Below are 72,089 nucleotides of genomic sequence, written 5' to 3'. Positions count from 1 at the left end.
TTGTATTTTTAATTTCATTAAAAACCAATGATATCCTAATTGCCATTCAGTTTCTTCTTTAACGTGTCAGTTACTTAGAAGTGGTTTATTTAGTCTACGACCATAACACCCTGAACGTGCCTGATCTCAGCTGATCTCAGAAACTAAGTAGGGTCGGGCCTGGTTAGTACTGGGATGGGAGAAGTGGTTCATTTAGTTTCCAAATATTTGGATATTTTGCAGTAGTCTTTCTGTCATTATCTAATTTAATTCCATTGTGTTCAAGGATCGTATTTTGTGTGATATGAATCCTGTTGAACTACTTGGGACTCCTTTTATGACTCAGATTATGTATGGTTTACTTTTTAAATATTCTACATGTGCTGGAATAATACGTATGTTCTGCTACATTAAGTAGAGGGATATATACATGTCCAGTAGGTCAGTTTGTCTGATGATATTGTAAACGTCCTTTATATTATTGGTGATTTTTTTCTGCACTTGTTCTATTTGTCATTAAGAGAGGGATGCTAAAATATAATTGTGTTTTTGTTGATTCATCTTTGCCATTTTATCAGTTTTTATTTCTTTTATTTTGAGGATTTGTTCTTTTGTGAATAGTTTTTTATGATTGTGAGAATTTCTCAATAATTTGGCTAATTAAGCATCAAAAAATTACTTTCTTATCCTTGGAAGTATTCTGTGCTCTAAAATTTTCTGATGTCAATACACCCACTCCAGCTTTCATTAGCATTTCATTTATGTTAGCATGATAAAACTTTTTCTATTCTTTTATTTTTTTAACATTTTATGTCTTTTTATTTAAAGTATATTACTTGTAGTGAGCATACAGGGACTCTTGCTTTTTATCCAATTTGACAGTCTCTGCCTTTTAATTAAGGTCTTTAGATCATCTGCACTTAATATATTTATTTATATGGTTATATATAAAGTTCATCATCCTTCTACTAATTTTTTATCAGATAAAAAGAATTTTTTTTCTTTTCTAGTCTTTACTAAATTTTATTATAGAGTTTTTAATTGAGCCTATTTTATTTCATTTGTTGCTTTATTTACTGTTCTAATATTTTAATAGTTGCTTTGGGGTTTCTAGTATACGTCTTTAACCTATCACAATTTAACCTTAAGTAACATTAAACCACTTTATGAGAAGTAATAACAATCTTAAGAGATTGTAAGCTTAATATATGATCAACATATATTTTGGTATGCCTATATGATATAAAAAATGGAAGTGAAAACAATGAATTATTGCTACATGCATTGCTCCATTTGGATATCAAAAATAAATCAAGAGAAAATGTAAATCACAAGAGAATATGCACAATCCTATTTTAACATTTTAAATGGTAAAATAAAACAAGATATACCTAAGAGATAAAGACACACATGTTAAAGTTATTTAAAAATAGCAAAAAATGATTGGTGACCATTTAGGATAACAACTAGTTGAGGACCTGAGAGACCTAAATATGCAGATATTCAAAAGGGCCTTTAAAACACTGGGAATTTTTTATTTGAAACTGAGTGGTTAGTGCAAGTATAAATGATTGATTACCATTATTTAAACTATATAAAAGTTACATATCAATGCATAATGTTATGTTATATATGCATAAATTTTATATAGTTTAAATATGTATGTGTGTGTATATATATACATGCATAAATATATATGTACACACACACGCACACACCAGCTTTGCATTACAACATTACATTCATTAATATGTCAGGACATACAGGACATATAGCAGACTTTGGACAGAGAAAAGATGTATTAAGGGGAAACTGGTGTCTGGCAATATGAAAGAAAAAAAATTCACTTTTCACTTTTGACTTGGCCCTGATCAATACATAAATTCTGCATTTCTAAGAACAAGTCATGATACAGATAAATGAAGAAGTAAATAACTTACTGAAAATAAAGATAATTAACAATTCCAGCCATTCTCTTAGCTGCCAGATACTGCATTGTGTACTAGACTTTGGTTTCTTTAATAGTCTTAAGCCCCTAAGGGGCTTACAAGGAATATGAATAGCATGAAGGTTAGGAATTTCACTGATGTGCCCAACCCGGTGAGCACTGAGTTGAGCTTCAAACTAAAAAAGCCTGGACTCTTAACATTAAACCACTGTATTTCCAATAAGCCACAAACCAAATACAAGTAATCAAGTCCCACCCAGGAAAACTTCTTGTTTTCTGCACATTGTGATCTTTTTCCCCTTTAAAAACAGCTTTTGGTTCTCATTGATGAAGTAAGTTAAATAGTAAATACTTGCTTTGATTCATTTCACAGTGGTTCAGTTAGAGTCAGATGAGCCAATGCACATAATATCACCTGGCAAAATGTTGCGTGTAAATCTCAATTTTGTTGTTTTAAAAAATGTCTTTTTTAAATTGCATTTCCAGCATGGAATTATGTGACCTATAGCCAGTACTTTACTTTGATGAATGAGTATATCCACACACCAGAAAATAAACATAAATGTTTTAGTTTTTAATAGGTAAAAATCCGGCCAAGTAGACTGACCGTATGTTATATCCATCCTTTTCACTCATCTTTCCATATTCTTGAGGAGGGCACAACGGACAATTTCCTGGGGATTTCCCAAAGTGACTGTGTATTCCACATAACAAGGCAGACGGTGCTGTAGGAGGTGGATGCAGCCCGGTTTCTAGCTCGCATGCAAGCAGCCTATTCAGACTCACTGTCGCTCTGAACAAATCCCAAATGTTTTTGCTGAAGTGAGCTTGGAAGACTTGCCACAGGTGGTGGCCACGACTGCTGTGCACCTGCACTACTACCCTAGCATCCCAATCTCTTAATTAGTTTTGTCTCTTTTATGGTTCAGTAATTAAACAAATTGTTATAAGTAACTAAAAAATAGAAGCCAAGAAGCCCATTTCCACAGCTGGCAGCCTGACACATTAGAAGTTTAATTGCTAAAATGCTCTGTCAGGGGCCAAATTCTTTATTATTGTTTGCCTAACAATTATAAATGAGTGGGTGGGTAGAAGTGGCACTTTGGGTGCTATAAGGATTTTTTTATGATGGATTTCCACCCCCCACACACACACAAATATATTCTTCATAGCAGCTGAGTTCCTTGGGAAAGATGAGGATCACTCATTTTTTTTAAGCAGAAATGAATCTTAAAACCAGTGATACTTGCTGCTACTAGGAGGTTTAAATTGTAAGAATGAGTCTGGATACTTCCACCAGAAAATTCTCAGATTAAAAAAAAAAAAAAACAATAATAATGATTGCTTTCTAGTCTCTGTCAAGTCCCTAGAGAACAGAGCATCTTCCTATGACTTTTCCTCTCCTGTGAAAGAAAATTTTCCCAGGCTATCCTCTTTTACCTTAACTAGGGAACTTAAAACTAACACACAGCCACATGCTTGGGACACACTCGTGCCCATCTGCACAAAGTATTATAGCTTCTTCCCAAATTCAGATGGTGTTTCTAATACTATTTAATTTTTACTGTTGGTTTCCCACACCTTCAACTTAACATACAGAGTCATCTCTTTTGTTTGCTTTCATTTGCTTAAAAGTAAGATATTGTTAATAGGACTTCAATTTTGTTTTATTTTAAGTTATGTATGTTTCACAGTATTAAACTAATACATCTCTATTTAAAAAACTGGGGAAAATATAATTAAAAAAATAAAGCATTATTTAAAATCCCACACTGGCATATTGGATTACTTTCCAGCATATATTCACTCTGTTCCTTCTTATTAAGTCAGAGTATAGCTCCTGCCTCACTCAGTTTGGGCTTGGCTATGTATTTCCTATGGCCTCTGGAATGTGGGAAGAAGTTACATGTTGAATTGGGTAGAAATGTCAGTTGAGAGCAAAAGTTTTCAGAAGCTTACTCTCTTGTACTCCTAAAGGTGTCCATGGCCAACCCTGGGTTCCAGAATGAGAGACATGATAAACAGATTTACAAAGAAGTCTGGATATAACCCAGGCCAGACCTAGCCAAGTTCCAGCTGGCCCTTCCTGAGCCTGAAATAAATGTTTCCTATGATAAGCCTCTGAGACATTGAGGTTATCTGTTACACAGCAAAGTTGACATATATATCTACCTTTCAATGGAGATTTTATCTATGTGTGTACATATATATGTCTGTGCAGGCACACACAGGCACATGCACTTATTGTTGACCCTTGAACAACACAGGATTGATCTGTGCAGGTCCTCTTGTATGTGTTGTGTTTTGTTTTTGATAAATACAATAAGAGTACTGTAAATGTATTTTCTTTTATGATTTCTTAATAGTATTTTCTTTTCTCTAGCTTATTTTACTTTAAGAATACAGTATATAATGCAAACACAAAATATGTGTTAATTGGCTATGTTTTCAGTAACACTGCTGGTTAACAGTGGGTTATCTGTAGTTAAATACTTGGGGATTCAAAATTGCATGCAAATTGTCAACTACATGGTGACAGCACCCCTAACCCCCATGCTGTTCAAAGGTCAGCTGTACATTCATTCTGGCATATTTTTTCTCAGACATCCATTGTTTCTTTGTCTTTCTCAGTATGTGTATGTATGTAATATATGTATGTTTAAGGGCATATATAGGTTATATAATTATACTATATGGGTGTGCGTCTCTGTGTGTGTGTGCCTGTCTATACATATCTATACATACATGTACCTATACATACATGTGTGTATACAGTAAATCACATGCACACACTGTTTTAAAACATATCTCTTATAAGGTGATGAACCCATTCTAATTTTCCTGGGATGTAACTGGTTTTAGCATTGAAAGTTCCCTGTCCTAGAATACTTCTCAGTCTCAAGAAAAAGAAAATTGTTATGACTCTACTTCTTACTTTAAAAAAAAAAATCATTTTTCTAATTTAATGGGACTTGAACAAAACTCTTAATTTCATGGAATGTTCTTCTCAGTCTATAGTAATTTCAGAGTACCCCATCATGTGCACAGATAAAACACCCAGTCACCTCACGTTACATGTTTCAATTATTTTTTTGTCATTTTTTCTTGTAAGTTTGAAAACATTTTCTTTATAAGCTTTGATTCAGTTGTGGGTTATTTTTTCATATTTTATCATAATTATTCATCACAGAATTTTACCATTTGAGAGACTAATTTATTTTATAAATTCAATAGCTTAATTTTAAAATAATTTAGTAGAAGATAAAATCTTCTGAAGCAATAACATGGTTATAATTTATATCACAGCACAATGTTTACTCAAAATTTATGTAATAGCAAATAAAATCCTTTTAATAGTTATCTCAATAGCCAGTGAACCCCACGTTCTTTCTGTTCAATATGTAACTCTTAGTACCTACTTTCATTTGACTTTCAAAAGAAGTGCATAAATAAAATATGCACACCTGAAAAATAAATGTACAATATTAATAATGTGGAACATGAAAGTATGATACTAATATCAAGTGCTACATGCTTTTGAGGAAATAAACAAATAGTACAAGTTAGTGTGGCCAAGCAAAGTTTCCCCAAGAAGATAGGATATGAAGCAAAGGGGCACTAGATATGATGTATGGAATTTCCTATCTATTTTTATAAGTAGTTAAATGGTGCAAAATGAAATTAGGACTCTATATATGTAATAAAACTGTAACTGTGCAGTTTAAGGCTGGAGTCTGTAAAGGAAAGATTCATTGGGATGAAGCAATAGGAGAACCTTTGTAAAGAGAAGGCATTTGAGCTGGATCAGGAAGCCTTTTTCAGAGCTACGGCATAAGCAATCTATATCTCCCGTATCTACAAACATGGCAACAAATTAATAAATAAATAAAAATAATGATGTTACACAACACAGAGTACTAACTACTACACAGTCATGGTGAACTACAAGGTACATGTTGTGATGAGCACCGGCTGTTACACGCAACTAATGAATTGTTAAACACTACATCAGAAAGTAATAATGTACTATATGCTGACTAAATGAACATAGTAAAAAAAAATGATGACATTTATTAGATGGCTTTAGAATATGTATAAGAAGAAAATACTTCATGAAAATATCCTGATAGATATTATTCCTTTAAAAATAGACCTGTAAAAAACCTTGTCGAAAATAGGGTTAGGAGGGCTACAGTCAGACTGTGTAATACTATCTTTGAATCTCTTCATGAAACTTCTAAACATTCACGTTATGTTTTAGACATGTTATTTTGTTCTTTCTGATATCAGTAACAGTGTTTATGTGTTTTGATATACAGTAGTAAAATGGCAATTTTAAGTCATATTCCTGGAATAGTCTCATGAAAACATGGTATTCCCTATCATGGCATGACGAACTACACAAAATACAGCAGTAAACATTACCTTGCCAATTCTTAGAAAAAAGGTGACATTAAAAATAAAATGGTACACTGCGTGGAGAACAAAACAAAATAGTACTCCTTTGTATCTTTATCCAAAGCAATTGTCATAGAGAGGTGAGTATGGATCATAACAAGAATGAAATCACTCCCAAACACACAATTTAAGTAAACCAAGCAGCTAGTGGTATTAACACTTAAAGGTGTCACATGTGTTTGAAGAAGAAAAGGTAGCTTGTACAGAATATTTTCTGGATCAGCTTGCAGATTTATTAGTCATCCTCCAATACCTTGAGACCAATTCAATTTGTCAGAGCTCAATATCATTGCCATTTTCCTCAGAATCTTGGGTTTTAAATCAAGGCCAACATTGCAAGTAACCTTGGAGGGAAAACAAAATTTATAGTATTGCCGTAAGGCCCATGTCTCAAAGGGATTTAAATCATTTGAATAATCCATTCTTACTTTTTTTCCCCTAGAGGTGTGAAGAGGACAGCTCCAAGTATGTTTAACATTATAAGTAATGATATTACATGAGCAGCCAGAGTATTCAATAGAACAGTTGAATGTTTTATATTTATTAAATTTTGAGCTTAAAGAAAGACAAAAATATGTACATATAAGTTACTTATGTAATTGCTGAGGAACTGTTTAACTTTACCTGCTCAAACTTATGGGAAGACCGTTTTTTCAAGGAGTATCTTAAAATAAAACCAAAAATATACAGGGGGAGCCCACAGTGAGGTGTGAGGTGGCTTGTAAATGTAACTACAAATCCTCTTCTGAAAAAGTCATCTTTTAAAGATGTATTAATCTGTTTCCATTAGGGAGTTTATGTACTAGAGGAAGTTTCAGTGTTAAGGGCCATCCTCACACACCTGAAGAATTAGGCAGCTTAGGGGCATTATATACACAACAAAGAAAATGTATTTAGTCATTTGTCCTGGTTCTCCAGATTAAGTGAATTATGGTAAATTCTGAATTTTCTCTTTTACTGTGCACCTATAAGCCTTTTAAGAAATCTTTTTTTTTTTTTTTTGGCACTTGGGTGGCTCAGTGGGTTGAGCCTCTGCCTTTGGCTCGGGTCATGATCTCAGGGTCCTGGGATCGAGTTCTGCATCCGGCTCTCTGCTCAGCGGGGAGCCGCTTCCTTCTCTCTCTCTCTCTGCCTGCCTCTCTGTCTACTTGTGATCTCTGTCTGTCAAATAAATAAATAAAATCTTTAAAAAAAAAAAATTGGGACGCCTGGGTGGCTCAGTTGGTTGGACAACTGCCTTCAGCTCAGGTCATGATCCTGGAGTCCTGGGACCGAGTCCCGCATTGGACTCCCAGCTCCATGGGGAGTCTGCTTCTCTCTCTGACCTTCTCCTCATTCATGCTCTCTCTCACTGTCTCTCTCTCAAGTAAATAAATAAAATCTTTAAAAAAAACTTTTTTTTTATTTGACAGAGAGACACAGCAAGAGAGGGAACACAAGCAGGGTGAATGGGAGAGGGAGAAGCAGGCTTCCCATTGAGCAGGGAGCTGGATGCAGGGCTTGACCCCAGGACCCAGGATCATGACGAGAACCAAAGGCAGACGCTTAATGACTGAGCCACCCAGGTGCCCTAAAAATCTTTTATTTATTTATTGTTCAAAGATACAGTGGGCAATCAGCTATACTTCAAATACTCAATGGCTGGCTTAGAAATGTCCCCTCGGTCCCATTTTGTCTCTTTCCCTTATTTTCCCTTTCCTTTACTCCTGCTTCCCTGAATTTGCATACTATATTAATCAGGTCAGGCTGCCAGAGCAAAATGCTATAGACTGGGTCACTTAAACAGCAAATTTATTTTCTAACATTTCTGGAGGCTGGAAGTCAGAGATCAGAGGCCTGTGTGGCCCCATTCTGGTGAGAGCTCCCTTCCTGGCTTGTAGACCCCTGCCTTTATGTTGTGTCTTCACAGTGGAGAGAATTCTGGTGTCCCTTACTCTTCCAATAAAGGTACCAGTTCCTCAGATCAGGGCTCCACCCTGATTATCTCATTTAACCTAATCACCTCCTTAAAGACCCCATCTCCAGTACGGTCACACTTGGGGTTAGGGCTTTACCATATGAAATTTGGACTGACACTAATCAGTCCACAGCGTGTACTTCCATACACATTAACACAGAAATTCTGCCTCAGAATCTGCTTACTTAGAACCAAAGCTAAGATTAGATTCCCTCAGAATATATTTGAGTACTTCTATATCGTTTGTACTGGCAATAATAATATTGTAACATTTTCACATGCATATACACATAAATGAAAAAATAAAACTTGGCTCTTTAAGAAGTCATTGCAATTTGCACACAAACATATTCTTTTTCTTATTCATTTTTTTCTTTTTGCAATTTCTCTTCCCATTGTTAAATCATTTTTTGCTCTTTGCATAAGCTTTCTCAAAGTAATTGTCTAAGCTTTCCATGTCCCATTATTTTCTCTGATTCTCCCTTAAATCACTCCCATCAAGCTTCCAGTCCATGGCTAGACTAATATTGCTCTCCTTTTTCATGACATATTCTTCAGGATGTTTGCCATCAATTCCTTCTTTCTTATACAAGCCTGCACTAACATGCAGTCTGCCTCAACTAACCATGAAACTGGGCTCACCTTCGTTAAATACCTGATCAACAGCATTCGGCAGAAGTGACATCTTGAGACTTCTAAGACTATATTTTAATAAGCTTTGCAGCTTCTGCTTGGATCTCTTGGATCTAGTTTTCTCAGAGTGCTGCCTCTTGGAACCAGCCTCAATGGTCAGTGGCACCTATGCCCAACGGGATGGTGACAAATAGGTGATACTCTTTTGACCACTGTATTACCTTCCTGTTATGCAACAAACTATTACAAACTTAGCGTCTTAAAATGACAACAAAAATTGTCTTTCAGATCTCTAGATCAGAATTCCAAAATGTACCTCACTGAGCTAAAATCAAATGTTGGCAAGGCTACCTTATTTTCTGGAGACTTAAAGGGAGAATCAACTTTCTTATTTCTTCTGGTTTCTAGAGGTCACTTGCCTTCCTTAACTGGTGATCCCCTTCCTCAACTTCCAAAGCCAGTAATGATGGCTGAGTCTTTTCCATATCACTTCCCATTAAGTGTGTGTGTGTGTGTGTGTGTGTGTGTGTTCTGCCTTCCTCATCTACATTTAAGGATCTTTGTGATTACACTGGTGTCAGTGGATAATTCAGGAAATTTTCCCTTTCTTAAGGTCAGTGATTAGCAACCATAATTCCATCTGCTACCTTGATTTTCCTTTGCCATATAACATAGCCTATTCATAGGTTATAGGGATTAGAACATGAACAGCTTTGGGAAGTCACTTATCTGCTTTCCACACAGCCCATGCTGATCTTCCAGCTGACAGTAAGCATCAACCGCTAGCCATGTGACTGATCCATCAGGGATGCTGAGACCAGCATCCATTTAGATAACTAAAGCTCTGACTTACACCTAATTGCAACTGCCTGAGAGACTCCAAATGGGAATCACACAACAGACAACTCAACATATAAAACCATCAAGAAAATATTAAATTATTAATTTTAAGATGTTTATTATACCACAATAGATAATGGAAACTTTATCTTTCTTACTCAATGGTCGTTTTTTTAACTCTTTGTTTTTACTGAGCTATCAGTCACAACATCATTTGACATAGTTGATAACTTCCTTTTTCTTGATATACTTTCTTCGCTTGACTTCTAGTACATCACATATTTCTTGGATTTCTTTTAACTGTCTGGTTGTTTTTCTCAGGGTCTTTGCTAATTCTCCCTATTTTACGTACCTTGTAATGTTGGAGAGACCCAATACCCCACCCTATTCATCTTCTATATCTACAGTCCATTCCTTGGTAATCTCAATCTCATTGATTTAGATAGCAACCATATGCCAACTCTCATGTTTATACCTCCAATCTAGAATTCTCTGCATGACCATACTGATAAATTTGATGGACAAACCTGTTATCTCTACTTGGATATCTAATTGTCATCTCAAACTTTAAATCTCCAAAACTGCCTCTAAATCTGTCCCACACATAGCCTTTCTCATCTTAACTACTAGTAAGACTATTCTTCTAATTGCTCAAGGTTGTGCCTTGCAACCATCCCTTTGGTCTCACATCTCATAGTCAAAACAAAATTTTATCAGGAGCTATGAAAGGTAGATAGATAACTAAGTGGTTAAATACTGTCTTTTCACCTTCTGCCTCTGAATGACACATCCACTTCTACCCAAAGCTAATTGATTAGAGCTAAGCATTTTTACCTGCAAAATGTTGGTAAATGTGTAGAACAAATGAACTATTTGGGAACTAACATTCTTTACCATAACTCCTTTTAGATCTATGTAAAGAACTATGATATTCAAATTTTACATACTGTTTTATTGTTTTACTTAATTTTCCTTCAAACTCCAAGTTTGGAGGGTAGATGCTATTGTTTCCAAGGAGTATTTAAGTGAATAAAGTGAAGCTCAAGATCCTCTACTAGTAAGTTTTAGAATTCATACATGCATCCCTGTACTGTGATTTCTATGTTGGAGTTCCTTCTTCTATGACATACAGAAGCCTGGTTGTATAGGACTATAGTAAAATAGATGTTATTCTTTAGAATTAGAAGGAGGTCACTGACTCATTTTTAAGTGTTCCTGATAAGGAAACCAAACAGTGAAACCAATCACTTAGAAGGACAAATAAATGAAAAATACTTGCATAGATTGACCTATATCATACGTTTCTTCATGTTCTAATACTATACTGTATAAAAAATTATCCTTAGGTATGAAGTGGCAAAAATGTGCAAGATGTTTATACAATAAAGAGAATATTTACATATTTTTCATTTTAAATATTTGTCATTTTAAAAACATTTCAAAGAATTAGTTTTGAGTAAGGTGAATCCCTTTTATAATGTGTTTTCAGAATAGGCTACAGATATCATGAGGCCTCAAGTACATAAATTTGCAAGATAATTTTTAAAGCTTTTTTTAAAATTTCTTTTCAGCGTAACAGTATTCATTGTTTATGCACAACACCCAATGTTCCATGCAATACATGCCCTCCATAATACCCACCACCTGGCTCCCCCAACCTCCTACCCCCAACCCCTTCAAAACCCTCAGATTGTTTTTCAGAGTCCATAGTCTCACATGGTTCACCTCCCCTTCCAAATTGCCTCAACTCCCTTCTCCTCTCCATCCCCTCATGTCCTCCATGTCATTTGTTATGCTCCACAAATAAGTGAAACCATATGATAATTGACTCTCTCTGCTTGGCTTATTTCACTCAGCATAATCTCTTCCAGCCCTGTCCATGTTTATACATAAGTTGGGTATTCATCCTTTCTGATGGAGGCATAATACACCATAGTGTATATGGACCACAACTTCCTTATCCATTTGTCCGTTGAAGGGCATCTTGGTTCTTTCCACAGTTTGGCAACCATGGCTATTGCTGCTATAAACATTGGGGTATATATGGCCCTTCTTTTCACTACATCAGTATCTTTGGGGTAAATACCCAGTAGTGCAATTGCAGGGTCATAGGGAAGCTCTGTTTTTAATTTCTTAAGGAATCTCCACACTGTTCTCCAAAGAGGCTGCACCAACTTGCATTCCCACCAACAGTGGAAGAGGGTTCCCCTTTATCCACATCCTCTCCAACATATATTGTTTCCTGTCTTGCTAATTTTGGCCATTCTAACTGGTGTAAGGTGGTATCTCAATGTGGTTTTAATTTGAATCTCCCTGTTGGCTAGTGATGATGAACATTTTTTCATGTGTCTGATAGCCATTTGTATGTCTTCATTGGAGAAGTGCCTGTTCATGTCTTCTGCCAATTTTTTGACATGATTATCTGTTTTGTTTGTGTTGAGTTTGAGAAGTTCTTTGTAGATCCTGGATATTAACCTTTTGTCTGTACTGTCAGTTGCGAATATCATCTCCCATTCTGTGGGTTGCTGCTTTGCTTTGTTGACTGTTTCATTTGCTGTATAGAAGCTTTTGATCTTGGTTAAGTCCCAAAAGTTCATTTTTGCTTTTGTTTCTTTTGCCTTTGGAGACGTGTCTTGAAAGAAGTTGCTGTGGCTGATACTGAAGAGGTTACTGCCTATGTTCTCCTCTAGGATTCTGATGGATTCCTGTCTCACGTTGAGGTCTTTTAACCTTTTGAATTTATCTTTTTGTACAGTGTAAGAGAATGGTCAAGTTTCATTCTTCTACAAGCTTCTAGCTGTCCAATTTTCCAAGCACCATTTATTGAAGAGACTGTCTTTTTTCCACTGTGTATTTTTTTCGTGCTTTGTTGAAGATTTTTTGACCATAGAGTTGAGGATCCATATCTGGGCTCTCTACTCTCTTCCACTGGTCTATGGTCCAGTCTTGGTGATCACAGCTTTATAGTAAAGCTTGAAATCAGGTAACGTGATGCCCCCAGTTTTGTTTTTCTTTTTCAACATTTCCTTAGCGATTCGGGGTCTTTTCTGATTCCATACAAATTTCAGGATTATTTGCTCCAGCTCTTTGAAAAATACTGGTGGAATTTTGATTGGAATGGCATTAAAAGTATAGATTGCTCTAGGCAGTATAGACATTTTAACAATGTTTATTCTTCCGATCCAAGAGCATGGAATGGTCTTCCATCTTTTTGTGTCTTCTTTGATTTCTTTCACGAGTATTCTGTAGTTCCTCGAGTACAGATCCATTATCTCTTTGGTTAGGTATTCCCAGGTATGCCACCCAGGCACCCCACAAGATAACTTTCTTATTGGTCATTATATTTTGAATGTGCATATTAGTTTTTATAGTTCAGCTCTTTACGTGTATATAGACACTCAACACCAGTTGTACTTTCTTAATAAAAGGAAAGGTCTGTAGAATATAGCTTTGGTTGGAGTGCCTGAGTGGCTCAGTTGGTTAAGCATCTGACTCTTGGTTTCAGCACAGGTCATATCTCCAGGTCATGGTGAGATTGAGACCCACAGGGGGCTCTCTGCTCAGCCTGGAGTCCACTCAAGATTCTTTCCTCTCTCTTTTCTTTCCCCCACTACTCCTTCCCTTTGTGTGCTCACTCTCTTAAAAAAAAAAAAAAAAAAAAAAAAAAAAAGGAAGGAAGGAAGGAAAAAAAAGAAAGAAAAGCAAAAAAAAAAAAAAAAAAGAAAGAAAAGAAAAGAAAGAAAGGAAGGAAGGAAGGAAAGGAAGAAAGAAAGGGAAAGAAAGGAAGAATACAATTTTTGTTCCATTAGGTCAGATTTAAAAAATTGAAAGTTTGCATAAAATTATATCTCATCTCTTAATTATGGCAAACACTATTCCAGATATTTTAAATGTTATTAAAAGCTATTATACTAAACATTGTGCTAGAAAATACACTAAACATTTCTTGCGGTTGAACATTATGTCTAATTCACTTCAAAATCATTGATATCCAATCTACCTATATCACTCACCCAGAATAGAAACTAAAAGTAACCAGATGTATATCCTCAACCAAAAACTCTCCAAGATTTCATGATATCAACTAATTTTTATACACCCACATCTGTAGCCTATTTTATAGATTCTCAAATGGAAAGTTTAAGTAGAAATCACCATTTGAAGATAATCTATATTAAGTCAGGCTTCCTTCTGCCCCCAACCCACAATTCTTCCCCAGGAATTAATTTTATTTAAGCTTAGATATGATCATTGAGGTTTTAACTTAGGAACACCTTAATCAAAATGGTACTTAACTAATGGCACTTCAAATTAACTCCTCTATGATATTTTCTCTTCCCATATAAAATCCATGGTCTTTTAAGATCTCGAGTAGATTGTGCCTATCCTATTGTTTTTGCCTCCTCTTCTTTTTACATGCTATTGTCTGTAACTGACACAAACACATAGTCAGAAACAAAACCAGCAACTGGCTCTCTGCAATTTACTATTCCTAGAGAGTTCAATAATGTATATTTGAGCCCTGTCCCCAATTTTACCAACACACTCAGCTCCTGGGTCGTGTCACATATTGCTAAAAGTGCCTCGGGAGATAAGTTATAATGTCTACAAATTGACCTATTTTTCATAAATAACCCAGGGAATTTCATTCTACTGGTATAATGCACACTTTCACTCCTAAAACTGAAAATGTCCACTGCACTTTACTCTCCCACCCCTACGAACACATCTCTATCTGTGACGACAACTGCTACAGCAATCATAGCATTAGCATTCGGTTTATGTCGCACACGAATCAGTGTAGGTGTTGCAGAATCATTGTTCTTTCACAGAGTGACAGTTTTGTCAATATCTTACCACTAAATACAAGACCTTACCAGGCTACTTGATACATAATAGGCACTCAATAAAAATATGTCGACCAGATAACGAAAGAATGAAGATTCGAAGTCTAATTTCAGTATACTGAAAAAGACAAGTCACTCATAAAATAGAATTAGCAAAACGATGTAATCCTCCAAGACATACCACTCATTGACTACATAATTCTAAACAATAACTTGATGTGCTTGCATAAGACCTCACATAATACTTATGTGAGTATTAAATGAATGGTGCATCCCAATCCCCTAACTTCTGCCCTGACACACAGGAAGAATTCAATACATGTTGAAAGCAAACTACTGAGTGCACCAATAAAAAAAATTTTAAATAAAATATCGATTTTAGAGATTTCTTTGGAAAGGATCACAGGAACAAGAAGGAGGAGAATTGTTCTGAAAATAAAGGTTGTTTGATGACACTGTTCAAGACCCATAGAGAGGGAAACCAAGGAATGAAGTTGACACATAAAGAAAATTAGAAATGACTTGACCTTTTATAATCTCCCTATTGATCTCATTGCCATTAGTGACATCTCTTCCCTTTATCTATATCATTTCTACAGTTATATTTCTGAAATGAAAATCTTCATATATCAGTGCAATGCTGACATTTTTCAATAGTTCTTATAAGCTATGTGGTGGAGTCCAGTCTCCTTAGCACTGGGTGTAAGTCCGTTATCAGAACGCTGCCAGCCATTTCCATCAAATACCTTACCTTGTGCCCCTGTCAATTGCAGGACAGCAGAAGCAAATTTCTGTTGTTCTCTGCCTGTATCAAGTGATTTTATGCTCTGTGCTCTGGTTTATAAGTGTCTGGAACGCCTCTAAGGACCTCTTTTAACTAGTAGACTCTTTTTATCATTACCAATCTTATTTAGAGATCACTGGCTCTTTGCATAATTTCCTGACTCTCTAGACACATTTATTTACATTCTTCTCTTTCTAGTCATTCAAATCACTTCTACTATGGCAGGAGTCCAGTTATAATTATTTGTTTACTTATGCTCCACTGTACTTCAGTGCAAGCCACCTCCAGGCAAGCAGTGTCTATTTCTTCTTGTTGACCTGGGATACAAAATGATTGTCAAAAAACATGATACTCAAAAACTGATGAACCAAAATAAAAGCTATGGTATGGCCCTTTATTTATAATGTTTAAATTATTTAAGGACTCACTAATATTTGTTGTTTATGGACACAGGAATGTTGGAGTCAAAATGGTGTGGCTTGAGTGTCTTGGCTAAGGTCAAGTTTCTCAAGTGTTTTAGTCTCTATCACCTCATTTACTACATGGGATATTTTACCTCACAGTGTTGTTCGATTGATAACTTCCTTAAACAATGCTATCGCATTGCTTACATAGTAGGTACATCATAGATGCCAGCTAGTCCTATCCTACCTTGTGCTTTGCCTCTATAGTCAGTCACTAGTTTTTCGTTGAATTGCTAGCTCCCTTAATACAAAAGGCAATTGAATGATAGAGAATAGAAAACCAGCTGATAATTTATTCTAAAGAAAAAAATGTTAAACACTACCAAATCTTCTATATTGAGCACAGAATCAGAGAACTCAGCATTTCTAAGATCTTTGAAAACCAGAACATCAGCACTGTGGGCCAATCAGCCTATTCTGTGTGTGCAGGCATTTGTTTTGGAAAGACTCACAATGGGATAATTACCTATTCACTTCAAAAGTCTTGGCTGTAGCTACCACTGAATCAATGTAAGTTAATGTAGCAGATCAAATTTTTTTTTCTTTTAGTTAGTTTTCTTCTAAAACAGTGAAAGATAATGAGTAATAGAAGCTGAAAGCACAAACATACACACACATATCTAAAGGAAAATACTTTATCTTCTCACACTAAATATGCAGTAAATGATGCAAAACACAAAATACATTCTGCACAGTATTTCTCCCAGACACCAAATTTAGAAATAAATCCAAGCTATGACTAAGACTATGAATTTAGCTAGATTTTAATGCTAGAATAAGAAACCAACAGTCTGGGAAATTTTCCAACCTTAGCAAACAACCATAAGTAGCCTTCTTTTCTCTCTGAGCTTTTATTTCAGACTACCTCAGAAGCATGCCACCTTCTTCATTCATCCAGAGAGTCATGGTGTTAAACTTCTTGAATTAAAGACATTAGAGACTCGAGAAGTCACAAACAATGGATCACCAGAGATCAAAAGAGGAAGAAGAAATTTTCCATCAGAATCTATCATTAACAGCAATATTAAAGCACATTCTCTTAATGTTCAACATAAAATAAAGTGTAATATTATCTTGTAAAATTCATTTTGGTAATATGATAGCATGGATTAAGGTATTATCTGTCAGTCTTGGTGATAAGTGAAAAGAATGATAGGCAGACTTACTCCCCCTACCAATATATTACAACAAAAATAAAAACCTTAAAGTAATCTACCATTAGGAAACATTTACATTTATCAATGACAACTCATGATTTATTGATTTTATCAATAAATTATTCAGGTCACTCACTGATGATAGAATTGCCCTGTCACACGGCTATGGAAACAACAAGAAGCCTAACTGAAAAAAAAAAAAAAGTGTCAGTTCCCACAAGTTCAGTTGCTCTGTGAAATATCAAGCATACATACATGCGATAAAAGTACAATCATAAATAAAAAATAACATTATTGATGGTCATGAGGCTTTTTTTTTTTTACTATAGAGAGTGTATCTGAATTATAATCAATAATGCTAATACTAAAATTACCTCAGAGTTGTACATCCAAAATATAAATAATGAAATGTTGAAAACGATCTTATTATGCATATGTCATAACAAAAAATCAAGGCAAACTCTTTTAAAGCTCCAAAACATTAGAAAGGTTATAAAAATCTATAATTTACTAGAATACACACACACACACACACACACACACAACACGTATATATACACATAGAACATCTTTTCATATTTTCACTGGTCTTTTTTATATTCACTTATTTTTGTGTATAATGCTTGCTTGTTTGTTACTTCTTCTAGGTTATTTCTAGGTTGTCTGTCTTTCTTATGATTTTTAGGCTATTTGTAGGAGTTACCCTGAATAAGAGTCCTTAGTAAGATATAAGTATTGAGAATAACTTCTCTCCAAAACACACAGCCACAGTGCTCCCTTTTTACTATTAAAGATGTCATACCTTAAAATGATCCATTTTTAAAAGTTTTCCTTAGTTAGTCCTCTTTGTATTGTGTTAAAAATATTTTTCCACTCCAAAGCCATGAAGATGTTCACCTTTGTTTTCTTCCAAAGCTCTATTGTTTTACCATTCACATTTGTTGTTAAATATCTGGAGATGATTTGTCCTTTTATATATCACTGGATAGACTTTACTAATACTTGGTTTAGAATTTTCTACTCTTACTTTGGTCAATTTTGTTTTTTCATTGCTCTTGGGTAACATCTAGAATGGAATCACTAGGTCAATGTTAATTTTACAAAAATCTGCCAAAATATTTTCCTAACTGACTGTGTCATGTGTATTCTCACAAAATGTATGAAAGTTCTAGTTGCTCCAATTCTTCAACATGTTGCATTGTAAGTCTTATTAATTTTGGAGATGTTGGTGGATATGCAGTAGTATCTTACTGGTGGTTTTAATTCACATTTCTCTAATAAATAATAATGTCAAGTATCTTTTCATATGCTCTCATTTGTATATATTATCTGCTGACATTTCTATTTAAATCATTGATCCTTTTTTTTGAAGTATTTTTTGTTTGTTTTTATAACGGAGTTTTCACAGTATTTTACATTCTCTGGATGTAACTCTTTTATTATATATGTTTATTATTATTATTATTCTGTAGATTTCCTTTTCAGAGAAACTTAAATTTGATGAGGTATAATTTCTCAGTGTTTCCTTTTACAATCAGTTCTCTTTTTAGCCTACTTAAAACAATTGCTTGGAACAAAGTCATTAAAATTGTCAGCTTTCCAATGCCTTTGAATTTATGATTTTTTTAATTGTATAGATTTTTAGTTGTTCTTAGCAGGAACATTGGCTTGCTGCCAACACTATCTCTTACCCAGACCATACTTTATTTTTTGGCATTCAAATATTTGGTTATGTATAAAATTAAATGGGAAGGTTCCTGAAAGAAACAAGTTCTCCATCAACTTCATTATTTATAGTTAAATAGCTTTTTTTGATATCTGAGAATATCTGGTTAGCTCTTAGGAAGACAGCTGACTGTGCATCGGACAACTTCAATAGGGCTTGATCTTTCAAATCAAGATGCCCTTTTTAACAGTCTAAAATGTGATTTAAGATTTAAGTTCTTCACAGGTTTCCTATAAAGTATATGAAGAAAATTTTTAAAAATTGAAGAAATGATGTATTTTATTAATAAAATTGATATACAACAATTTCCACCCGGATGCCCTATAGTCACCATCTGAACTATAGAACCAAAGGTACGGAGATTCCAGTTAGGCTCTGAAGTTATCTCCTAAAGATTCAAAAAAGATGTTATTCTCATCTCACAGTGAGATATTCCAGAATTCTTCACAGTCTCTATGATAAAGAGAAGGGAAAGAGTTTCTTATTCTTTTTTTTAAAGTTTATTTATTAATTTTTTTGGTAATATCTACACTCACTATGGGGTTCAAACCCATGACCCCAAGATCAGAGTCGCACACTCTTCTGATTGAGCCAGCCAGGTACCCCTTATAATAATTTTTGACGCAAGCATTTGTGTTATTTTTCTCTACTACTTTCCTCTAAAGCTTGGGAAAACATACCTACTTGCAGTATATCAAATTTATAGCCATTTAGTAAGAAATAAGCAATTAAAAAATATAGTGAACACTGGCCATGTACATTTTAAGTTCATTGTAACAATAAGCTTCAGAAAATAAGGCAAATGATTTGATATAACATACATAAAATATTTGAGACTGACTTTTAAACAATCAGGAATGATTTTACTTTAAAATCAGAAAATTTCAAGATTATAGCATCTAAATAAGAATCTATATGATAATAGTTATTAATTTCTTAAATCTGAATTTGGTACACATATAAATAGTTCATTAATTTCTGTATAATTTAGACATTTAGGAAGCGTTGAAGAAATTATAGCTTTTTCCTGTGAATACTTATGTGTAATCCTTTCAGAGAAATGTTCTCAAGGCTTGCAATTATTTCCTACTGTAGTTAATGGTCCTCTGAAAGATCAGGTGAACATTTTGGTAATGTTACTAGTTCTACCTGTGCTGTAGACCCCATGAAGAAAAGAATTCTAAGCATTTATAAAAAATATATGGACATTTTATATCATCCAGGATTAGGTTCAGGTGCATATAATAATAATAGCAATTTGTATGAACATATTAGAACTTATTCTGTCACATTAAAATAAAACAAAACAAACAAAGACCCAAAGCGGGGGGGTGGAAACAATAACAACGCAATACAGGCAGTCCTGGGATAATACAATACATGAAGTCCTTTAACTCTTCTCTCCGCTAGGCTGACTTCCACACAAGGTCACACCATAAACTAATATAACTAGTAACAGTCATCATGTTCTGTTCTTTCAGGCAAAAGGAAGGAGACAGGAGGAAGAGCAAAAGGGCACTTAAACAGCGGGCAAGCAGTTTTAATCAGCCTTCCTGGAAGTTCCACATAATATTTCTGCTTACAAATCCTTGGCCAGAACTTAGTCTTAAGGTGACACCAAGCTGCAAAGGAGGTTGGGAAATACAAGCTAGGATATGTTCCCAGATAAAAATTGGGGATCTGATCTAAAGCAAATGGAAGAAAGTTGATTTGGGGTAAAAAATCACGAGTCGGTCACAGTTTGCTCTTTGCCTGCCCTAAATCATAATACCTCCTCTTTTCTACAACAGACCACACTTTACTTCTTATAACCTCAAATTCTCTTTTTAAGTTATTCCTAGACCTTGTTCTAGACTCGTGAAACCTTCCAGATTGGGATCATATGTGTCTTCCAATGGTCTTGTAATCTAAAAGATGAAAGAAAACACCTGTTATTCAAAATCACTCATTTCACATTGATGGCCAAGGAACAATCAATCGCTCATTAAAACTCCCTTCTATATGAGGGGTTAATAGGAAATATTTAGTTTTCCTGTTTCCCGACCAAGAATAAATGTAAGTTATTTGCTTATCCCCTAGCTTTGCACTCTAGAATACTATTCCTTTGCATGTTATCCTCTATTGCCTTATCAGGACTGGAGTGTGGATTATAACTTTAGTAGATGCACGGCACTAAGACAAGCATCAGTGGCAATGGATTGGAGTTTCATTGACAATAAAGTTCCTGCCGAAACTGGTGTACTTGGGATCTGTATTATTTTTATCAATATGTGTTTGAATAATTATAAGCAAACACTTTATTGGGCTGTAATTTGTAAGCTTGAGGTCTCAGATTTTTACTTCCTTGTTTTTATATGCTTCCTATCCATCTCTCATAATTTCATGGTTAATGACACAAAGCCTTCTGAAATAATAGGCTTTAATAGGAAAGGAATATATGCATGTGCCTGCGTGTACACACACACACACACACACACACACGTATCTATATCTATATCTATATTTATATAAATTATAGGTGTCTTTTTAGTGGAAGTGATTTCTGGTCTACCATATAGCCAGAAAAGAAAATCTTCATTCTATATTGTAAATAATAGCTCATTAAAACTCCCTTCTATATAGTATTGTTACTCTTATGTTAGCCAATGTACAAATTGATCTATATTGATCACAAGGTATACACATACTTATTTATCTACACAACAGTCTTTTCATTTGGACTCTGGATTATGCTAGGTCTAACCCCTGACCCAGTACTACAAGTGTCTAATACATGCTCATGGATAATAAGGTTTATTTCTTAAGAACTTAACACATGTAAATTAGGTCTCTTTCTTTTTTTTAATGGGATAAAATTGAATTTTGGATTATTTATCTCTGAGCCAATAAGTTTTTCCAACAGGATATCATAAGTTTGTTATTTTATGTATTGATGTGTATGTATTGACTTTTGGTTGCTTTGGATGTACAAGGAAGCCTTTTTTATTTTTTATTTTTTTCAAGAACAAACCCCACAGCTCTTTAGGGGTTTGAGGACATCCATTAGCCTTTATCTGCCAGTTAATTACTCTTCACATTAAACTGCTGCTCTTCCTGGGATGCTTAATCAAACTGAACCAAATCTTGTAGGGTTTGCTCATTTATAATCATAAGATCACACAAAGTTGAATGACCAGTGCAAGGTAATTTTCAAACAGATTTGAGTATCATATATGGTTTCATGGGAAAACTGTCAACAGCCTATGCCTTCGCAGTTCCTGAAACTCAATTAAAATTTCCAGGAAATATGTGAATTCTCTCTTTATGTTTACCCTTAAAATATTTCTAAAGAACTTTAATTTTTTGAAATTTTTTTCCTAAGGAACTTTTAAAAGGGAAGAACCAATCTTTTCAGTTTTTAATATGATAGACATAAACTAAAACAAACAAAAAACAAGAACTCAAAAACAAAAGCCACCCTTACATACAAAAAAGCCCCACAAAACAAAACAAAAAGTAAAACTGGATAAAGCATCAAAAAATGTTTAATCAAAAAAATGGATTTCCACCTAAAAACTTATTTTTTGTAGAATGCCTTTCTTCTTTTTTGTGCTATGTAAATATCATTGTTGCTTAATAGGCATGGTGGTTAATAGGTTAGGATTAAAACATTTAACTTAAATCATGTGAAAGTTTACTTGTGATATACTTCATGTAATTTCTTAACTCAGGTTATATTAGATATTACATGCTTCATCAACAATCTTCTTTTCAATGCCTAAAATATTCCAATGTATGTTAATTTATATTATTGAAAAAAATAAAAAACAAAAAACCCCAGAAAACTAAAAAATAAAAAAAGAAAGAAAAAACTATCATAATAGAGGGCATCTTTTAATAATGTGCTTCATGCTTTTGAGTCTGTAATTGTGAAAGTAAAAAAGATTAAAGTTTAAATTTTGTTTGGGAAGTCAACAACGTAATAAAAAAATCCTTAGAAATTAAATTTTAAATCAAAAGTATATGTTCTTAGTTACATATCACTGATGGCACAGATTTATTTTCTGGAGCTTCTGAAATTTACCATTAGGCTTTTCCATTGTATCTGGTAATATGATTTAACATTAAATAGTTTTGCTATCATTTTGAGCAAAACAACATCTCTAAAACATTAAATTGATTTTCTTTTATTATACTAAATTAGAAATTTAATCTGTGTTGTCATTTCTCTTTATTTACACCTAGAGTTGTTTTTCACTTATCTATTTTTCTTTTCTGTGCACCTATTCAGGCATAGCAAAACACTGGAAGAGTGACACAGGGTCATAATTATTGGTAACATGACCAATCAAACGAAGTGCTGTTACTCAAATATACACATATACACAGACATGTTTCTTCTTGCTCCCCACTGTTTCTCAATTGTGGTGTTTTCAAAATCAGGTTTTCTGAGTTTGTACAGCTGTGTTATATAGGCAAAACTCATTCTGTGTGTGTATGTGATTAGAGGAGACCATCTGAAGTTAGTAGACTAAGTTGACTGCATGACTGATCTTTATACTTGCATAAAATTCTATTATGCTTATTAAATAAAATAAAACAGAAGTAGATTTTTAAGATAAAGAAAACATCTTCAAATAAAACCAGATGAATACAAACCAAAGAAGGTATTGTCAGGATGATTATAATTTATATCACAGTTTACATGATTTTATCATATCTGTAGCAGATATTAGAATTTTGGAGAAATTAAAGAATAATTTTTGAAGGAGAAATGTATAAAACATTGAAGCATTTATGAGCTTTTTCAATCACCTATCAACTTAATAAGCATTTGTTTGAGGTATATTATGAATGCTGTTCGGAATCAGGGATTCCGTGGGACCTCATAATAGCCCTGCCCCTAGTGGTACCTGCTGTCTAGTTGGAAAGCACGCTAAAAAAATAATAAAAATTATATATATGTATATGTGTGTGTATACACACATACATATAATGTAATATATTTTTTAAAATTATGTCATAATAATATAATGACATAAATAAAATGGTTATATCTTCTTAGTGTTCAAAGCAGAGAAAACTAGTCCTATAATAGAAATAATGAATCGGCTATTTGAGGAGATCTGCATTTGGCATCAATGGCTAGACTCTGGTACTCTTGCCACACATAGTCATTGTCTGGGGTTGCCTGGGAACGCGTTGTCTCAGCTTGAAAGCTGAAGCGCTGAAGTTGAAGACTGTCAGCTAATTTCATCCGTTGCAGCCAAATGGCAATTTCTTTCTTGAACAGAGATCTGAGTGGCATATTTCCATGACTGCCACAAATTAAAAGCTGGATATGAAAGCCTTAGAGCTACTTAGATGCTGAGTAGGATAGAAACAGAAAAGTATCATTTGGATTTGGCAAAATGGAAGTATTTGATGATTTAAGAGTGATGTAAAAGGAGTGGTGTGTAAGAATTTTTAAGATGGTCTAGAATTCTCATATGATGAAGAATACATGAGAATTGAAGAGGAAAATTGGAAACAGCATGGTATAAAAGGGAGCAAAGAAAATGTGTAAGAGTTAAACTGGTTTATTAGTTGAGTAAAGGGCATTTTCAAGTTTAAACTTTTTATTTTTATTTTATGAGATAAGAGATAATAAAGAATTTGTGGGTATCAATGGGGCAAACTCAGTAAAGAAGAAATTAATAAAGAAGCAGGAAATAAGGTAAATCATCAAAAATACAAAATCCATTAAGATAAGAGAGATAATTAGGCCCAGGACTGAGATGAAGAGAATTGTATTTGGTAAGAGTAGGAATTTTTCTTTCATTATAATGGGAGAAAGAGAAGTTGGGTAGTTTTGCAAGTGAAAACATGGATTTGTTAGTGGAAATATAATTTCAGATATCTGGCATCTTTTTCTTAATAGACTCTGATGGAGGAGAGTCATCATAGAAAGTGGGAAAGCAAGTTGAAAAGTAGAGAATAGCTTCTTTTCAGGCAATGTTAAGTGAAACTCATAAAAACTCCAAATACAAGTAATATGAGGTTTAGATTTTGCAATCTAAATGAGAGGTGAGAGAGGCAAGGAAATTTTAAAGGTGACTAAAATGATAAACAATAGATTATTATGAATTTTTGTGAAGTTCAAAGAATTTTAGTTATATATGTTGTAGAATAAGTCATATGGAAAATATAAAGGGTAAAATATTTAAAATAGATATTTCAGAAGTGATTTACTTTCTGATACAAAATTGAAAATGGCTGACTAAGGTGGTGTGGGCAAAATATCCACTAGAAATAAATATACCAAGGAATGAAGAAGCCAGAACTGATGAGTCACCTTTCAGGATGACAGGAGGAGACATTAAATAAAGATTGTTATACAGGAGCTAAAATCTTTAAGAAATGAAGTAGAATGGCTGGAAGATTAGAATGGAAAAGGTCATAGACTGTCAGGAGGAACAGATGGCATCCATATATTTTGAGGAACAGGATTGATTTCTTTTATTTCCTTCCCTTCTCCCTCCTCTAGAAAGAGGTGAAGAAATGGAATGCAAAGTCTAATGGAGAAACAAAAGGTCGCCAACCTCATCTTACATTTGCTTACTGCTCAGTGTCAAGTTCATGAGGTCACTGATATTTGGACAAACTTCAAAAAATGAATAGTGGTAAAAACAAAGAGTGGAAAATTGTCTCAATGTAGTCTTTATAAGAAAAAAAGATACTCGTGTGGTTTTGCTGAGCCAGCAAATGTTTGAGGTTGTTTAGTCTACATCCTTAATTATGTACAAGAGAAAACCAAAGATTTTATACAAATTAACTGATCCTCAAGCACACACAACTTGTTACTGGTGTTAAAAAACAAAACTAAACCCAAATACATTTAATCTAATTGACTTTATTCAATAAATCATGAATCTGGCAGTATCCCACCTAACAAGTAGGAAGGAGCTCTCAAGAACTATACAAAATGGAAAGATTCTATAGTCAGAGGGGTGGGGCAAAGATGTTAAAAGAATTGATTAGTTCAGGCAAGATTATTTTTCCTTTGGGGAAGGCAAAGAGGTCTTTTCATAGCTAGTGCTGATCAGAAAATAGCTGACTGACAGACTTAAAATTCCCTCCTAGGTGAGGGTGAAACTGCAACTAGTTAGGTAGTAAATCTTGGTGGGGTTTAGCAAAAGTGTCTTTAACTTGGACTTGTTTAACATCAGCAAAGGCTGAATTAACTTTAGGTTACACACTTTCCCTTAGTTGGTTTTATTCTACTATCAGAAGGATTTTTAGGAACAAAACATGTACTAGGTTAACTGTAGGACATACTGTAAAGTGTATTTTCCTCATAAGTATATGAAAGGTGGAAAGTAATTCTCTTTTGGTGTAAAGAATATTTAGGATTCTTGTCCACAAGGATTATTGACAATGAGAAATAGTGACAGCTCTAGCATGCATCCTTTCATCTGAACAAAAGTGATTCTTTAAATTAAAAAATTCCATGGCATTCACACGATTTGATGTTAGTAAAGCAACAGTATTACCAAAATGTCACTAATATAACCTCAAGGAGAGTATTCTTGCAGCAGGTTGTTTAATGGTTTTATTTCTACCTGAAAGGGATCTTTGCCTTGATGAAAGCAACTGGGAAGAAAACACAATGTTCTTATTTGTGGTTTAGAGACTGATCACAGCATTGCTCCATCTATAAATAATCTTCTATGAGAGTCCCAGAAGTCCTGCCACAAGTCCACTGTCACAGTTTATTGGCTAATCAGCAAAGAATTGAAATCTTGATTGGCTTTATTTGTTGGCTGATTGAAACACTGAGATAGGAAGTAGTGGACAGATTAATTAATTTGTGCTGGGGAATCCAAAGTTAATCTAAAGAACGCTGTCACTTTGATTGATGGCTGTGTGAGAGAAGAAGTCTTTAAAAACCACCATGAATCGTCACTCAGTGGGCACATAAATTCAAGGTTTTGTCTATTTAACTGATTGAATTCCACTGAACTATACTGAATACTAATGTTTCTGTGTGCATAACAATTACCACGTTTTAAAGGTGGACTACATGTGACAGAGAGGAATGAACAAAAAATATGAACAAATACAAACATTTTACACTCATGTTTAAGAAATATGAATTTCTACTTTCCTAGCAAACTATTTACTAGCATACATTTTTTGTGAGATATTTAAAACTGATTGTCAAAATAATTGATTTTATAAATCTATAGTATATTCTAATTATAAACCTATATATTTCTGTCTGAGAACCAGAATAAGTTTCCATGCTTACACAACCTTGGAAAAAAGCAATGCTATTCCTTCAGGCTCCCGTTTGGACACATATTAAGTTACCCATTCAGTTTTGTGTTGTTGTTTCAGTTTGATATTGTATAGGTTTCATTTTGGATAGTTTGTATTGCCATGTTGTCAATTTCACTATCATTTTCTCTTGTACTTCTTACTCTGCAAATAATCCCACCAAATGTGCTTTTCAGCTCAAGTATTTTAATTTTCAATTCTGGAAGTTCAGTTTGTATCTGTTTCTTTTCAGTCTTCCATGTCTTCACATAATATCTCTTTACAATGCAGCATACAATTGTATCTATCTAATGTCTTTTTCTGCTAATTCTAACGTCTAAGTCAGTTCTAGGTAAGTTTCAACTAAATGTTTCTTCTCCTTATTATATTTTCCTGTTTCTTTGGGCTACTCTTCCTTGGATACCAAGCACTGTAAATTGGACTTAGTTGGAACCTGGATACTTATGTATGTCAAGTATATATAAATATATATATATATTTATATTTAGTTTATGTATCATATATTATATATAATTATATGTATAGTTATGTATATATAGTTGTATATTTTAGTATAGTTTATAGCATAGTTTATTTTAGCTATATGTATTTTACCTTTTGTTCTGGGATGCACCAAACTTATTTGTAAAAAAAAAAAAAAAGTAAGAAGATTTGTTAGGCAAGGAGCATCATTTAATCATCTAATTATTCATCACTACTGAAGCAAGTTCTTTTTCAGCACTCCAGCCAATTCTCTGTGTTTTGACATGTTCTAGTCTGGCTGGCCGAAACAAGTATTTTTCCAGTTCCTATGTGAGTGGCCGAGAGCTCCTTATTATCCTGTCAGATGATCCTTTCCACAGCTTCACACGGTATTCTTCCATGCATGCTTTGATCACTACTATGTTCAATGTTACACTTGGACTCTACAGATCTCTGGGATTCTCTCTCCACGTAGCTCTCTCCTACCGGCCATCTGCTTACTTTGTCTTAGAAAATTTTAGCCACCTTGATCTTTCATTTTCTATCCCTCAAGGATTCCTATTATTTGTTTGATATCTGGCACCTTGAATACTATTGGCTTGCATTTCATCTGTTTACTGGGTGTTTGTTTCAGATGAAAGGTTAAATCCAGTTGCCCTTATTTCACTTTGACTGAAAGCAGAAGTCTCTAGTGTTTTAATGCATCTAAAAGGTAGGTTTTGATTGAGCTTCCAGCTGATGAGAAAAAAACCATGTAACAAAAGTCCTGAGCTATTGAACTCTGTGGGAGCTAAATTAAGAAATGTCAGTAAAAATAATAATAACAATAATAAGTCAAAATGGTATATTTTTTAAAAAGACACATTTGCACAAAATGCCTTTGGCCAGGAAAAAGGGACAAAATAAAACCTCATAAAGACATATGATTAAAAAAAAATCTGATGAGATATAGCAGGTCAAATGTCAAATATTAGCGTTATTATTTATTTATTTTTGACACAGAATTAGGTTTACAAGATCCAGGAGGATACACTGAAGAGAAAACCCCTCTACTCCCTTATCGCTACCAGTGAATGGAATCAGTGGCAAACCTGTAGACAGTGAATTAGCAGATGGTATTAGAAACTGCAAGCAGCTCTGTACTACTGAATTCAATGTGTAAAGTAAGGAATGGTGGACTATTAAACTGACGTCATAGTCAGGTCAAGACCAAAGATCTTCTGTGTCATAATGGAGAGGTTAGGATTTAGCCTATACCCATGAGGAAAATCCAGTAAAATTCTCCTGTTTGTGTCCTTAATTTTTGGCATTTTATTGTAATGTGCATACAAAATATATGCAAAGTGTATACCTCAATAAGATTTCACAAACTAAACTAGCATATGTAACCTCAGCACAGATCAAGAAATCAGAACAGTGTCAGTGCCCAGAAGCACTCCTTAGGCAACTTGCAGTCATTAACAGAGAGGCAATTCACAAAGTTACCTAATAAACTCCCCAGGGGAAATATGTCCACTTGGAGACCTGGAATACTGAAACAAGTAGTTATTTTCTTTCTTGCATTTTCTTTAACAAAGAAGAAAAAGAGAAACATCACTGAAGTAGAAACAAATTCATGACATAGCAAGTGAGTGGAAACTCTGAGACAACTCAAATTTATACCTTGGTGCACTCTAAATTATTCCATGCAGAAGGTTTCACTCTAGCCCTCAGACACATTTAATAAATAAATAAATACATACATACCAGCAAAAACAAGGAAGGTAATAAAGACTTCTGCATTATTGTGCTATAAATACTGAAAATATGTTTTCAAATGTGACAAGAAATATTACGAGCAATTGCAGATACATAAATGAAGCAAGTGTAATACTCTTTCCTCAGAGGCACCGATAAAAAAAAAAGACTATTATAAAGCACTACAAAATAATTTCTTTATCCAAAAGCTCTGAAGCAGTTATTAAACCAGCTGTTTTCAAAAGTACACAAATCTGCTAAGTTGCAGTTGGGTAACTGTTAAATGTTAAAGCAGTGAATGATCAGCATGGAGCAGATGGTCTGGGAATGGGTGAGAAAATGGCAATGTTAATACCACCAGACTGAGATGTTCATTTGTGCTGTGGTATGCGCAGACTGGGTGAATAATGAAGGATCTGTAATAATTGTGCAAATCCCAACATTATTAAATCGATTCAGCTGGGGTTTCTTAATATATGTGAAGCACTTCATGTACTTGGGGAAATACCTCCTCTTTGGCTAAAGCTGTTCTCATTAACTCATACTGCTTTATTTGCAGTGACCTCGGTGTTCCTGTTAAGTAATGAGTGGAATAAGAATTAGATATCTACTTTCAATCTAACTATTAGAAAGGAGAGAAAATGTTAAGAGAAGCATCAAAGTATGAACGTTGCATGAGATTGGCCAATGACGCTAATTTACCTATCAAGTTTGGTTAGTGTTTATTTTAGACTATTTAAGAGTTTATAATTAGACTTGAACTTTGAAGATTTGCCTTTTCCTAGTCAATGTTTATTTTACCTGTTAGGGGAAAAAAATCCATATTAACAGATCCTATGGCTTAACTTGGGCATTTCCAGATTTTTACTGCATATCACCCCAGAGGTTTGTGGGAAATAGCTTCTGGCAAGCACAACCATCTTTAGCAGTTTGTCTCAACCTTTGATCTACTAATAATTGCTTTGGGGGCTGTCCTTTACAGGGTAGAATGTTTAACAATATCTCTGCCCTTGGCCCACTAGATGCCAGTAGCAGCCTTTCCCCCCAAATTGTGACAACTAAAAATGTATACAGACATTGTAAGGAGCAAAAGCAACCCCATCTCCCATTCCTTATAGAGAACCACCGGTCTATAAGAAAGCCAAAGGAGAATGTGGCTCATTACCTCTGGTGAAAAAAAGGAAAAGAAAAGGCAAATGTCAACAAAGAGTTGGAAGTTTTAGTTGAACTGGGCTTTAAGTAGAATTTTGGTAGATAGAAGCCCATGACAAGGCTAAAATCTTCAATTCTGTGAGTGTGAGCTGTGCAGTGCTCCTAAATGTTGGGAATGATATGAGATCCAGAAATAAGTGAGAAAAAAGAATAAGCTAGGTTTTATAAATATTTTTTGTACAGAAATGTCCATCAAGACGTTATTAAAAATGAAGAAATTTGAATTCAAGTAGATTTGTGATACGCTGCATATCTCCACACTGAAAAGTTATTTTGCCCAAAAAGCATATAAAGGCTCTAAAATGTCTTGCAACTAACAAAACAAAACAAACTTCAACATTTACCTTTGGAGTATAAATGGGTAAATGTATGAGTGTGTAATGTTACTTCTCACAGAAACAGTATTCTCCACTAATTTTAAGCAAAGGGCAGTCACAAACCCTATGATCTACATCCTGAAAGTCATACAACTTACAAGATAGCCCATCTTGTCTCCATGTACAGCCAATCTTCTGCTATTTTAGATGTCATTGTAAGAAACTGGAAAGTTGACCGAATGTGTTTGTAGTGGTAGGTGGGTGCCAGAGCTAGGGTAAGGAAGAGTGGGTTGGAGGTTGACTCTAGTCATATTCACTGACACCAGCAAGAACTGACATGTCATAAAGACTTAATTTTTAACTCTGGAGACCAAAGAACTACCATGAACATTAAACAAAAATAGTTTTTAGCAATTGAGAATAGGTACAAATAAATTTGTAAATAAGTAGGCCATTTATTCCAATGCTATTAGTTAATAGGCAGCTATCGTGATCATAATGTGAACATATTCACGGAAGAACTGGTTATTTATTTAAAATATTCCATTTAGGGGCTCCTGGGTGGCCAGTGGGTTAAAGCCTCTGCCTTCGGCTCAGGTCATGATCCCAGGGTCCTGGGATCGAGCCCCGCATCGGGCTCCCTGTTCAGTGGAGCCTGCTTCCCCCTCATTCACTCTCTCTCTGCCTGCCTCTCTGCCTACTTGTGATCTCTGTCAAATAAATAAATAAAATCTAAAAAAACAATTCCATTTAGTCTAAGCACTGTGCTTTATCTCTGTCATGTCGTATCTTTCATGGTTTTCAGATATTATAAAAATCTAGCCATAGAAATCCTAAGCAAAAAAGGTAAGGAATTTGTTAATCATGCAAAGATTGCAGGATTTCATGAAATCTAGTAATGTTATTTCAGAGAACTAATACATCAATGCAAAATAATCAACATAATGAAGATTCTATCAGAGTTAGTATGGTTCATGACTAAAGAAGAGAAATACAAAATGTAAGAAGGAAAGAGAGCTTTCAAATGATATTCATATCAAAAGATGAAGAGCTTTTCAGAATTCTGATGAAGTACTCGAAAATTGTTGCAAAAATGATCCTCCTCATTTGCAGACTGTTAATTCCAAATATAGTGTTATTACTTAATTTTGTTAAAGAATTTATCTCCCCAAATTAATATATTAATTCTTTTTAATTCTAAAAATTAGATTATATTTATAATTACAACCCAAAATATGATAGATAATTGTTAAATGACATTTTTATAATTTTTAGTTTTTACATTTCAAAACAACCAGTTGGACCAAACATTCTCAATATGTATTTTCATGAAGTTTTGATCTCACTTTTGGAAACCTCTCTGAAGAGGACTTTTTCTAAACCAAGTGTCCTCCGAAAAAGAGAAACTTGGATTTTAGTATCTACAAGGGACTCTTCATCTGGCAAAATACATAGGACTCTTGAAATTCAGTTCTGCAATTATAAAATCACTTTGTTCTTTTAAATTATATTTATAAAGAAATAAAAACTATAAACACAAACAAATATAAACTACAAATTCCTTATATGCACTATATGTTTGTTACTGCACACTTTCAATTTGTATAATGAATACCTTAGATCCCTTTCAGAAAATAAGAAACATCTCATCTTAGAAACTTTTATCCTGTTAATATATATTTTTAACACTTTTTAATGCTTTATAAGAGTTAAAAATCTGAAAAACAAACAACAAACAAACAAACAATCCCACCTCTTCTCAAGGGGCCCCTGGTGGCTCAGATGATTAAGCCTCTGCCTTTGCCTCAGGTTGTGATCTCATCATTTTGGGGTCTTGGGATTGAGCCCCCACTGGGCTCCCTCCTCAGTGGGGAGTCTATTTCTCCCTCTCCCTATACCCTTCCTTCCCCACTGATACTTATGCACTCTCTTTCTCTCTGTCTCAAAAAAATGTATAAAATCTTCAAAATGAAACAAAAAACAAAACAAAGAAAAACCTCTTCTCATTCCTTCACTAGATGCATGGTATGAATTTATTTTATTATTATTATTAAAAGCCAAAAACACTGTTTTCAAACTGCAGAGAGTTTGGAAAAAGATAAACAAGCAAAATGAAGAAAACAAGCACTCTTTTTATACCTAAATACAAAAATGCTCAAGATTTTATCATGATTCCTCTAATCTTCCATGTACATTTATCAATTTAAACTATTTCTGAGACATGTGCCCAAGAGACTGAAAGCCTTTTGTTATCATTTCAATGGCACTGATGCTTATAGCATAGTAAATATTTTCCTTTGTTATTTACATTGTATAAATAGACTGTTAAAAAACAAAACTGGTTTTTTTCATTTTTTCTGTTTTATTTTATATTATTTATTTTCAGTGTTCCAGTATTCATTGTTTATGCACCACACCCAGTGCTCCATGCAATAGTGCCCTCCATAATACCCACCACCAGGATCACCCAACCCCCCACTTCCCTCCCCTCCAAAACCCTGTTTGTCGAAGTATTGTTTTTTGCATAATTCTGAATTTAAGTTTTAAATTATTCTCTTAGGCCAGATTTGTAGAAATGAAATTACTAAATGAAATACTATGTTTTAAAAATTTGTCTTTTGAATGGCCAATATATTTTTTAAAAATCTAGAATACTACTTAACAAAAATGTGTAGGACTAATACAAGGACAATGCAATTGAGGAATACAATAGAAATCCTGAATAAATAGGAACATATTTTTTTTAATTTTTAAAGATTTTATTTATTTATCTGACAGAGAGAGAGAGACTCAGCAAGAGAGGGAACACAAGCAGGGGGAGTGGGAGAGGGAGAAGCAGGCTTCCCACTGAGCAGGGAGATTGACGCAGGGGCTCGCTCGATCCCAGGACCCTGGGACAGTGACCTGAGCTGAAGGCAGATGTCTAATGACTGAGCCACCCAGGTGCCCCAGAAATATGTAACTTATTACTGAAATTTTAAAAATCAAAATTATAGGTTTAATTTTAAACCCTGAAGATCACACACTTGTATTTTTCTCTGAACTCTCCCAAGATTCTACTAAGATGACAACAATGAAATAAAGCACATATAGAACCTCAACGACGAAGAGGCAGGAACTGTTGACAAAAGTGATTTTGTGGAACACAGAAAGTGGAAGCCAAAGTTTTGCTGCTTCACAGAGTATGTATGAGTGTGAGAGGGAGCTGTTTTGGGTCTGGGGTTTTGGGAGGATAATTAAAAATAGCCCGGTTTCTGCAATACAGGCTCAGAAATTTGAAGCATGGGGTCCTTTTAAAGGCAACGGTTTATGGTGGTAGGGCTAAAATTGAGGGCATGTTGGATGTCTATGGCAGCAGTTACTTGAGCAGACCTCTTTCATCTGCTCACGTAACCAGGTCTCTGCTCTTCCCTAAATTCCACAGAAAGCAGGTGACTTTAACTTAAGAAGTTTTATCCTGGAGGCTTTGTACTCAGTAAAATCAGAAACAGGTGAGGGAGAGAAGAGCCCCTTCTTCAAACAAGGGAATATCCTTGAGTCCAAACATACTGATTTAAACTTAATTTCATGAGACACAAGAATTTGGATCCATCTTCTGGGAAACCAACTATAAAGGGGGCAAAAAAACAAAAACAAAACACCAGCCAACAAGACCTCTACACACTAGCTTGGTACAAACACCAAGATTTCTAGTAACATTTTTAATGTGCTGCTATTAAATATAAAGAGACAGCTAAGGATCATCAGATATTTGATGAAATCCCTTAATATGAAATATAGGAGCAAAAGCAATGAGGAAAGGCAGAGGAAAAAGAAAACTCAAAAGCAAAAGAAACCTAGGGAAAAGTCCTATATATAATATTATAGATAAGTGAAAATGTTTCATTATATAACAAAATACAACACTATTTAGGAGAAAAAAAGAATATTAAAGCAATGTAGGTCAAAAAATGGTCTAGAAATCAAAGGTATGAAATTCTAATTTAAAAGTGAATAGTTTGCAGTTTAAATTTGAGGAACTCCTACAGGAAAAATAAATGGAGAGAAAGAAGAATAACAGTAGAGAATCATTCTGACAAATGTATCATCAGATTTGTAGAGTTCCCAAAAAGAAATGAGAAAACCTGGATGGAAGGGAATTATTAAAGAAATAAAATAAGAAAAATTTTGAGAAAAAAACAAGAGTTTATAGAACCATGAATTCTCTACAATAATGTGTGAAGAAAAAGACCCATTCCACTATTTTATGAAATTAAAATACCATAAATTAAGAGACAATTCTAAAAGTTTCTATAAAGGAAAGAGTGAGACTCCCATAAAAGATCAAAATTCAGTGTAGATTCCATAAGAAAACCAATACTTATAAAAAAATTTCAGTCTTTTAATTTTTTATTTTTAATTTTATATTTTTAATATTTTTAATTTTATAAAAAATTAAAAGTAAAAAAAAAGAAATATAAAAAAAATAAAATAACATTAACTCATTAAAAAAATTTCAGTCAAGAATTCTAAATCAAACACTATTAATTAAAAAAAAATGTTTCAGTCTAGGATTCTAAATCCAACCAAATGATGAATCCAAAATAAAGTTAAAATATAGACATTTTAGGCAGGCAAATGAAAACAACTGATTTTTCATAAATGCCTTTTCAATAATGTACTGTAAGATATTTGCTTTTAAAATAAGATAGTAATCCTAAAATTACATAAGATCGCAAAACAGGAGCTCAAATTTCAGAAAGAGGTGAAAGAGATGCCCAGGGCAACATTGATAGGGAGTCCCAGAATACCAGCCACCATTAGGACCTAGAGATCTAGAAGTTCTAAGGAGGTTACAAGGACAGGGCTCCTAAACGGCTGGTGAAAAGAGAACACAAATAAATAATCAAAGGAACTAACAGGCTACTCAATTTGTTGGCCAGACAGGGAGATTTATATTTAGGAGATTATAATATATCAAAACTTTGAAATAGAAATAAGTAGATGGAAAAAAACAAACAAATGTTAATAAAAGAAACAATTAGTAACTCCAGGGAAAACAAACATTTTTTATAAAAAAAGGAAATGTGGTCTAAATGTGTTGGCAGTTGTCTGGAAAAAGGACATTGTCAAGCATTTTTGGAAGATATGTAAATTAGTGTGTTATATTCAGTAATCATCAAAATATAAAATGTGAATAGCTTTTGTCCTAGCAATTCCTCTTCTAAGGAATCTAACATCAAAAAATATTCCATAAATTTCTTAAGTATATGCACAAAGATTTTCATGATAACAAATTAATAACAGGAGAGAAAGACAGAGAGAGAGAATTTTAATGTGCATTAGTAACATTATGGAATACTGTTTATCAGAAAAAGAATGTTTTATATACTAATATGGGACTATATTGTAGACAATTTTATTATCGTTTTTTAAAAAAAGATTTTATTTATTTATTATTTTTAAGATTTTACTTATTTATTTGACAGACAGAGATCACAAGCAGGCAGAGAGGCAGGCAGAGAGAGAGGACGAAGCAGGCTCTCCACTGAGCAGAGAGCCAGATTTGGGGCTCGATCCCAGGACCCTGGGATCATGACCTGAGCTGAAGGCAGAGGCTTTAACCCACTGAGCCACCCAGGTGCCCCAAAAGATTTTATTTATGTGAGAGAGAGAGAGTACATGAGAGAGAGAGAGATAACAAACAGGGGATAGGGGTAAACGGAGAAGTAGACTTCCCACTGGGCAGGGAGCCAGATGTTGGACTGGTTCTACAACCCTGAGATCATGACCTGAGCTGCAGGCAGACACTTAACTGAGCCATTTTATTGTCTTATTTCATCTTTGTAAAAAAAAAAAAAAAAAAAAAATATATATATATATATATATATATATATACACACACACACACATATATATATGTGTATACATATATATACACACACATATATATATCCACATATATATGTGTATACATATATATACACACATATATATATCCACATATATATGTGTATACATATATATACACACATATATATATTCATGTGTTGCTGTGTGTATATAAATGTTCAAGTGAGAGTTCATGCACAGATGTGTGATCTAGAAGTATATATACGAAAATATTTTCAGTAATTATCTCTAGGACTTAGATATGGGGAATGAGACGACTGTCATTTTTATGACTTTTTATTTAAGTATGTGCTATTTTGTTATAAAAATAAAATAAAAATATAGAAAATAAAGAAGGAATCATACCACAATGTGTCTCTGCTTATCAACCATTTATTCTACTTTTCTCCTTATATAAGCTTCCTCCACAAAGTATAGAGGGTGTACAGTGAAATACTTTTATCTAAGACCCATTCAATCTATTATATAAAAACTGGACTTCTGGGGTGCCTAGATGACTGAGTTGAGTGTCAGACTCTTGGTTTCACCTCAGGTCATGATCTCAGGGTTTTGAGATAAGGGCCCTTCTTGGGTTACGTGCTTAGCATGGAGTCTGCTTGAAATTCCCTCTCTCCCTTTCCCTCTGCCTTCCTCCCCTGCCCTGGCTCATGCTCGCTTGCTCACTCTCACTCTCTCTCTCTCTCCCCTCCTCAAAATAAATAAATAAATAAATAAAATCTTTTAAAAAATCTTTAAAACTGGATGTCTGAGCATATAAAAACGTATCTTTAGTATATAGAGAAAGAATATACAATTAAAGTCCCTGGTTTTTCCACATATGTTAAAAAAACACATTAAGACACTTTAAATAGCATGATTGGCTATTTAGAGTTTAGGTGATTATATGTTGGAAAACATGTGCATTATGTACTTCTCAACTAATGGACATCATCATCCAGATGGATCTGGCTATAGATAGAAATGTTCTCCCTAAGTGGTAGTCAGTGCCTTGGATAAAATATAAAATTACTCCTTCTTGAAATTGTTACTCAATTCTGGGCAGCTTCTTTAGCAAAAGGGTAGAGTAGGAAATACTTAAGAAAATGATGTTTTGCTTTTTGTTTTTTATTTAAGTGAAACTTTTCTGCAGTGTAGAATATAGAGGCAATGGTATCTGCTATACTGATTTGAAAGCCAAAGTCTGGGGCATCTTTGGAAGGCTACTTTCTAAGATTTATAGGATTTTTTTTCTTTTTTTTTTTTAATTTTTTATTTTTTATAAACATGTATTTTTTTTTCCTGGATTCTTTTTTTTTAAATTTTTTATTTTTTATAAACATATATTTTTATTCCCAGGGGTACAGGTCTGTGAATCACCAGGTTTACACACTTCACAGCACTCACCAAAGCACATACCCTCACCAATGTCCATAATCCCACCCCCTGTTTTGTTTTGTTTTGCATTCAGATTTTAAAATATATATATTTATGTATATGTAAATGTAAATATGTATGTATATGTAAATATACATAAAATAAAAAATATATATATGTATATGTAAATATATATGAATCAATAATGAGGAATACCACAGTTTTTAACATATATATATACATGTAACTATAGCTATGTATTATATATTATTCTACATATTTTATTATATATATATAAGTAATGAGTATTTCTCTTACTAATTCCTTATTTACGATATATATTTATAAATACTAGCATAAATACTAGTATAAAATATACAATATACTATACAATATATAACTAATGAGGTTCTTTAAACACTAATATATATCTCTCGAAATATATGTGTATAGATATGTACACACACAAATATACGTTTCCTACTCTTGAAACATGTCAAAATGTGATGAAAAAGAAAGTGCTATGAATCATAGAAGGCAACATTTCAGTTTCCCAGTACACAAACACATGTACACACACACCCTGATTACACACACAGATCCCAAAGCCAACATACATGTTAGTATTTATATGTGCATGTGTATTTATATATAAAAAGAATGCCCCTAAGGTTTACAGTTTATGTTATATTTAAATAGCTTTTTTTCCTGTTTACCATGTGCTAGACACAATCTAAATCCAGGTTTTGTGGGGCCTAAAGTTCATACAACTTGGGATCAACTTTTATTAAGAAAAAACATCATAAAGCTTTTGGTATAGAATAAGCAAATAGCCTCAGAAGATGCCTTGCTGGGGCGCCTGGGTGGCTCAGTGGGTTAAGCCTCTGCCTTCAGCTCAGGTCATGATCCCAGGGTCCTGGGAACGAGCCTCGCATAGGGCTTTCTGCTCAGGAGAGAGCCTGCTTCCTCCTCTCTCTCTGCCTGCCTCTCTGCCTGCCTCTCTGCCTACTTGTGATCTCTGTCAAATAAATAACATCTTAAAAAAAAGAAGAAGAAGAAGAAGAAGAAGAAGAAGAAGAAGAAGAAGAAGAAGAAGCAGCAGCCTTGCAAGTAGAGCTCAGGCTTCATTAGCCTTTTCGTTAAATCCCTTCTCACAAATACTCAAGTGATCTGCACCTTCTCATTCCCTTTTACCAGCGTCCTCTCCAGCTTGGACTACTACAGTTGTTCCCTAACTGGCCTCTCTGCATCCACTCCTGCCCTGGCACCATTCAAACATCTTATAGAAGCAATACTCTTTTAATTTTTTTAAAAATTTGATTGAAATTCAAACTGAACATGCCATGGTGGCCCCTTAGTTACTTTACGATGTATCCCAAACCCCTTATTCCACTTGCTAATGAGATCCCTGCCTCCCTCTTCAACTCCACTCTCTACCACTTCCCGAATTGTCTATTATGATCCTTCCATACTGTCCTTTCTTGTTATTCCAACCTTCCAAGCTTATTCCCAAGCTTTTGAACCAACTGTTTCTCCTTTCCAGAATGCTTTTCTTTCAGACCTCCTCAGAACTAGCTACTTCTGGTCATTCAGATCTCAGTTCAAAGGACTGCTCCTCAGAGAGGCCTTTCCTGACCAGGAAGCCTCAGACCTGCCTGTCCTATGCATCATCCAATGCATCATCGGACGTTCTCTGTTTTCACGTTCTTTCAACTTATTCATAGCAGGTATCGCTTTAACATATTTGTTTCCTTGTATCCTTATCTATCTCCATACCTGTCAGTTAGTAGACACAGGGTAAATGTTTTAAATGAATGTCTTTGGTCAATGTGATTATAAGCTGAACTAAATGCAGTCTTTCTCCACAAAGAGTTTACAGTCAAATTCAGATACAATTTGATGACATATTCTTACAGAAAAATCTTTAAAAGTTGCAGGTACGCACTCTATTTGTTTGCAGAAGAGAAAATTTCAGTCTAGGTTTTAGACAGAGAGTATAAATGTGCCAGATAAAGACTAGAAAAAAAGTCTTAGAGAAAAGTGCAATAATATATTAGTATTAACAATCAATATATACACATGTGAGCATATATATAACATTATATTATATTATACTATATTAAATATTAAGGGGTAATAAATGCTATGAAGTGAGATAACACAGAGTAAGGAAGACTTAAAGAAAAGATGGTTTAGGTGTGTTGTATTATATTAGTTAGTTTTGGAAAGAATATTAGTTTTTTACGGCTGCTGTAACAAATTATTACATTTGGTGGCTTAAAATAGCACTAAAGTATTATCCTATAGTTCTGCAGGTAGAAGTCTGACATGGGTCCTCATGGGGCAAAAATCAAGGTGTCAGCAGTTCTTTTCTGGATATTCTTTTTTTTTTTTTTTTTTTTTTTTTTTAATTTGTCAGAGAGAAAGAGCGCACAAACAGGGGGAAAGGCGGGCAGAGGGCAAAGCAGGCTCCAGCTGAGCAGGGAGCCTAATACAGGGCTCGATCCCAAGACCCTGAGCTGAAGGCAGTGTCTTTAAACAACTGAGCCACCCAGGAGCCCCTTTTCTGTATATTTTGGAGGGAAATCTGTTCCACTGAATTTATTTATTTCTTTCTTTCTTTCTTTCTTTCTTTCTTTTTTTAAGATTTTTTATTTTATTTATTTGACAGACAGAAATCACAAGTAGGCGGAGAGGCAGGCAGAGAGAGAGGAGGAAACAGGCTACCTGCTGAGCAGAGAGCCTGATGTGGGGCTTGATCCCAGGACCCTGGGATCATGACCTGAGCCGAAGGCAGAGGCTTTAACCCACTGAGCCACCCAGGTGCCCCTCTTTTTGTTTTTTTTTTTTTTTAATGTAACCTTTCAAACTTGGAAGTTTGAAAAAGTTGCCCTATGGATTTTCCTCATTACATATAATTAAGATTTATTCATGAATGACAGACATTATTAAGATGCTTTGAAGATATTGACAGCATAGACATTAGTTATATTTTTTCTGCTGCTTATATGACCAAACTTCTGGCTTCTTTATGAAGTATAGAAAACAGGAACACTTCACCTTCTAGGAGAATATTATTTAGCTTGGTAGTCAAGGCTCAGTCATAAAGAACTAAGCAGACCATGGGACATGTTAATGTACTATAGGAGTGATCAGGTGCTAACACATTGATTTTCAAGATGTGCTCAGTAAAAATGCTCCAGTGAATGAACGAACTATGTGTTTGCACTGCCCCATCTTCAGGTTTTCATGTAGAATGATTGCCACTTATCTTCCCTAACTCATTACTCTCCACAGCCTTGCTGAAGCACTAAGTAAGCAGCTTTCTCTTGGACATGGACTACCTGTATCTTTACAGTATCTTTTTGGCCTGATAATTCTCTTCATACTCAGTAAGCCACCTTAGAGGTAGAAAGATCCACACCCTAAATCTCTTGACATTCATAGATAGTTTGTCTGAGCTTCCTCTCTGAATATTAGAAGGAAGTCTCATATTCCCTTTCCTGTCATTATCTTTCAGTGAAAGACTTAAATCATAATAGGGAAATAATTTTAATGAAGAGAATGATTAAAATGATGTGGTAGATTAATCAGAAAGTGCCTGCATGTAATAAATCAATGTCTAACTACAAAGATCTGCCATTGTTGTAAAAATACTCAAAGATTTCTTTTGATGGCTGCATAGTATTCCATTGTGTATATATACCACATCTTCTTGATCCATTCATCTGTTGATGGACATCTAGGTTCTTTCCATAGTTTGCCATTTGCAACAACATGGATGGAACTAGAGCGTATCATGCTTAGCGAAATAAGTCAAGCAGAGAAAGACAACTATCATATGATCTCCCTGATATGAGGAAGTGGTGATGCAACATGGAGGCTTAAGTGGGTAGAAGAATAAATGAAACAAGATGGGATTGGGAGGGAGACAAACCATAAGTGACTCTTAATCTCACAAAACAAACTGAGGGTTGCCGGGGGGAGGGGGTTGGGGAGAAGGGGGTGGGATTATGGACATTGGGGAGGGTATGTGATTTGGTGAGTGCTGTGAAGTGTGTAAACCTGGTGATTCACAGACCTGGGGATAAAAATATATGTATATAAAAAATATATGTTTATAAAAAATAAAAAATTTAAAAAAAAAAAAAATACTCAAAGATTGTTCTAAAATTGAGAATATCCTACACATTTGAGAAGCCCAAATTGGTATAAATCCTCAAGATTTCAACCAGGGTCAATATTTACTCAGTATATTAATTATACCTTTCCAAATTTCATAGAAATAAATCAGTGTTTTCCGTACATTTCTCCTAATGTTTCCTAATACATAGATCCAAATGGTTGTGAAAGATTGTAGCTTTTAGGAATTTAAGTAGCATATTCTTACTGCAGAATGGAGGGTAATATGATATGCCTACCTTAAAAAAGTTGTGAGAATATTTTGTGTTAATCTAAAATAGTGGTTATTTTCAGGTTTGATTTGCATGGTTCTAGGGTGAATCAAATAACAGGGCAAGAATTAAAATAAGGATAAAGTTTCTGGATTATAATAAAACAAGGCTTATATAAAAACTTATAAAAAATAAAAACCTGTTGAAAACGAATAGTTAAGAAAAATCACAACTTAAAAGTGTGATACCTAGATACAGTGATTTTTTTTAACTTAAAAATACATACTATTGGAATGATTCAGTTGGTTAAATGTCTGCCTTTGGCTCAGGTCATGATCCCAGGGTCATGGGATTGAGTCCCATGTCCAGCTCCTTGCCCAGTGGGGGGCCTGCTCCTCCCTCTGCCTACCACTCCCCCTGTCAGGCTCACTCTCTCTCACTTGTACTCTCTATTTCTGATAAATAAATAAAATCTTAAAAGAAAATACGTACTATTGTCTCTAGTAACAAAAATTATAATGAAAGTAAGACATTTCTCTCCTTATAAAAGTGACTGCTGTTAAAAATGCAGTATTTTTAAGAATTCATTTATTTGAGAGAGAGAGAGCATGATTTGGGTGGGGAGAGTAAGAAGGGGGCAGGTGAGGGAGAAAATCTCAAGTAGACTCTGCACTGAGCGTGGAGCCCTAAGTGGGGTTTGATTTTTAAGACCCTGCAATCAGGGGCGCCTGGGTGGCTCAGTGGGTTAAAGCCTCTGCCTTCGGCTCAGGTCATGATCCCAGGGTCCTGCGATTGAGCCCCACATCAGGCTCTCTGCTCAGCGGGGAGCCTGCTTCCTCCTCTCTCTGTCTGCCTCTCTGCCTCCTTGTGATTTCTGTCTGTCAAATAAATAAATAAATCTTTAAAAAAAAAAAAGACCCTGCAATCATAACCCAGCTGAAACCAAGAATCAGATACCCCTCAAAATATAGTATTTAAACATGGTGAATATATGAGTAAATGTACACTATTTCTTATATATAACAGCATTATAGGCAAGTACAAATTTCCTGTAGTAAAATTTGGCTAAGTATATAGAGTATCACAAATAATTCAAATTCCAGAAATTTGTTCTAATGAATTAATCAAATATTTTGATGATACCTGGTAGAAAGCTATTTATGAGAAGTGAGGAATAACTGAAATGCTCAACATAAGGGGCCATTAAGGTACATTCATTGAGGAAATTCTTTGAAACCATAAAAATGCTATTTAGGATGGATGTTTTCAATGTACAGTCTTCATAAAATGTCTGTAAATGCCCATTAGCATATATATAACACACATAAAATAATGATGTAAACTTAATATCATGAACAGATTTCTCCTTAGAAACATTTGATCCTTATTTTATATTTTTGCCTTTGCATATGTTGTAATAAATATTAATTTTATAATCAGGAAAATAACTTTGATTTAGAGACCACTGGGTATTAATATCTTCTGATCTTTTAACTATTGCAAACATTCCTATTTTTTCTGCAGGTAGGATGATATTTGTAGTTTTGTGTTCACATATCTGTACATTAGGATTGTTGATTAACTGTTTCACTATCCTTCCATATGGCATGGAGATAGGAGTGGATTTTTCTAACCATTTAAACTACATATGAATATCAATTTTTTTCTTAAGTTTTAAAAAACATACAAAACCAATAGCAAGTTATACAGGTTGCATCTTAACTTCCCTATGGATAAACAGACCCTTTAAAGTTAATAGATAATAAAATATTGGTATAATTTTACATCTGTTACAAATGATATGAGGTAATTTACAATCCATGTGAATACATTCACAAATATCTAGGGTGATCACCTGTCGTCCAGTTTCAATAACCTTTCAAGGATGACTGTGCCACTTGAAAATATTTCCCTATGCTACTCTATTTGACACCATTTAAATCTTCGCCTGCTTTCTCAGATAGAGCCATCTCTAGAAGTTTGTTTCTTTTGCTAATGACAAAGTTGTGGTGGTCCCACCTCAGAGGCAAACCATTCTGTAAAAATATGTCAGTGGATAGGATGCTGGGTGAGCATTAGCAATCTCACTAAATAACAAGTAGGCTGTTAAAAGATACGATAGCTTAAAAAAGTCAGTTTCTCATGCTTCAAGGCAGTCATATTTTTGAATATGTAGAGCTATGTGAGCCTAAAATTCTGTTAGTGCATAACTAAAACTTGTTTCTAAAGTTAAATATTAATATTAATATGCAAAAAATTAACAGCTTTTTGTTTTGTTTCTCCAATGTGTCAATCTTATTTTTCTTTTAATGACTTATTTTTCAAGAAAACATTAAACATTTTTTCCAATAGTCATCTTGTGTCTGTATTTTGTTTATTCTTTTTTTTTATTGTCTAGCTTAGACTCTTCACCTTTTGTTGATTAGAATTCTGTTTTGTCTTTGAAATTGGAAAGTGACTTTTGCAAATGTTATGGCAATATACAGCAAACAGCAATTTGGGGGTTGAAGAGAATAGAGCACCATTTAGTATTTTAGTGATTAACATAAATGCACATGTGCAATTATTAAATTGAGTAACAGGATAAAATTCTATGACATTCTTTGATGTTGTGAACCAAAATTGAAAGAATAACTATTGACAGGTGAAGAATCATTTTCCCTTTGCCCCCACATGGTATTCTGGTGATAAATACACAAAATGAAAAGTGAGTTATCACTTTTCTCTAGTAATAACTCTATGCCTTTCATCTCAAATTGTAAATGGAAGCTAGTTTATAAACTTATGGATCTGTTACTTAGTGTTCCTAAACAGATGTATAACACTGATACCAAGGAATACATAAGAAAAAGACTATAGACAAATATATTACCCAAAATTTAAAATTAAAAAACAAGCTGCATACAGATTTTCATTAAAAGAATAACACTCTATGAATAACTAAAACCCCCCAAATGATTCAGTATTAAATCACCAAAGTACATTTCTGAAAAGAAAAATACTATGGTTATCACCACAAAGATAAACAAATGAAAAAAAAAATCTGTTCTTAGTTAAAAAAAAAAATTCTTTAAAAACTCATCTAGATGGGGGGCACCTGGGTGGCCCAGTGAAGCAGCTGCCTTTGACTCGGGTCATGATCTCAGGGTCCTGGGATCAAGCCTTGCATCCAGTTCCCTGCTCAGTGGGGAGTCTGCTTCTTCTTCCTCCTCTGCCCCTCCCCCCACTCGTGCATGGGTGCGCTCTCTCTCTCAAATAAATAATCTTAAAAACTCATCTAGATGAATAATTACGTTATGATGAAAATAGAAAAGAAATATGACAGAAAAAAATATGACAGAAGACATGCTTGCACATAAAAACATATTTGAAATGAATATTACAAATAGAAAATATTGATATGCGAATATTATCAAAGGAAAGCTGCTGTTTCATTATCTCTATCAGACAAAACAAATGCCTCATGACTTCAATGAATTAGGACAAAAGAGAACCCCAAATTAATGATTGTCGAACATTTAAAAACATGTGGTTTTTGGGGGGCCTCAGTGGCTCAGGGGGTTAAGCCTCTGCCTTCAGCTCAGGCCATGATCTCAGGGTCCTGGGATCAAGCCCCAAATTGGGCTCTCTGCTCAGCAGGGAGCGTGCTTCCCCCTCTCTCTCTGCCTGTCTCTCCGCCTACTTGTGATCTTTCTCTGTGTCAAATAAATAAATAAAATCTTTTAAAAGAACAACAAAAAAACTGTGTAGTTCTGACAAAAAAGTTACTGTGAAATCTTGTAGGAAGTAGTTAATCAGTACCTAATGGATAATATATTACCTTGAATCAAAGTGTAGAAATAATACTAAAAATTATATACATTAAAATATATATAGATGTAGAAATATGTGTTCAACAAAAAAAAAAATAGAAAATAAACTCCAAAAATAATGAAATATAAAAGTAAATACAACTAATATGACAAAAGTTACTTTAAAAAGTAGTAATAAAATAGACAATAGATAACTGGCCTTGATAAAGAAGTCACTAATGAAGATCAGTAAGAATGAACATTACATAATTAGAAAACTGGAGATATTATACAGGTGACTACATAACACTACTAATCTGTTAATGAGTTTTAAAAGTTAAATAACACTGATGACTACAAATAGGTTATAGATACTGACTAAATTGAGAAAAGATCTAAAAACACTAAGGAAATTTCATCAGTCATCAAAAAATATATGTTTATAAAAAATAAAAAATTAAAAAAAAATGTATTTATTTATCTATAGGTTTACAGGCAGATTTTATTAAAACTTAAAGTGAATATTAAATGGTAAAAATAGTGTTACAGGGAAATAGGTTAAGAGAGAAATTTCTACAACTATATTCCAATATTAGTATAAATGATTTAAAAAGAAAAAATTTAAATAGAAAAAATATTAATAAAATTGCAAAAATTCTGTTGTAAGAAAATCCACCTAAATTCTTAGTGGCTTAAATAAGGTATTCCTCACATGATGTGTTCATCATCATTCCTCTGGTGGTCTGCTACACAACTGCTCACTCCAATTCAGATCACTGGAGCAACCACCATCTCACGCCTTCCTAATGACCACGGCAGCGGTGGTCATTTAGAACTCTTATTTAGAAATAAGAGTTCTAAAGAGGCTTGCATTATGAGTTAAGAGTCTCAAACCACGTATCACTTTTACACACAAGGGAATTTCCAGAAGCCATGAGACTCTATCTAGATACATGTGGATTCAGAAAGACGTCCTACAACATGGTAAGAAAATACAGTTGCATACACATGCACACACATGCACACACACACGCACACACACACACACAGACACACAGACTTAAGAATTCTCAATAAGATAAGTATGTTATTTCTTCTTCAATGATATTCAATCCAATTACATATACAGGATACTGAGGATGATTTTAAAACAAATTGATTTAAAAGTGTGAACTAGTCTTACTACATATTTGAAAATAGTATATTAATCTCCAGAAATTTCTAGCAAATAAGACAGCATGATATAAATGCAGATAAGCAGAAAAATAAATGGACCAGAATAGAGAGTCCAGAAGTAGATAAAAGCAAACAAAGGAAGTATATGAGAAAATAGACTTGACATTTCAAAACAGTGGGAAAAAATAGGGGCTTTTCAATAGTGATGAGGTGGTCAGCTTGCCATTTGAGAACAAAGATTAATGTTTTATCACTCCTTAAAGAATAAACTTCAGATGAACCAGAAGTATACATTTAATTCAATGAAACCATAAAATCATATAAACAGTAGAGAAGAAACATTTTTAATAAGTATTATAGTAAGACAATGGTTCAAACTCATATAGCTACTCGCTAGCCAAGTGATTTTGTACAGCTGAGCTTCCTTAGACCTTGTTCTTGCATCTATAAAATGGACATATCCAAAGTAGCTTCATATAATTTTTGTGAGGATTAAAATAGAAAATTCAATGTGCTCTTCATTTACCACAGTATCTGCCACAAAATGTTCAGTAAATTATACTGTTATTATTAATACTATAATAATCATTACATGATTTAAAAGGCATTTATCACACGTGGCCTAGATTTGATTCGTAGAATTGAATTAGGCACAAGTTCCATGACACTTTTCTTATTAAATAAAAGGTAACTGAATGAATTAGTTGAAGTTTTTTTAAATGTAAAGAGTTTCATTTTATCAATCAGGTCAATTTCTAAATTAAGCAATTACACATCATTAAATTAGTATTTATGAGATCCAATTAATAATTCATCGCTAACACATTTACTTAAAGTTCTCTGGAGTCACTGTATTTATTCAGTGAAGAGTGAAATAATTTAATTGCTAATCAGTCACAATAAGGGTAATATCGCTGTCGTCATTAGAAAGAAGCATTACATGCAAGCAAACTGAGGTCATTCTGGAGGAAGGAACTTCTTGTGTGTGGATTTTTGAGATTTAGGGATTGTTTTTTCTACTACCTCAACCACAATCTTGTTTGTTTAAGATAGTGAGAGTCTACCAGCCTGTTTTCCTAGAGAAAGACTAGAGAATGAAGCCTGAAATAGGAGCCCTTAGGCCCCTAGAACATTTTGAACATTGTCCCTGAGGAGTGCCTTTCCCTGTGATTAACTATTGAAAAACACTAGAAGCTTTATTACATTTTTCCATGAAATTTTAAATGTCAAATGCCTTTATAACCTAAAATAAATAGCTGTTTGCCAGTGCATCTCATATTGCAGATTTAGGACCACAGAATTAACAAATCAGTACATTTGTGATGCATTAAAATTGATTTTTATTTTGTTCTGCAAGAGAAATAAAAAAAAAAAATGAAGATACTTGAAAACATGCCCTAAATCAGTGAGTGATTTTAGTTATCTCTTCAAGATTGATCTTTATTAATTGGAAAGAATAAAATTATGCCTTCATATTTCTTCCACATGACTTTCAGAAAACACAGCAACTTACAATTGTGATTTTCTCTGAAGAAAAAAAAGTGCTCAAGGGAATTAAAGGCAATTACATCTTGAGCAAGCTGGACGTCAAAGTAGAAAGATCGGGTGACAAGGATGTGCTAGAACCAAGAACTAGCTCTATCTAGAGGACTTAAGTAGGTTTCTAAAGGAAAATATTACATTAGGTAGGCAAAATGTAAGTAAAAGATGAATAATTATTATGAACATTAGCAAAATATATCTAAAAGAAATATAAAGCAACAATGAACAAGTGGTAATTAGGGATAAGAAAAGAGGGGATTCATGAAGTAGATGGGGACATAGAACTCAGTTCTTAGAAAGACCCCAGTATGTGCGATTTAGGGCCTCAGGCACGAAGGTCTTAGCTTAAGGTTTACAGTGCGGCGATTTGAACACAAGGAGGTATGTGTGAGGCCCAGGTGTTGAATCAGAATTCATCACAGTGAGATGATAAGTCAGAGTCACAGTGCAGAAACCTTTGAATCCCTCAGGGTGACATTTTTTTAATTAGCCATGTTTTCATGCACACCTATTGCTTGAAATTTCTAGACACTTTGGGAAATGCACTGAGGTATGATTATAAAAGTATAATTAAAGCACTAAGGCTTTTATGATGTTTTTATACCTTTCTGATGGAAGAGGGTACAGAGACATTCAAGAAAATGTGGCTTCAGTTGAAGGGAAAGCAGAATTGGGAAGGCAGGGAAATGAAGCAAGACAGGCTGGGACAATGACTGAAGAAGAAAGGTTAATCTCAAAACAGAGGCTCATTTTAGTCACATACACAACATCATGTAATATAATAATGGTAAGAGAGTTTACCTGACTTAAATGACTTGAAGACAGCTCAAAATACATTTCTGAGAGTAAAGAATGAATTGCTTCTCTTTTTAGTGTGTATCTAATTCTCCATCAAAGAAATGTACACATATATTCAAGGAGAGAACACTTCCTTTGCCATGTGTGCCCTTGATTTTCTTTCAAGTCCACTCACGGTTCTTTTATCTGAGAAGCAATTTACCTGAAGGATCTGGATTGCTCATATTCTCAATTTGGATTTTCTATTTGCAGATCAAAGAGGCAATCTCTAGCTTTGCAAAGGTTTCCTGGTCTATCACCTGATGGACTTTACATTTATTAAATGCTAATCCTCATGAGCTTATGAAGAGCTGAACACATCGTTAACACCATTACACTTCATTCATCAGCCTGCAGTTAGTATTTTATGTAGTCAGTGCTGCTTCTGGGGGGAGTGGTTTGCTGCTTTGCAACAAACTCTCACTTCTGACTGAAGTCTGAATGAGAAAGACTGCCATGCAGACTTCATTTCATAACCCTGCCACATTATATAATCCCATATTAAGCAATAATGGGAATCCTGATTCAAGTTTTTAAACTCTGATTTCTGGTAATAATGTCAACACCAAAGTACACGTATGACCCAAGAATAAAAGGAAGAGGGTAGCAGGGGACTTCAGTTGACAGTCTGAATTAAAGTAGTGGTTAAACAAGTAAAGATGGGGATCTGAAGATGTTCCTTTTCTGACATTCCAGATATATCTCATTATTAGTCAAGTTGTGCTTTTCTATATACAACCTATTATTTGGAATTAGTAGGGAAATTTGGGAAATTCACTGAGGTTTCTTTCCCATTAAATGAATGCCTTACTGCATTATATTTATAGCACTAGGGTTCTTCTGATACGTTCATGCCTTTCTGACTCAAAATTCTTTAAAAGGTCAATACACTTATGTAGTCATAGTGTTGAATCTGCAAATGCATATATGAAATTACTGGTTTTCTTTAAAAGAGAACATCTTCTATATCTCTGTAAACCATAAGATTTGGAGTGGAAATGGCCAGTGACACAGTATCAGTGTGGCATTTTATGTATTCTTGTAAAGAATTTGGAAAGGGATAACCTCACCTATAGTACAACTCTCCAGTGAGAGCTGGCTGGGTAGTGGTACCAAGAATAAGAGAATGAAGAATATTCGTGAGCCTAGAAGGAGAAGTGGAGTTGGGTCCAGGAAAAAGACAGGAAAGGAGATAGAAAGTAGTAAGAGTACTGTAATCAGAGAGAGCTAATTAAGGGCATAGGAGAAATTTTGTACACAAACAATATTGTTCATTTTACTCTCCTGAGTCTTAAATTACACTTACCGTCTTGTAGTATCTTTCCAGGCTTATGTAAATTATATATCTTTTTAGCATTAGTGCTATCTCTTTCTGAGACAGAAGAGATGGAACATAGAGGAGGAGGAGGAGAAAGAGGAGAAGGGAGGGAAGGGAGAGGGAAACAATTGATTGGTAGTGCTTTCCCTTGGTGTTTAAGTTGGAACCGTTAAAATCAAGAGCTTGGGTAACATACCCACCCTCTTTCAGTGGCCTGCTTTGTATTCATGACAAATTAAACTATTTATGTAAAGAAGGATGTTGCTTCCTTTTTGACCCTTAAATTAACTTTAAAACACAATTCTTACTGACTCCTTGAAAGCTGATGGAATATTGTTTATGTAAACCAAAGTTCAGAAAGCAACTTGCAAGTGGGTCTAAACTGCCAAAATAATCTCTAATTAACTGGGAGAATCCAGTTCAGTATTAAAGGCTATACACACACCTGCATGAATGTCCTCTTCTTTCTCTTCCCTGTCTTACTCTTTTTTGAATGTTACATAATTTTAACCTCTCAAAGTTAACCTAGTTATTTTCTCCTCTTAGAGTACTTTTGAATTATTAAAATCATAATTGAGTTTATAGAACTATGGGAAAAAAATATAGAGAGAGAGAGAGAAGGAAAGAGACAAAGAGACGGAAATTCGCAATTGCCTATAACCCCACCTTACCTCTTACTCCCAACTAGTGATAGCTTTATTTATATTTCGCTATACTTATGGGTATTTTAATGGCTGAAAAATATTTTGTTCTATGTATATGTCATATTTATTTAATAGTTTACACATTGTTCCACTTAAGGATTTTAAATTTTTACTAGTCTAGATAATCAGTGTCTTTAGTTTGTGCTAGTTCTGTAAGGCTGATTTCTTAAGAGGATGATCACTAGGTCAAAGAATGTTATTGTCTTTAAACTGAAGTCTAACTTGCATACAATCAGGTGAGCAAATTTAAGCAGATATTCAGTAACTTCCTATTGGCATACACTCATGTGAGTACCTCTCAGATCAAAATACATGTATTTTAAACTCCTGAAAAACTGTGTACTTCATTTAATAACCCACCAAATGATAACAACTTTCAAACTTCAAATACCATGCATCAGTTGGTTCTGATTTTGAATTTATAAATAAGACAATCAGTATGTAATATTTGTACCTTGCTTCTTTCACTCAACATTTTGACTTTGAAGCTCATCCATATTACTTAATGAATTCATATGGTTTCTCATTCATCTTTTATTGCTGTGTAATACTCCTCTTTGTGAGCATACACTAGTTTATGAGTCTACTGTTAAGACATTTGTACTGTTTCTATTTTAAGGCTTTTATGAATAAAGTTGCCATAAACATTGTTTTGATAACACTTTGGCAGTCAGAAGACTTCTGTCTGTTTTTATTTTTATTTTTTTAAAGATTTATTTATTTGACAGAGAGAAACACAGCAAGAGAGGGAACACAAGCAGAGAGAGAGAGAGAAGCAGGCTTTCTGCTGAGCAGAGAGCCTGATGTGGGGCCCGATCCCAGGACTCTAGGATCATGACCTGAGCTGAAGGCAGATGCTTAATGACTGAGCCACCAGGCACCCCTTCTCCACCCCAAAAGTGGAGTTGTTAATTCATAAAGTATGCATATTTTTAGCTGTAATTGACACTGTCAGTTTTCCTAAGTGCTGCCCCCAAGAGTTTACAATCCCTCCAGCAGTGTACGAGACATCCAATTAGATGTCTAAGTTATTTATTGTCTGACTGCTGTACTGGTAGGGTAATTGGTGGTATTACCATTTCAATTTGCTTTTCCCTGATAAGAAATCACATAGTGCACACTTTTATATATTCAATATCCATTTGGGTGCTTTCTTTGTGAACAGTCTGATAAAGCCTTTTACCTATCCTTAAAAGCTAGTTATTTTGGGGTTTCTGGGTGGCTTAGTCAGTTGTGTCTAACTCTTGATTTCAACTCGGGTCATGATCTCAGGTTGTGAGATCGAGCCCCATGTCAGGCTCCATGCTCAGCAGGGAGTCTGCTGGAGATTCTCTCCCTCCCTCTCCCTTGGCCCCTCCCATTCTTTTCTCTCTTTTAAATAATAAATGAATGAATCTTTTTTTTAAAAAGGTGAATATTTGGGGCGCCTGGGTGGCTCAATGGGTTAAAGCCTCTGCCTTCAGCTCAGGTCATGATCTCAGGGTCCTGGGATCGAGCCCCACATCAGGCTCTCTGCTCGGTGGAGAGCCTGCTTCCTCTTGTCTCTCTCTGCCTGCCTCTCTGCCTACTTGTGATCTGTCAAATAAATAAATAAATCTTAGGAAAAAAAAGAATCACGTCAAGTTAGGTAAGTTTCGAGCTGATTTTTAAAAAAAGGTGAATATTTTGTCTTTTCCTTTTTTGCTTATTTTTTTATTTTATTTTTTTACGAATTCCTTACTCATTATGGAATATGAGATATTTGTGAAATACAGGTGTTGCAAATACCTTCTCCTAGTGAGTGGCTTGCATTGACTGAGAAACTTATGGTTTTTTAAGTTCTAAACCCTGAAAACTGTGAGAGATTCAATCAGTTTTCAGTTCCGCTTTTGACCAAGGACTCTATGCCATTCTCTAAATTGTGTCTTGGACAGAAAAATCAGACCTTATTCAAGTAAGACTTTCCAAAAATCCATATGATCCCAAGGTAGACTGTCCTACATTTGTAAATATTATCATTTTAGTTTGTAAACAACTCACTTATTATCTGTTTCTAAAAACTGTACTTGTTATTTCTTTGACATGTATTATTAAATTTGCCAGAACTTTCACGTCAATGTTAGGTAATATTGGCCAGTAAAAATTTTTATTTTCAATTTCAGGGACATAATTCAATAGGATTTTTTTTTTCAGATTTTATTTATTAATTTGAGACAGAGAGATACAGAGAGAGAGAGAGAGCATCAGCAGGGAGAGGCAGAGGGAGAGGGAAGAGCAGACTAACCGCTGAGCTGGAAGCCTGATGTGGGGGCTCAATCCCAGGACCTGGAGATCATGACCTGAACCAAATGTAGACGCTTACTCATCTGAGCCACCTAGGTGTCCCTCAATAGTATTTTTTTAAAGGCAGAATTGAATATTTGTATGAGACCTTATTTTTTATCATGTCAACTAAAATATCTTTAAATATTTATGATAGAAATTTGTAAAAGATTATGTCCTACAATGTTTTTTTTTTAATTAATTTTTTATTTTTTATAAACATATATTTTTATCCCCAGGGGTACAGGTCAATTTTTTAAAAAATTTATTTTTAATTTATTTTCAGCATAACAGTATTCATTATTTTTGCACCACACCCAGTGCTCCATGCAATCCGTGCCCTCTATAATACCCACCACCTGGTACCCCGACCTCCCACCCCCCCGCCCCTTCAAAACCCTCAGATTGTTTTTCAGAGTCCATAGTCTCAAGGTTCACCTCCCCTTCCAATTTCCCCCAACTCCCTTCTCCTCTCTATCTCCCCATGTCCTCCATGCTATTTGTTATGCTCCACAAATAAGTGAAACCATATGATAATTGACTCTCTCTGCTTGACTTATTTCACTCAGCATATCTCTTCCAGACCCGTCCATGTTGCTACAAAAGTTGGGTATTCGTCTTTTCTGATGGAGGCATAATACTCCATAGTGTATATGGACCACATCTTCCTTATCCATTCATCCGTTGAAGGGCATCTTGGTTCTTTCCACAGTTTGGCAACCGTGGCCATTGCTGCTATAAACACTGGGGTAAGATGGCCCTTCTTTTCACTACATCTGTATCTTTGGGGTAAATACCCAGTAGTGCAATTGCAGGGTCATAGGGAAGTTCTATTTAAGTTGTTTTTTAGAAAAACATGTGCTCCACATAGAATGAGTCACATACTATAAAAATATGATAACGAAAAGAACAAAATCACCTAATACCCTATATTGGTAAATAATCATCATTTGCAATTGGTAGATATTGTTCCAGATATCTCTATATGAATATATATAAATTGAAAGTTAAATGAATACAGAAATATTTCTTTAGGTAAATGGATTCCTCTTTTTTTTTTTTTTTTAAAGATTTTATTTATTTATTTGTCAGAGAGAGTGAGAGCACAAGCAGGAGAGCAACAGGCAGAGGCAGGGGAAGAAGCAGGCTACCTGCTGAGCAAGGAGCCCAATGTGGGTCTCCATCCCAGGACACTGGGATCATGACCTCAGCCAAAGGCAGACGCTTAGCAACTGAGCTACCAAGACATCCCGAAAAATGGCTTCTTAATCTTTCTTTTTAATAATTAAAATTAATTGTACTTATAGTTTAATTTAATCAAAGAAATAAATATGAAAGAAAATAGAAGATTGCTGAAGCTTAAGTTTTTAAATAAGAAAAGTAGATCCTAAAATATCCCTCTAAAATTAAATAATGATCATGAAAAACTATGTTTCAAATGTCAACATAATCTTTATCATCTTAATATAAATATGAAACTTAGTACATTAATTCCACTTACTCTTACCTTATCACTGGCTTTTCATTTTTTAAATCCTTGTTACAAAAGCTTCACAGTTATAAAAAATTAGTGTTAATTTAGTAACTATAATGCCTAAGGTTTAATTTTAATTTTAAACTAAAGTAATGCTTACTTTAAATTATTTTACCATCAGTAAACTGTTTATTCTGACTTCTTATTTTGCTTTATTTTTCATGAAGTAGTATTTTAAATATTTAAATTTTTAATCTTTTTTTCAAGATTTGTCCTAATCATTTGTTTCAATTTATATTTAAAAAAGTTGTAACAAACAGGTACATGTTCACAGTTATAAACAACAACAACAACAACAAGCAACTGTTACAGAAAGACAAATGAAATGCAACATATGCTATCTCATCCTCTCCTAGTTTCCTTCTTCAGAGGGAAATATTTTTAACATTTATGTGATCACGTTAAACTCACACAAAAAAATTTTCTGAATATATTCTTCTTTTGAAAAAACAAAACTTTATAGATAAGGTGGCATTCCTCTTTGTTAGTATAAATGCAAAGGATAAAAAGCATTTTTAAGTGCTTCATATGTACTGTATATACACACTGATTTGCATATATACCCTATAATTTTCTAATTTTATTCATCATTGTACCTTAGCTTTCAATCGTTCTTAGCTTATATGGATTTGTCATTCTTTTTTATTTATAAATTTATTATATGTTAGTAGCCTAAGTTTTTTTGGCTAGAATTATAACTACTACTGATAATGATAGTGACATATATTGAGTGCTAACCAAGTATCAGTTTCATTTTTAAAAAACTTTAAATGTATTAACTTATTTAATCTTCACAAATGCAGTAGTACTGTTATTTATTTCAAATTTACATGTAATGGTTTTTTTGAAAAAGTAGGACTTATGGAGTGCAATTTCTTTTTTAATTTTTATCACTTTTTTAAAATTTTTTATTTTTTATAAACATATATTTTTATCCCCAGGGGTACAGGTCTGTGAATCACCAGGTTTACACACTTCACAGCACTCACCAAAGCACATACCCTCCCCAATGTCCATAACCCCACCCCCCTTCTCCCAACCCCCCTCCCCCCAGCAACCCTCAGTTTGTTTTGTGAGATTAAGAGTCACTTATGGTTTGTCTCCCTCCCAATCCCATCTTGTTTCATTTATTCTTCTCCTACCCACTTAAGTCCCCATGTTGCATCACCACTTCCTCATATCAGGGAGTTCATGTGATAGTTGTCTTTCTCTGCTTGACTTATTTCGCTAAGCATGATATGTTCCATCCATGTTGTCGCAAATGGCAAGATTTCATTTCTTTTGATGGCTGCATGGTATTCCATTGTGTATATATACCACATCTTCTTGATCCATTCATCTGTTGATGGACATCTAGGCTCTTTCCATAGTTTGGCTATTGTGGACATTGCTGCTATAAACATTCGGGTGCACGTGCCCCTTTGGATCACTACGTTTGTATCTTTAGGGTAAATACCCAGTAGTGCAATTGCTGGGTCATAGGACAGTTCTATTTTCAACATTTTGAGGAACCTCCATGCTGTTTTCCAGAGTGGCTGCACCAGCTTGCATTCCCACCAACAGTGTAGGAGGGTTCCCCTTTCTCCGCATCCTCGCCAGCATCTGTCATTTCCTGACTTGTTGATTTTAGCCATTCTGACTGGTGTGAGGTGATTCGCATTGTGGTTTTGATTTGTATTTCCCTGATACCGAGTGATATGGAGTGCAATTTTAAAACTCTTACTTTACTCTATTTCCTTATAGTCCATGCCTAAGATTTAATTCTCTACATTCTGAAAGAAACTTTTAAACGAATTCTATTGCTTTTCTTTGTCGTTATTTGGTAATAATTCTCCAGATCATGTCTAATAACCAAAGCCATTTCACAAAGTTTGTTGTCTATTCCCATGTAATAGTCAAAACTTCATTTGGCACAGAATCACCTGCATTAGGTTCTGAGGGCAGCTGTGGCCAAGAATCATTAAGCTGAGTTGCTTAAGCAGAGGTCTGTTTTCTCACAGTCCTGGAGGCTAGAAGTCTGAGACCAAGTGCTGGCAGAGCTGCCTCCTTCTGAGAGTTCTGAGGAAGATTCTTTTTCTTGCCTCTTCCTTAGCTTTTGGTGGGCAATTCTGACATTTTGGGGCTTGTAGAAGCTTCACCTCAATTTCTGCCTTCCTCTCCACATGGTGGTCTTTCTCTGTATGTCTGTGTCCACATTCCCCCATTTTATAAGCACACCAGTCACGTTAAATGAGAGCAGCCCGTCCTACTGCAATACAATCTCATTTTAACTTCAATAACTACATCTGGAAGGGTCCTATTTCCTTATGAAGTCATATTGTGAGGTATTAGGGTTACGATGTCAATTTATGCCTTTTAAGGGACACAGTTCAACTTCAAACTCCTCCCCATCCCATTACCCCCACACACCATCCCTGCACTCCCTAAGCTGTGCCCTACTAGAAGCCAGCCTTCTGCGGTGGAAGGGGTGCTTGTGGCTTGGTCTCTATTTATCCATTTTCTACTTTTACTTACCCTCTCCTCTCTGCCTTTCACTAAGCTGCACATTCAGGACTGAAGGAGGCAGAGGAGGATGAAAGGACAAGAAGCAAGAATGTTCCAACTTAACTACTCTGCCCCATAGTTGGCAGCTTCATCCTGGGGTTTGGCAGGTGTTTAAAACTAATTAATTCTTTAATTGGATGCTTTGAAGGAACTCTTGGAGATCCGCCATTCCCTCCATCCCTCTCCATTATTATGAACCTTACCCCAACAGCAATTATAAAATCAACCATGGAATGGTAGCAGTGGTCAAGGGATATGTTTTCTGTAAAGACGGTCAAACAATATTAAAGCTAATTAAAGGCTGTCTGCTTTTCACTATCATCACCATACACTGGCAATTTTAAGCAATGTATTTGATAAAACATTTCCTTTAACTCAATCTACATTCTGAACAATTGCTGCCATTATTTTTGGATTTTAACAATATATATGAAAGTTTTAGATTGGCATATTTTATTATTTATGTGTTTTTAAAAGATCTGTTTATTTTATAGACAGTGCAAGCAGAGGGAGGGGCAGAGGAAGAGGGTGAGAAAGAAAGAGAAAAGACTCCCTGCTGAGCACAGAGCCCAACATGGTGCTTGATTTCAAGACCCTGAGATCATGACCTAAGCTGAAATCAAGAGTCCAACGCTTAACCAACTAAGCCACCCAGGTGCCCCATTATCTATGTTTTAATAAACATTGTAGTTTACATAGGAGTTTAATTTGGAGTACTCCCAATTATACCATCATCCCTGTCACACAGGCTCAGCGACATGTATTCATTTTGAGAAAATCTAATAACATTTAGAAATTACTCAAGCTCTCTTTGGGTACAATTTTTATCTCTTACTCCTGTGGTACTGAGTTTAACCAGTAGATTCAAAATTTCAATGATACAGCCGTGATTGCAAACATGAGATTTTAGAATTTTGGCATGCTGTATGCTGTTGGAATTTTTATTTCTATCAACTTTCTGTCTGCAGAGACATTTGAAAGCTGTTAGAATTAAACAATATTGCAATTTCTGGATTTTTGTTGTTGCTCTGTTGTTGTTAATCTGAATTTTTGGATCTGCCAAACTCATTTTCATCTTTGAACACTTTTCTTAACTATGTGCATATTTGTTTTCTTGTGTGAAAGACAATATTTGAGGATAAAATTCATGAAGAACGTCCTGGATTAACTATGAGTGAAGATAAATTTATAGATATACCTATATCTATATATAGAAATATATTATATTTAACGTAGCATGCTAAGAAGATACATTTTCATAAAATCATTGACAAATTTACAGTAGGCTCAAAACTGCATTGTTCTTATTTATTATTGTGACTAATAGTAGTTATTTTTAAAAATACATGAATATAATTAAAATGTATTCATTCATTATATTCTCTCTTTCCATAGGGTAATACTTACTTTGTGTTGTTTTTAGGTTTTAATGCTTTTACAAGAATGAATACATGCATACATACACAAAAATTCATTAAAAGACAAACTTTCCTTGGCCCGATTTTTTTCCTGGCCATTATTATAATTTTCATAATGCTGCGATTTTTACTGAAAACAATTTTTTTCATTTAGAGATTGGGATTTTAAAATACAATCTGTTCCAAGTGTCAAATATACTAAGCACAGGACTGACACAGTTTACTTGAAGAGGCAATGCATGTCTTTTTTTATTTATGACTTTATCTACAGGTTCTAGATACTTGGCCTTATACACTTTGTTTTGTTTAGTTTCATTTTCCTGGAGCACTATTATTCCTCCAGGTGTTCGTCTTTGACAAAATCTGCAATAAAACTAGAGCTATTTAATCTATGTGTGTGCATGTGTGTGCATGTGTGTGTGAGCAATATTTACACTGGATCTATAGAAACATTCATGCATTTTTGTTTGTTTGTTTCACTTATTTTCCCATAAAGCATATACTTGCCTTGAGGTGACATTGTGCAGAATCCTGTCCAAACCTATCTGCAGGATATATATAAAACAAGCAGAATAAAATACTGACTCCTTCAATATGGAAATGATCCTATGACATTTATCTACTCTTCTATAATAGTTCTAGGTCCCTGAAAAAGCAGCCAGGCCATATTCTGCTTCCCAGAACACAATGTATACCCCCACTCCTGAGGCCATAATTCCTTCCAGGGGAAGTCAATAACCAGGAGTACTGCTTGAAGCCCACTGAGGATTTCTCTTCACCACTGTCTTTCATCATCACCCTTGACTTGGAGGGATAGGACATCTGTAGTCCATTTTTGCCTCACACCAACATATAGTTGTCCATCCATGAACCAGGTCTAATATGGTTCCTTTTCCACCAGCTGACCAAGAATATTCTCCCACGAGGCCACAGGCATGAGCTGAGTGAGAGGCACTTGTGCATTAAAGGTAGATAACATGCGGGGTGTCTGGGTGGCTCAGTCAGTTGAGCGTCAGACTGCTGATTTTGGCTCAGGTTGTGATCTCAGGGTCCTGCAGTCAAGCCCTGAATGGCTCTGTGACATGGAGTCAGCTTGAGATTTTCTCTCCCTCTGCCTGTCTCCCTACTTGTGCTCTCTTTCTCTGTAACATAAATCAATCTTGGGGTGTCTGGGTGGCTCAGTTGGCTGAGAACCCAACTCTTGATTTCAGCTCAAGGTCCTAGGATTATACTGTGTTGGGTCCATGCTCAGTGGAGGTCTGCTTGAGGATTCTCTCTCCTCCTCTCCTTCTGCCCCTCCCCATGCTCATGTTCTCTCTCTTCCTCTCTCTCTCTCTTTCAAATAAATAAATAAATAAATAAATAAATAAATCATTAAAGATAAAATTTTAAAAAATAAATCTTTAAAAAATACATATAGGTACAAGATGCCTGGGTGGCTCATTCGGTTAAGCATCTGCCTTCATTCAGCTGAGATCATGATCTCAGGATCCTGGGACTGAGCCCGGTGTCGGGGTAGAGGAATTCCCTGCTCAGTGGAGAGTCTGTCTGTACTTTTTCCTCTGCACCTCCCCCTCATGCTTTCTCACTCTCTCAAATAAGTAAATAAAATCTTAAAAAGGAGTATTAATAAAATACAATAAAGGTAGGTAACATGAGGATCTGGGCCATCTGTTTGGGTAAACTAACAGTAGTTTCTGGACCTGCTCAGACTCAATTTCAAGTGTGTCTTTCTGTTGTGAACTGAACTCTCAACCAATCTTATAACTAGGTAGATATGATAATAACAAATATTTGATAAGCACCTCCACTCTCATAATCACTTAATATTCCACAGTCAGTCTCTTGGTCTCTACCCAGTGCCCAATAGCTTCTTTCTGTGCAGTGAATGATTTTCTTCAAAAGATAGCATAGCTATGTCCCAGGACCACCCAGATCCTCCTTGTGATTTTGGCATTATATCTTGCCAGGATTTCCACATATTATCTTTATCAACAATGAACAGAGACCATAGCAAATAAGATCCACCAAATTATATGGATCAAGTGGTAAGGCTAACTATATAACAACCTGAACCTATTGCAAACTCTCTGTTGCATTCAGACTCACTCAAAACTGTAAAACTTCTGGGGCACTAGAAAAATTAGTTTCAATTATATTATAGATTTTATCTAAAATCCAAAATTCTACTAAGTATTGTGTCTCCTTCTTGATAGTGATGTGCAAGGTGCAATTAGCTTGCTATTTTTCTTTGAGACCTTATTCTAGAATACCCTAGACCACTGGACCTCTAAATCTTCCCTATTATGGGAAGCCACTAAATCTTTATAGGGTTTATCTTCCACAATATGACATTCATATCTCTTACTAGAACAATCAAAAAAGTGGAATTCGTCTTACTAGAGCAAAAGTAACATGATGATATTAGTTTAGTGCACCCATTTGATATTCTTGAGGGTGTCCAGACAATCAAGTTCCCTGTGATTATACTGCGAGAGAGACTAAGAAAATCAACTTAGCCATGAGGTAAGATTATTAATGTATAATGCTGATTGCATTAATTAAATGAGAATTTCTTCTGATCTCCCTTCCTGATAGGAATTGAGAAAAAATACCTTAACCAAATCAATAGACCCATATCAAAGCTTGAGCTATTTTGGATTTACTTAAGCAAAGAGAAAAATCTGGCACAGCAGCTACAATTCAGGCTATAATTTTGTTAACTTTATGAACACCCACTGCCTTCCTTTTTGTCTGTCTGGTTTTGCAGGGACCAGACTGGTGAATTAAAAGTGGATATGCAGGGGCACCTGGGTGGCTCAGTCAGGCAAGTGTCTGCCTTCAGCTTAGGTCGTGATCCCAGGGTCCTGGGATCAAGCCCCACATCGGGTTCCCTATTCAGTGGGGAGTCTGCTTCTCCCTCTCCCTGCTGCTCCCCTTGCTTCTGCTCTCTCTCTGTCACATGAATAAATAGAATCTTTTTTTAAAAAAAAAGTGGATATGCTAAGGACCACTTCTGCTGCATCTTCTAAGTTTGAAGGTAGAATTAACTCTGTCATTTTACTCATGATAAAGTGTTGCTACTGATCGACTATTTTGGTTATTGTGTGGTGTGTATGTGGCTTTCAAAACTTTCACTTGGCCTTTTCTTCCATTACGACTTTTATTTGAAGATAGAAAAAGAATACGAAGGTTCTTATTCATTCAGAAGACCTGGTAAAGGAACATGTGAACACCCTGGACCCATGCAGAAACAGACTGGACTCTTTAATTCTCTATCACATGACTTCCAGATCCTTCATTCTAAAAGAGGACATGAAAGCACTTAAGATCCCCTGGGGTTTTCTTAGACCCTCTATCCAAAGCCCTTGAAAATTTTTTTCACCTTCCTCACTGTACAGTTATTCTGCTAAATGATCATACAACCTTGTGGGAGGGAAAGATTAAGGAATTTCTACTGTATGTAGATACTGTGACATAGTGAGATCCTTCACTATGTCAATTGGCTTCAAGGGACTCTAATTTCCTGTGCAATGGACAAAAAGGTTTAAGCTCAGTTTGGGGAACTGATTAAAGAATTTGGATTTCCATTTTAAGTTGGTGGCATTAGGCTTCCACTCACATGGCCCCGATGTTCTCTTGATTATAAAATCCAAGTAGTACCCTCACTGACTGCTCATTTCTCTTGCCCACAGTACATCATGTACACCTAGTCTTTACCACAGATACTTACTATCTATAGTGCTCAATTTTAATTCCAACCTTGCTGTCTGTTGTGGTAATGAGGGCAACTTTGCCTCAGAGCTCAATGCTGCCACCAGGTCTTTGCTATTCAGAATTCTAGCATTCCAAATAATTCTATGGGGCTCAGATCCAAGAGCAGCTTCCTTCCACAATTCTGGCTTATAATGAGCACTCACTATGGAGCTTCTCCATGATATTGGCAGTACTTTCTCTAGTACATTTCTCTACAATGAAGTTAAACATCCTTTGGGTTTTCATAGTCAGTAGGTTCTTTGGTCTGAGGTAATCTACTTAAGTACATCAATATCTCTAAGCTTGTTGAGCCTTCTCAATAGCAAGAGCATATTTTTACTATGGGCCACCTTTATTGAAACATTCCAGGATCATATTAAGGATGACTGCAGATGGTTTCACAAGGATATTAAATGTTAAGAAAGCAGAGAGTGCTCTTACATATATCAATAAAATTTCACCATGTCATATGTTCTGGAAACAACCCCCCACCAGCCTCAAGATCTGTTTCCAAGCATGTTTGCTAATGTGCTGATACATATTAAACAGATCCAATAGACAATTTGTAATTAATACCTCTCTTTCTAAAACAAGTATAGTACTTGTCCAGGTTGTCCAGATTGAAACTCATTCATTTAAAAGACAATAAGGAGATTAGATGGAAGCAAATCTTAAGGAGTGCAAGTATCATTTGACAGGGAATTTGCCTGAGGTAATCTGTGAATGATTTTCAGGTAAGGGAGGCTATTACTTTCTGTCAGGGAGATACAAAGTTAAAATTGAACATCCAAAGGATGCAGGGACTCTGGGTATGATTCTCCAGTATATGCACTCAGGTGTTTATATCTAGGTGTCAGTGTCCCTCTCTGCCAGGGCCCTGACCCTGGCACAGAAAACTTGCTGGACCAGTAAAATAAGCCTTCTCTGCAGTTTGATTAGTCTCACAGTCAATTTTTGACCTCTAGTTGCAGAAGATCAGGATCCCTTTAGACACAGTTATTGAGGAACCCCGGGTTTCACACCATGTTCTGAGCTGGTGATCAACTCATTAGGTTGAAGTATGCCATTTTCTTTCCTAAGCACTTGACAACTATTCAACTTCATAGCCTTGTGACTATCATTGCCATCATATCTCTAAAAGGCAAGAGAGACTACATAAGCCAGTTCATGCCCTTCCACTTGTATCCCTTTCCAATTTACCACATGTGGTAAAGTCTTAGTCATAATGATGCTACAACATCCCAGGAGTTATCCACCATTCCACTTATTTCAAGCAATCAGATCTTTGTTGCCACCTGCTGGGGAATTATCCAATTCCAGAATCTCATCCTGAGTATCTATTTCCTAGGAACTCTAGTAACGCCAACTTTCTTAGTTCAGATTCCCCTGAAAGATGGCAAGGCATGGACTGGAGTGCAAGCAGCTTATTTGGGAGATGCAGAGTATATCAGCGGGACAGTGGAGAACTGATACAGAAAAGAGAAAGCAGCCAATAATATGCATGCTATTAAGCCAGCTTCCATGGTGGTACGAGAGCTTAATCTTCACAGGGTATGGTTCAAAACACACACTCCTGTATTATTCTCCTGTATTATTCCAAGGAGAGTGGAGGTCTAGATGTTTATGTTCCAGATCCTGAGAATAATTGGGTACAGGCAGCTCCTGGGGGCTGTCATTTTTCCAGCACTTCCAGCCTGTCACAAGTGCACAAGTCCTTTTGGGAAAAGGATCTTCCAATAGCAGTTGGAAGTTGGCAGAAATGTACCAACATGATAAGGTCTGAAGAAAATGGTTGGGAGAATGATACCATTTGCTACCAAAAAAAAAAAAAAGGCTTTATAAGTTGCCTTTCACAATTTGGTTTTTAATCTACTTGAGGTTGATTTTGTGTGTGTGTCTGTGTGTGTGTATATGTGATATTTGGAACCAATTGTATTGGGGTTTGGTTTGGTTTGGTTTGGTTTTCCTTTCCTTTTCCCTCCTTCCTTGCTTCTTTCTTTCTTCCTTTTTTATATTCTCTTTTTACTTTCAAACAAATAGCTAATTGTCTCAGAAACAGTTTTGGAAAATTCCATCTTTTCCCCCACTCATCTACAATGTCATCTTCACCATATACAAAATGTCCAACAAAGCCATATATAGGATGACAATATAAATAGTATCCTTTTAAAAAATTTCATGTTCTAATTATTTGTTGCAGGCTAACAAAGTATCCCTTGGTTATGTCAAAGATTAGTTTAGTTTCTGGCAGACAAATTCTAAATCATTTGTATAGTCTCTTGATTTTTATGCAAATAATGTTTTCCTTGAGTGGTAATATTTTTATTTCCTCCTTTCTAATCCTATTTTTGTTGTTGTTGTTGTTGTTGTTTTACCTGTTTTTCCTGCCTTACTGTGCTGGCTAGAATTTTTTTAGTACTAATTCTGAATAGCAATGGTGAAAGTGGCCATGGCTTCCTTATTTCTACTCTCAAAGAAAAAGCTTTGTGTTTCACCATTAACCATCATTATCTATTTTTCCCCTTTTAATCTAGTTTTAACAAATTTTTACTATTTTTCTATGAGTTTACGTTTGAATCATGAATACATGTTGCACATTATCAGAGATATTTCCCACATCATTTTAGATGGCCATGTAGTTTTTGTCTTTTATTTTGTGATTCTGAAGAAATGGATTAAAAAAAAAACTTTTAAAGATTTTATTTATTCATTTGACTGAGAGAGAGAGATCACAAGTAGGCAGAGAGGCAGGCAAAGAGAGAGAGGGAGAAGCAGGCTCCCCACTGAGCAGAGCCTGACACAGGACTTGATCCCAAAACCCCGAGATCATGACCCGAGCTGAAAGCAGAGGCTTAACACACTAAGCCACGCAGGTGTCCCATGAAATGGATTTTTAAATAATATTCAATCTTATCAGTCATGATACATTATTTTCATAGTCTTTTTCGTATGCTAAGTGATTCATTTTGCCTTATTTTTTAGTGAAGGGAAGTGGGTTGCTCTCCATGCTCTGGGGGAGAATAACTTTATATTGTTCTTTTCAGAGTTTGAAATCAAGGCAAAGGAAGATGAAACATGCTCTTTTCTCTTATCTGAAACTGTTTACATAAATTGGTATTTTTTCCTTTAAATTGAGAATTCTTTGAAGCAATCATATTGGTTTGAGTATTTGTGAAAATTATATGTATATATATATACATATATATGTATATATTTTACTACTGACAGAATATTTTGAAAGTTTACATGACTATACAGGCTCTACTATTTCTTCTTGAATTTTAAAATTATATTTCTCTAGGAATTTTTTTCATACACATTTTAAATTTTAATGTATGGTTGTGTTGCTTGTAACAGTTTCATAATGTCTTAAAAAGTTAATTTTTTTTTTACTCAAGAATTCTATTTTTTACTATTTGATTTTTGATTTTTAACAACTAGAGTATAAAGAGAACTTGAAATTATCAATTATTAAATTAATTTGATAAAACAGGCATTTGAGATTGATCAATACAAAACAATTGTACTCTGTACTGAGTGCACAAATGATGGGAAAATAGAGGGCCTTAAAGTCACAAATGCTTTCATTATGTCTCAAAGGCCCCGAAATGTATAATGTTTAAATTTAAGAAGTTATTGGAATATTAAAATGTCTGGGAATAAACACTGGTAAACAGCTGAGATAGATAAACTATTCCTAAAAAAGGGATGCAGACTGGGAAGGTGCACTTATGTGGAACATTGGGAAAGACTGTGTAGACACACACAAAAAAGAATCTGAAAAACAATCTTTAGGCATTCTGGTGCCAAGTTAAAGCCAGATGGTCAGTGTTGTGGGAGAGGAACCAAAGTACAACACATATTAAACATCAAATATAATTTAACCTCTACCTTGTTTCATTTTACAGGCTTACTAATCCGGATCATAGCTATTTTCTGAAATGAACAAACTGATTCTGTTATCTGATGTCCTGTTCATTAAAACTAGGAAATGATTAATAGTTTAGTCAAGCATATTCTTACTCATTTCAAATTAATGCAACATGTTACCACATATAAAATTCCTTTTGCTTCTGAAGCTCGCCAGCTCTATGGTTATGATATTCACTCTGTACTAAAGTAGACAGTACAGATTTTACTTGTTTTTTTACCTGATACAACAATTTTCTGGTAGGTGTGGGGATACCGGTGACAGCGTATTATTTTTTTCTTTCTAGATGAAAAGTATGCCTAGACTTTGTTGGAGATGTTAAAATTAGAGCACTTACTACAGTTTGGTACAATTTAAGCTACTTATAAATCATTTATTACTTGAAAGTTTGCTAGGAATATTCCATATGATCGGGTCTATTGTTTTATATCACAGTTAATATTTTTTTAAATATTTTACTTATTTATTTGACAGACAGAGATCACAAGTAAGCAGAGAGGCAGGCAGAGGGAGAGGGGGAAGCAGGCTCCTCACTGAACAGAGGGCCCGATATGGGGCTCAGTCCCAGGACTCTGAAATCATGACCTGAGCTGAAGGCAGGTCTTAACCCACTGAGCCACCCAGGCATCCCTCACAGTTAATATTTTATCTCCCTTTTCAATTTTGTATATGATTATTTTGATATTAAAATTTCTAGCCTCATTTCTTGCAGTTTTTAATAAACTTTTATTTGTGAATATATTATATGCAATACAGTATTTGGAATATACAAATACATACACATATATTTCAATTTAAAGGTGAAATTCCACAGAATTTCCACAGAATAAAAGAAAACTAAATGGATTTCAAGAAGTGAAGGAACTCATGCAGAAGGATAAGGCAGTTTTGTTGTAGTGTATGGGAAGGCAGATAGCTGCCCTTGCAAAGGAAGGAGAGTGGAAAGTCAGGGGTTCAGTGTTGGGAAGAAGTTGGAGAGAACTTGAGAGGTGAGATCCACTGGTCTTCTCTGCCCTAAAAAGATCATTAAAAGATACCCTGGGGGGTGGGATTATGGACATTGGGGAGGGTATGTGATTTGGTGAGTGCTGTGAAGTGTGTAAACCTGGTGATTCACAGACCTGGGGATAAAAATATATGTATATAAAAAATATATGTTTATAAAAAAAAAAAAAAAAAAAAAAAAAAAAAAAAAGATACCCTGGAATTATGAAATGGAAAAATAGAAGCACCAGTTCTTGCTGGGCCACATGAGGAGCTCCACCCATGTAATTAAATGCAGTTCTTGAGGTTCTACCTCACACTTAGTATCTGAGCCACATCTCTTTTACATGCCACCATACACACTGAGTGATATTTTAAATTTATTAAAAAGTAGCTTATGTCTGGTAAGTTTCACTGTGCATAACTTTGAGCGGAACTTATCAGACAAACAAAGAATTGCAGGATATTAAATCTTTACTGAAATAATATAATGTTGTCTAATCTGTCTTTTGGTTAGCTAGGAAGCTGAAGACACACCTTCCAAATGAATAATTTTTGTTGCTAATGATCCTGTCCAATTATTTTTTTTATTTAGTTAATATACATCACTTTCTGCTACTAAAAAATCCATCTTAATTATAGATGCCCTATTAAGGCTAGGAAAAGAAAGTGTAATGATCATTTTAAGAAGACATAATGACAATACCATGGTTGAGCCTATGATGATATTAAACATTTTTTATTAGTTGCCCATAATCATTCCTCCATCTACATAGTTAGCTCAGGGGAGTGGAAGATCTACTACTTTATTATGATATACCAAATAACCAAGCAGGAGTCTAAAGGCATACCAGTAAACTGGCTCTTATATGGGGGGCACTAAAAATTCAATTGAGCAGCAATTTATTAAGTGTGACAGGAATTGAACTAGGCACTGTGGTATGAAGCAACTTGCACAGAGTCACTCTTTGATGTGCTAAGCATAACTGATCAGCTTGCTATTTCCTGTGGGCCGGAAGGAGAAATGGAAAAGATCAAATCAACAACACATGTGAAGAGTGGAGAAAAAATATGTGTAATTGTATTTATCAGACTATATAAACTCATTGAATAAATTTCCCCTACCTTCTATTTGGTTCTAAAAGGTGACTGGAGTGGGGAAAAGGAAAAATCTTAAAAATGGTGGAGTTATTGCAGTTAAAGAAATATAATTGTTTTTGTTAATCTCTAATTGCACAGATATGCAGTCTTTCAGATCTTAATATTCTTTAAATATATGTGCACATTTTCTGCCACTCTTTCACATTTGGATGTTTCCTATAATGCTCTGATATTAAATTTGTATTTTTCTTTGCATATTCAAGTCTTAGAAATGAAAACACCTATACACAAACACACACACACACACACACACACACACAAAATGTATATAAATATATGTATGTTTGTGTATGTGTGTGTATATATATATGTATATATATACACACATTCCTGCATGTTTGTGAGTCCAGTAATCATAAATGGGATATTGTGTATTTATTGAAAATAAAAATTAAATCAGATCTTATTCATAATATGATTATACTGAAATAATCATGAGTTTAAGAAAACAATTAAAAATAAATCTCACAAAAATCTATTTAAGTAACATCCAATTTTAGATAAAATAATATAATACAGCAAACATTTGGCTTGTAGATTAACATATTGTGAAATCATACTATAACTCAGTACCAATAAACTCAGCCTTGGAACAAAGAGGGAATTCAAATTCATTTAATTTTCACAGTCCAAATATAGATTTTTGGGGGCAGACTGCCAGCAGTTGCCTTGGGTCAAAGAAAATAAATATTGCATCTCTCCCATCATAGAGACAAAAAACACAGCCAGTATTCTGAATTCCGTATCAACTGGCTTTTATTCAAATATTCAAATAAGCAGTATCTTCTTACGGAGAATGAATCCTCCTTCTAATTAGAGTATAAAAAATGTGATGGATATAATACAAAATGTGACCATCTGCATTTCTCTGTCTTGTCTTTTTCTGTTCGAACTCGCAGGTGTCTTTTAAACAATGATGAATTAGAAGGAAGGCTCTTTCTTTACTCATTTGTCTGTTAACTACCTTTATGATAATAATGCATTTGCATTTTTAATTTCCTCAGTTGTAAATGAGCACCTCTGAACCACTTCCTAATTATTTTACAATTTTCTGTATTGTTCATTATTCATGCTTTCTATTTACTAAATAAAAATGACTTTTCCTCTGAAGGACATTTGCAATTCTTATTATACCAAACATAGATCATTTGGCTCCATATAAGAAAAAAGGAGTGAAAGAAAACATAGGTACATACTATTCAACAAAAAACAATTGAATGGATATGCCTGTTCACCCATACATATGGAACAGAATGGCAGGCAGGGTGTATAATCTAGTGTATTAGAAACTATGCTTATTCATCTGACTCTTGATTTCAGCTCAACTCATGATCTCAGGGTTCTGAGACTGAGCCCTACGTCAGGCTCTGCACTCAGTGGGAGTCGGCTCCAGACCTTCTCTCTCTGTCTGCCCCTCACTGCTCCACATGTGCTCTCCCTCTCTCTCTCTCACTCTCTCAAATAAATAAATCTTTAAAAACAAGAAACTATGCTTATTAATTTTTAACTGATAATGTAAAGCTTTCTATTCGATTCACTGGAGAAATGTGAACAAACTGTTGACCAGTAGCCAATGAAGATAGAAACTATGTAAAATATGCTCTTACAGAATGAGCATGGAATCATTTATTTTTTATTATTTTTTAAGATGTTATTTTTATTTATTTATTTGACAGATAGAGTGAGAGAGCACAAGCAGGGGGAGCAGAAGGAGAGTGAGAAGCAGACTCCCTATTGAGCAGGGAGCCTGATGTGGGACTCGATTCCAGGACCCTGGGATCATGACCCCAGCTGAAGGCAGATGCCCAACAATCTGAGCTACCCAGACTCCCTATGTAATTATTTTAAAAAGCAAAGTGATATAAATGATATTGTTAAAGAGCTCACCAGCTACCTGGTTTATTCGAAGTTTATGTATAATGTTGTGTTGGAACCGGTTCATTTGGCTTAGAGAACCCATGGCTCACATCTCTTCCAACTTTGTGTTTAGTGACACCACTGGTAGCCTGAAATTGGCCACAGTGAAAATATTTACATCACAAAAAAATTGTTAAATGCTAACAATCAAGACTAGGAAGTTTACTAGTATATGATTGCCTAAGAGGCTTTGTAGAATTCCTTCTGCTTAGTAAAAGAATATAAATAAAATAATTTCTGACAGTATCACTTTAACATGACTGTGTGCTGATACAGTGGAAAAGAGATGTTGAAGAAGTGGTTAGAATAAGGTTGAAGAAAAGGTGGATGGCACTGTCTCTCCTGATAGCTTTAATTGACTTGCTTTTTCACTGTCTGGGCACAGACAACTGCTAAGAGTCATTACCTGTTTCTTTCTTAGAGAAATTATATGACCAGACAAATTTGTATTATAAAATAGCCCTTGGTGCTGCTTTTCTCTGCTACTTCCCTAGAATGGATCTGTTGTATGTGCATATTACAGGAAATTCAGCCTCTACGACAGTTGTGTTATGGTGAAAGTAGGAGTTGCACTATGACCCTTGAATTAGAAGGGAAGCATACATAGGAAAAAAGAAACCAAAGTAGGATCACAAAAATTGATTGAATTGTTCAAAGAATATAGAGAGATGGATAGATAGATAGATATCTTTTTGCCTCTGGTGCAAAGATAAGTCG

The sequence above is a fragment of the Mustela lutreola genome, chromosome 4 (genome assembly GCF_030435805.1).
Source record: "Mustela lutreola isolate mMusLut2 chromosome 4, mMusLut2.pri, whole genome shotgun sequence".
NCBI lineage: Eukaryota > Metazoa > Chordata > Mammalia > Carnivora > Mustelidae > Mustela > Mustela lutreola.
This window is presented reverse-complemented; position numbering follows the sequence as displayed.